Source organism: Nicotiana tabacum, chromosome 9, assembly GCF_000715075.1.
Source record: "Nicotiana tabacum cultivar K326 chromosome 9, ASM71507v2, whole genome shotgun sequence".
In the NCBI taxonomy this organism is placed as follows: domain Eukaryota; kingdom Viridiplantae; phylum Streptophyta; class Magnoliopsida; order Solanales; family Solanaceae; genus Nicotiana; species Nicotiana tabacum.
Window position 1 is genome coordinate 1 of NC_134088.1, and position 61283 is coordinate 61283.

General features: G+C 38.9%; 3 protein-coding genes across 3 annotated transcripts; 2 read left to right on the plus strand and 1 right to left on the minus strand.

Moving 5' to 3' along the window:
• Positions 1–23234: 23234 nt before the first annotated feature.
• Positions 23235–27896, plus strand: LOC107813607 (protein trichome birefringence-like 5). Its single transcript, XM_016638893.2, has 5 exons — positions 23235–24032; positions 25751–25943; positions 26232–26425; positions 26771–26926; positions 27127–27896. Exons 1-5 carry the CDS (start codon positions 23344–23346, stop codon positions 27455–27457), a joined length of 1563 nt encoding a protein of 520 aa, XP_016494379.1. The 5' UTR covers positions 23235–23343; the 3' UTR covers positions 27458–27896.
• Positions 27897–28728: 832 nt separating this feature from the next.
• On the plus strand, positions 28729–34829 carry LOC107813608 (nucleotide-sugar uncharacterized transporter 1). The gene is made up of 7 exons (XM_016638894.2): positions 28729–29299; positions 30407–30558; positions 30647–30855; positions 30948–31041; positions 33462–33628; positions 33738–33908; positions 34359–34829. Exons 1-7 carry the CDS (start codon positions 29227–29229, stop codon positions 34642–34644), a joined length of 1152 nt encoding a protein of 383 aa, XP_016494380.1. The 5' UTR covers positions 28729–29226; the 3' UTR covers positions 34645–34829.
• A 5199-nt stretch (positions 34830–40028) lies between these two features.
• Positions 40029–44433, minus strand: LOC107812065 (auxin efflux carrier component 2). Its single transcript, XM_016637098.2, has 7 exons — positions 43235–44433; positions 42766–43155; positions 41873–42131; positions 41251–41336; positions 41005–41162; positions 40838–40914; positions 40029–40401 (listed from the first exon to the last, which is right to left on the minus strand). The coding sequence occupies exons 1-7, from the start codon at positions 44169–44171 to the stop codon at positions 40335–40337; spliced, it is 1974 nt and encodes a 657-aa protein (XP_016492584.2). The 5' UTR covers positions 44172–44433; the 3' UTR covers positions 40029–40334.
• Between the last annotated feature and the right edge of the window lie 16850 nt (positions 44434–61283).

Sequence of the window (61283 nt, forward strand, 5' to 3'; positions counted from 1 at the left end):
TCCTTCCTCAACTCGAGTTGTCCGCTCGGGTACACTGTCTAGAACACCGACCCAGGTTTTGAACATAGAATAACGTGACTTCATGCCGGATCCCTAGTAGGAACGCTTATTTGCATCACGTTGCATTTGACTTAGGGGACTCAACACAGGGGTTGGGTCCGTCTAGGACTAGCAACCTGATATGAAAAGGCCATGCTGATGCATCCTATTGTTTTTCGTGCATTTATTTGTCTCATACCCGCACGCTGACCGGTGTTTGAATATTTGGAATATTGTGAAAAAAAGGGAAATAACGGTTAGGAAAGTCGCTGTTCTGTCTTAGAAAAAAATAAATAATAATAATAATAAAAATATATCAATAGAAATATAGAGTTTGTCTTGTCATAAAAATCAAAAAAAAATCTTATTTTTAAAATTGTTTTTTTATAATAAAAAAGAAAGTCTTGTGTTGTCTTTACTTTTATTATTTGTTACAAATATATGTATATATATATATATATATATATATATATATGAAAAATTCAAAAGTTTTGCTTTATTTCAAAATGTATATATCTTTATTTATGGCAAAAGTATTTATCTTGTTAAAGGTCTAGAAAAGTCCTTTCAGGCTCCCAGTTTTTCGAAAAAAAAAAAAAAAAATCCAAAATATTTTCCGTTATTGACTTCTTTAGAAAGTTTTATATATATATATATGAAAATTCAAAATTCACAAAAAATCGCATATATTTTTGTTTTTAGCAGGATAAGTGTCGTTTGTTAAAATCTTGTTAATAAATGTGCAGAATGAGCACGATTCCGAATGAACCCTTTTCAATCATGAATAAAATTCCCCTCCAATTGCGGCTCTGGTGGAATGATTTGGGCAAAGAGGGGCATGACGAAATCAAGAAGTATCTGAAAGGCCTCACGAGTTTGTTGGATATCAGGCCACGAGGAGATATCATAAGGGCACTAGTCCCCCACTGGGATCCTGCGCACAATGTCTTCCGCTTCTCAGATTTCGAACTTACCCCAACTTTAGAAGAAATAGCAGGGTATATCGGCAGCACTGAGACTCCTTTGAGGCACAAATATCTGATTGCTCCAAGAGCTGTAGCAGTACACCGGTTCCTGGACTCCTTAAAGATAGTCAGAACAGTTCATAACCCTGACTTGGCAAAAGGTTTTTGCAGCACGAGTTTCATATATCAAAGATATGGTCACATAGGAGGATTCGACAAGCCAGAAAACCAGTTGTGCAGCAAAGGTAATCGCCAGAAGTGGGAAGAACATAGACGAATTGCTTTCATGATAACTTTCTTAGGACTACTAATATTCCCAAGAAAAGATGGGAATATTGACATAAAGATAGCAGGGGTCGTCAGTACGTTGCTCACACAGAGTGATAGTACGTTGGCGCCCATGATAGTATCTGATATATTCCGAGCACTCACTTCTTGCAAAGCCGGAGGAAGCTTTTTCGAGGGTTGCAATTTGTTGTTGCAAATGTGGATGATCGAACACCTATGTCACCGAGCCCAGTTTCTGAGCCATGGATCCGCTGGAAAGACCTGCATAGAGGAGTTCTATACCAGAGTTGATGAAACCTACCTACCAGAAGGAGTTGTAGCATGGACCTCATATTTCCAAACCCTCAACGCCAGTCAAATACAGTGGGCGCTAGGATGGTTACCGATCGACGAAGTCATATACATGCCAGCAGCCAGGCCCCATTTTCTTTTAATGGGACTTAAGAGCATTCAACCATACGCGCCGCATCGGGTTTTAAGGCAACTTGGGAGGTATCAGATAGTGCCGAAAGACGAGGATCTGAGCATCCAGGTAATCGAGATCAGTCCCGACGGCCAGTTTCCTGAAGCAAGGGTTCGTCAAATTTGGAGCCAATGTCAATACTTAGAAGCAAATACTTGTGTAATGAATCGGGCAAAAGGGGAAGTTTCGCCCGGGTATCAAGCCTGGTACAAAAGGGAGACATCACCTGGAAGACCGACCAAAAGACCTCACCTGCAAGAATTTGCCAAATCTTCACAAGAACAGTGGGACTGGTTGGCCAAAGAGCAGGAATATCTTGTCAAAGCAGGCAAACTGAAGCAACAAATCCAGGATATGAAGTTTGAGTGCCAATTACAGTCTGCTGCCCACAAGGGAGAAAAGAACCAGTTAATCAGAGAAGGCGAGATCCTCAAAGCTCAGATCCGGAGAATGAAAAAAGAGGCTAATAGCCAGCTAAGAAGCCAGGCAGATAAAAGATTGATAGCAGGGTTAAAAGATCAGGTTGCGGAATGCCAGGAAGATTTGGAAAAAGCCAGGGCCAGCACAGCAAAATTGCGAACCAAGTGGGCAAAGGGTGCGATGGCTCGGAGGCAGCACCTGCAACAAGTCATAAGGGAGTATGAACTGAGCATCGGGACATTAAGGGAAACGAATGCCTCTCTTCGAGAAAGGATCCTCAAGCAAACACGAAATGCCCAAGACGACAGAAGGCATTATTACGATGCAATGACCAGAATGGAAAGGCAAATGGAGATGTTCCAGGATCAGCTTGCCAACAATGCGCAAACACTGGGATTGAAGAACCAACAGATAAGGCATTTGTTCGCAGAAAGGGACAACATCCGGGGAAGGATTGATGAAATAGGGCATTACATCTACATGAAATGCTTGGCATATGAGCGAACACCTCGGAAGACCCTCCTTGTTTCCATCATGGGTTGCGTCCGCCGGATTATGAACGAATTGAAGAGCTTGCAAAGAGACCTTACACCTAGAGCCGCAAAAAGGCCGGATGATGCCTCACGGCCCCTTAAATTGGAGAATTAGTTTTGGTCAAGTCCTGTTTATTTGGCTTTGGTTGTTTTTCCATATGTTGTTTTCTTTTTCGTTAAACCGAGTTTGAAACCGTCGAGTTTGTACTATTGCTATTCCTTGCTTGATGTAATTTGTAATAGCAAAATTTTGAGAATGAATTCAATGATTTCACAAAAATTGTGTGTTTTTACTTTAAGGCAGAACTACGCCTGGTCTGATTCACGCGGGGACGTGATACGTAGGCAATCCCCATAAGATTCGACCGCTTTTAATAAATAAAGAAAAGAAAATGTAAATAAAATAAGACGCGGGGTTTCGCAGAATACTCTAAAAGAGACAAATGAACAAACCGGGATGACGCATGTGGTTTGAAGCAAAGCATGTAGAAACGGTTAACTGCCTAGGTGCATTGCATCCTCTATGTGTTATGATCAAATCTGTTAAGCTCTAACACTAACAAAGTTTGTTGTTGTCTGATAACCAGACAGTTAGTTGTTAAAGAATTCTGGCAACACATTCATACCAAACCAGATCCAAAGGACCGGTAGCAACAAGCATGACTACTTCAGAGAATAGTAATGAGGAAGAAAGGCCGATGAGCCAGTTGCTAAAAGAGGCAATGGAAAAGATTGAAAGGATGGGACTAGAGATGCATGCAATGCAGCTAGCCCTGGCCAAAACACAAAAGAGCCCTGAGACACTGGGACACGTGCCGGAGTACCCTCACTCTGGCCCTTCCACAAGCCGCCCAAATCCCCTCTATCATCAAGAAAGAAGCCCTCATGATTCCCAAGCTCCACCACCCCATCAACCTCTCCCAACACCCAATATTCCCATTTTTGTGGGACCTGCATCAGCCCCTTTGCAGCGAACGACCAGTGAGCCATTGTTTCAGGCTCACGATACACAATACTATCCCCTGAACCTACATTCCATGCACCCGAACCACAGGCTTACAATCCCCATTTGGAAGTCCCGGCAGAGGTTGAGAAGCCGGTTAAGGCCCCTGAACAGGATGAAGTGTTGAGAAAGTTCAAAAGCCTGGAGCAATCCTTCAGGAACTTACACGGGCTGGGCAATCAAGTCAGCGTGGCATACAAAGATCTGTGCCCTTTCCCAGATGTCCAACTCCCGGCTGGGTTCAAGATGCCCAAGTTTGATTTATATGAAGGGCACGGTGATCCCATGGCACATTTGCGGGGATTCTGTAGCAAAATGAGAGGGGCAGGAGGCAAGGATGAGCTTTTGATAGCTTATTTCGGCCAAAGTCTGAGCGGATCTGCACTGGAATGGTATACCAGGCAGGATTTCAGCAGGTGGTACACGTGGGATGATCTGGCACAGGCTTTTGCAGGTCATTTCCAGTACAATCTAGAGATAGTCCCTGACCGTCTCACGTTATTGAGAACTGGGAAGAAACCCGGGGAAAGTTTTCGCGAGTTCGGGTTCCGCTGGAGAGAACAAGCAGCTAGGGTCGATCCTCCCATGAGAGAGGGAGAGATGGTAGACTACTTTTTGCAGACATTGGATCCAACCTACTTTGGTCACTTGGTGACAACGGTTGGAAAATCTTTCAACGAGGTGGTCAAAATAGGGGTCATGATAGAAGAAGGTTTGAGGTCGGACAAGATCTTAAACTATTCGGCACTTAAGGCCACAACCCAGGCTATTCAAAGCGGCACGGGAGGTGCGCTAAGAAGAAAGAAAGAAGAGGTTGCCACGATCGAGGCAGGCAGTTGGCCCAGGGCTGGCAGGCCACACTACAACCAACCCAGGCCTCACAGGTCAAACTATCCATACAACCCACCACAAAATTTCTATCCACCTCGAGAACCGCATTGTTCCGTACACCAAGCCCAGATATACACTCAGCCCCCGGTTCGCCCACAATGGCGCGCACCGGCTCCCCAGAACATATATGCACCACCACAAAACACTTACCCTCCACCAAGGGCATATAGAAATCCTTCAGGGGCAGGTTTCCGGGGAAATCCAGATGCCAGAAATGACAGGTTGCGGAAGCAAAGAACCTTCACCGAACTGGGAGAAACCTACACCGCTGTGTTCCACAAGCTGCGACAATTGGGTTTGGTTAGTCCCGTCCATACTCGGGAACCAAATCCCCCGCCTCAGAATTTGGACCGTTCAATCAGTTGTGAATACTGTTCAGGGATGCTCGGGCACGATACCGAGAAGTGTTGGAAGTTAAGGCATGCCATACAGGATCTTATTGACACCAATAAGATCGAGGTCCAGACACCGGAGGCTCCTAACATCAACCAAAACCCGCTGCCAGCGCACCACGAAGCTCACATGATTGAGTTGGTGTGTGAGGGAGGTGAATTAAGAAAACCCTCACAAACAGTGATGATGATCCAAGCTGCCCCAAAAGAAGTCTTAACCAGGGGAGGAACAAATGTACAGTCGCAGGGAGAAGGTGTCAAGCCGGTAGTAATATGGGGGAAGAACCCGTCCGTCATAACAAGCAAACCCGAGCCAAGCAAATTGGTAATACCAGGGATCCTGCCCACACCGGCAGTCATGTTGAAAGGGGTATGTAGAGAACGGGTGACCATAAAGCCGGTGGTCCAACTGCCTGTGCTTGACAGCAGGGCTGTGCCCTGGAAATATGAAAAAGCAGTGGTAACGTACCAAGGAAAACAGGTGGAAGAAGTCAGTTGTGAAGCGCAAGGTTTGACTCGATCAGGTCGATGTTTTGCTCCGGCGGAGTTAAGAAAAACCAACCCAGTGGCAACCAAGAAGCCAGTGTCAGAAGAAGAGGCTGAAGACTTCCTGAGGAAGATGAAAGTACAAGACTATTCTGTGGTTGAGCAGCTGAGAAAAACACCTGCCCAGATCTCACTATTGTCATTACTCCTCCATTCCGAGGAACATCGTCGGGCCCTGTTAAAGATATTGAACGAGGCTCATGTACCCAGTGAGATTTCTGTAAACCACCTGGAAACCATTGCTAGCAAGATTTTCGAGGTGAACAGAGTGACATTCTCAGATGATGACCTGCCGGTGGAAGGTACGGAGCATAACAAAGCTCTATACCTAGCTGTCAAATGTGAAGACTCGGTGGTAACCCGAGTATTGGTGGATAACGGCTCAAGCGCCAATATTTGTCCATTGTCCACCCTGGACCAGTTAAAGATTGACCGTGGAAGAATCCGGGAGAATAGCATCTGTGTCCGAGGGTTTGACGGAAACGGAACAGCCACTGTGGGGGATGTTGTACTTGAACTAACCATTGGCCCGGTCCTGTTTACCATGGAATTCCAGGTATTGGACGCCACGGTATCTTACAACTTGCTGTTAGGACGACCCTGGATTCACGCAGCTAAAGCGGTGCCTTCCACCCTACATCAGACAGTGAAGTTCGAGTGGGAAAGACAAGAGGTCGTGTTGCACGGTGAGGATACAACATACACCATGGGCGGAATCATTGTGCCTTTCATAGAGACCAGTGATGACAAGGGTCCTTGGGTCTACCAGATTCTCGATACAGGGTCGGCCAACAAAATCTCTGAAGGAGAAATCATCCCGCACCCTAGGGTAGCTGCCGCAACAGTCATGATGGTATCGGAGATGCTGGGTAACGGATTTGTGCCGGGAAAAGGCCTGGGAGTTGAACTTCAAGGGATAGTCCAACCTGTTTCCCTTCCTAAGAATCTGGAAACCTTCGGGTTGGGGTTCAAACCAACCGCAGCAGACAGGAAGGAGGCGCGAAGAATGAAGAAGAAGGTCTGGTTTCTGCCTAAACCAGTGCCACGCCTCTCAAGGTCTTTTGTTAAAGCAAGTGCCAAGGGGTCAGCGATCCCAAAGATTCGAGGACCTTTGATCGGTGTAAATGAAGACCTGAATCAGAGTTTTGAGAGACTATTCGCAGATGTCAGTATGGTGGAAGCTGGAGAGGGTTCCAGCAGGGCAGAGATACAATTTGTGGGGCCTGAGGCCAAGACCAACAATTGGACGATTACTCCTCTCCCTGTCCGAGGGGAGTCTTGGTAGTAGGCTTTGATTAATGTTTTGTTTGTTTGTTTGTTTGATCGGATTATCCAAGGGTGTAATCCCAATTTTACTTTCGTTTTGTAAAAGTGTGAACCCTTTTTATCCTGCAAATTTAATAAAGTTCTTTTCTTTTGTCCCATTTTAATTTCTGGTTTTGTTTTCTTTCTGAACAGTTCTCTTTTTACTGGTCCTAATGACATGGCATGCACAACGGATCTTCGACCTAGTCTAATAAATCAATCTGAATCTGACTCAATGATGCAAGAGGTCGTTTGTGATAATGAATCCGAATGTGACGAAAGGGAAGCCTTCGAAGAAATAAATCGAGAACTATGCCAATTTGAAGAGAAACCCAAGCCTAACCTAAATGACACTGAGGCTGTGAACCTAGGAAACGCTGATAACATCCAAGAGACCAAAATTAGCATCCACATTGAGCCGAATGTCAAAGCAGAATTGATCGAAACTCTCAGGGAATTCAAAGATGTTTTTGCATGGTCATATGATGATATGCCTGGATTGAGCACCGATTTAGTGGTTCACAAATTGCCCACTGACCCGGCATACCCTCCGGTCAAGCAAAAACTAAGGAAATTTAAAACAGAAATGAGTGTAAAGATCAAAGAAGAGGTGATTAAGCAATTACAATCTAAGGTCATTCGGGTCACTCGGTATCCCGAGTGGCTGGCCAATGTGGTACCAGTCCCAAAGAAGGATGGAAAAATCAGGGTGTGCGTCGACTACCGCAATCTCAACAAAGCAAGTCCCAAGGACAATTTCCCGTTACCCAACATTCATATCCTGATCGATAATTGCGCTGGGCGCGAGATCGGATCCTTTGTGGATTGCTATGCGGGTTATCATCAGATCCTAATGGACGAAGAGGATGCTGAGAAGACAGCGTTTATTACGCCATGGGGAACCTACTGCTATCGGGTAATGCCGTTCGGGTTAAAGAACGCCGGGGCAACGTACATGCGAGCAATGACCGCGGTGTTTCATGACATGATACACAAGGAAATTGAGGTGTACGTCGATGATGTGATCATCAAATCTTGGCGTCAGGAGGACCATGTAGCAGACCTAAGGAGATTTTTCCAAAGACTCCGGAGGTATGATATCAAGCTTAACCCGGCCAAATGCGCATTCGGGGTTCCATCAGGGAAGTTGCTAGGATTCATCGTCAGTCGACGGGGGATTGAGTTGGACCCATCCAAAATTGAATCCATCCGAGATTTGCCACCGCCAAGGAACAAAACAGAGGTAATGAGCTTGCTGGGTAGACTCAATTATATCAGCAGGTTCATCGCTCAACTCACAGCAACTTGTGAGCCCATATTTCGGCTACTGAGAAAGGATGCTGCAGTAGGTTGGACGGCAGAGTGCCAGGAGGCTTTCGACCAAATCAAAGGGTATCTGTCTAATCCACCCGTATTGGTCCCGCCTAAGCCCGGGAAACCCCTAATCCTTTACCTGACGGTCTTGGAAAATTCATTTGGTTGTGTACTGGGGCAACATGATGACACAGGGAGGAAGGAGCAGGCCATCTACTATCTTAGCAAGAAATTCACAGTGCATGAGGTCAAGTACACTCAACTCGAGAAAACATGCTGCGCCCTGACTTGGGTAGCTCAGAAGTTGAAGCACTACCTGTCTTCATATACTACTTATCTCATATCCCGCTTGGACCCATTGAAGTATATCTTTCAGAAACCTATGCCCACGGGAGGTTGGCAAAATGGCAAATTCTGCTCACAGAATTTGATATCATCTACGTGACAAGGACGGCCATGAAAGCCCAGGCACTGGCAGACCATTTGGCAGAAAATCCCGTTGATGAAAAATACGAGCCCTTAAGAACGTATTTTCCTGACGAAGAGGTGATGCATACGAATGAGTTGGAATTACCCGAGGAATCAGGTTGGAAGCTTTTCTTCGATGGAGCTGCAAACGCAAAAGGGGTTGGAATAGGGGCAGTACTCATTTCTGAAACAGGACGGCATTATCCTGTTACGGCCCAACTGCGCTTCTACTGCACTAACAATATGGCCGAATATGAGGCTTGCATTCTGGGTCTGCGCTTGGCTGCTGACATGGATGTCCAAGACGTCTTGGTCTTGGGAGACTCGGACCTCTTGGTACATCAAATTCAGGGGGAATGGGAAACACGAGATCTAAAGCTCATACCATACCGACAATGCTTGCATGATCTGAGCAAGCAATTTCGATCGGTGAAGTTCAAACACATCCCGAGAGTTCACAATGAGGTTGCAGATGCCTTAGCCACCTTAGCATCAATGCTGCACCACCCTGACAAAATGTATGTTGATCCTCTGCATATCCAAGTCCGTGATCAGCACGCCTACTGCAATACCATAGAAGAAGAAGCAGATGGCGAACCCTGGTTTCATGATATCAAGGAATACCTCAGAATGGGGATATATCCAGAACATGCCTCGAGAGACCAAAAAAGAGCCCTTCGGCGTTTATCGAATGGTTTCTTCCTCAGTGGAGGAGTATTGTACAAAAGAACCCCGGATTTGGGATTGTTGAGATGCGTAGATGCCAGTCAAGCAATGACGGTCATGGAAGAGGTACATGCGGGAGTTTGCGGACCACACATGAGCGGATATGTATTGGCGAGAAAGATCCTTCGAACAGGGTGTTATTGGCTCACCATGGAACGCGACTGTATCACTTTTGTGAGGAAATGCCATCAGTGCCAGATACATGGAGATTTGATTCATTCTCCGCCAACAGAGTTACATACGATGTCAGCACCTTGGCCGTTTGTGGCCTGGGGCATGGATGTCATCGGGCCCATCGAGCCAGCAGCATCCAACGGTCACAGGTTCATTCTAGTGACCATTGATTACTTCACCAAATGGGTTGAGGCTAAAACCTTCAAGTCGGTAACCAAGAAGGCAGTGGTGGACTTTATTCACTCCCATATCATCTGCAGATTTGGGATCCCAAAAGTGATCATCACGGATAACGGTGCGAATCTTAATAGCAGCTTGATGAGAGAGGTATGCCAACAATTCAAGATTACACACCGCAATTCCACCCCATATCGTCCTAAGGCAAATGGAGCAGTCGAAGCAGCCAATAAGAATATCAAGAAGATACTGCGAAAAATGGTGGAAGGGTCCAGACAGTGGCACGAGAAATTGCCCTTTGCTTTGTTGGGCTACCGCACTACCGTCCGGACTTCCATAGGCACAACTCCTTATTTGTTGGTGTATGGGACTGAGGCCGTGATACCAGCGGAGGTCGAAATTCCGTCCCTCCGAATTGTCGCTGAAGCCGGGATTGATGATGATGAATGGGTCAAAGCTCGATTGGAACAGTTGAGCCTGATAGATGAGAAAAGATTGGCAGCAGTGTGCCATGGTCAGCTGTACCAGAAGAGAATGGCAAGAACGTATAATAAAAAGGTGCGCCCCAGGAAGTTTGAAGTAGGGCAGCAGGTATTGAAGAAGATCCTCCCACATCAGGTCGAGGCGAAAGGCAAATTCGCCCCAAATTGGCAAGGGCCTTATATTGTGACCAGAGTCTTGGCCAATGGTGCCTTGTGTTTGACAGATGTCGAAGGTGGATGTGTCGACATGGCTATCAATTCAGATGCAGTCAAGAGATATTATGCGTAATTTCTTTAAATTATGGCAATTTTGGTTTATTTGTTTGTATTTGGCATTTGTTGAATAATGAGATGACGGAGGCAATTCTTTCTCCTATCCAAACACTTTTAACCTTCGCTTTCCCCTTTGAGCCTTGAGCAAATTCTTTCAATACCCCTCTTTTGGAATCACTAATGGGAAAGATATATAAAAAAAAAAAAAAAAGAAAAGAAAGGAAAAGAAAAGAAAAAGAAAAAGAAAAGGAAAAGAAAATGAAAAGAAAGAAAAGAAAAATCAAGGAATATAAAACCGTGGGAACTACGTTTGACCTGATTCCTCAAAGAGGATACGTAGGCGCCTCACGGCTCGGTCATAGTATGCATCATAGCAAATATAGGATGCATAATGTACATAGTGTGCACAATATAGCACAATGTGCGTAACGCACGTAACTCAACATAAGCATAAAAAATAAAATTCTCCAAGCAAGAAAACTGGGGCAGAGGTTATGTTTTAAGTTCCAACAAAGGTTAGATTCCAAAAGTTGTAGCACATCACCCTTCAAATTGTTTTCATTTTTGTAGCCTTTCTTCAATCCCACACCAAAACCAACGTCAACATCCAAAAGACCTCCCGATCAATGTTCGAGAGATGCCAAATCCGGAAAATAAGGCCGAGAATAATACACCAAGCCCCAGCAAAGAAGAGGATCGTAAGATTGGGAACGAATTGATTAGTCAAAGGAATCTCCAGAAAAGAGGGTCGTATCTACAACACCCCGATTCCTCGAAAGAAATAAAATGAGAGAGTCTCATCGGTGAAAACCTTCGCAGGCACCGAGAGGCGATGTAAGATGAGGGATATAAAATGAGAGAGTCTTATTGGTGAAAACCTTCACAGGCACCATAAGGCGCCGGGAGATGAGAGAAAAGAGAGAGTCTCATTAGTGAAAACCCCTCGAAGGGCACTATGAGGCGACGAGACAGATCAGCGAAGCTACCACATTTGCAACAAGATGAACATCCATTTATCATCCCCAGCAAGTCAGACCGTCGGACAAATTGATTGATACAAATAGACTGGGTCGGGAATCTATGGTGCACGTCATGATCACGGGGACCAATTGTGTCCTCCAGATAAGTTCTTTGGATTGTCTCCTCCCACAAAAATATTGGTTCAGAAAGTTTTTCTTTTTTCCATATCTTTATTTCTTTTCCTAAAATGTGTCTTGAAAGGATTTTTCAAAGCTTACTACCAGAAACCAAAGGAGAATTCATCCAAATGCCGGATGATACAAACAGTCGTAAAGGCCGGTCCCAGGCAATGCAGGGATTGTGCCCGGAAATTTTGGAAGAAGTAAGCTCCAAAAGGGAGTGGTTTCGGGAGTTAGAAGCAGACCCCCACATCATGTGTTTAAAGAGAAAGAAGAAAAGGGGATAAATTGAAAACCGATCCCCAGCAGGCGAGAGACCCCCAACAGGCAACTTTGCCCGCCAACCAATTATGGGGACAAAGAGCAAGAAAAGGGGAAGAAAGGAAGACCATCCGCCAGAAAGGCACCCTCTACCACCACGATAAAAACTAATTAAATCCTTCTGTCTGCTGCAGGAAAGCAAAGGATTGACGAGAACAGCAACGCCAAGGGAGTCACCAAGACCGGGGCAGAAAATTTTCTGCCGGTTGTCGAAAATTTTCTCGGAAGAACGAGGAAGCAATTTTAATACTTTTAAGTTCTAGGTCGCCCACCAGTATAATGCGGGAATACTTTTAAGTTCTAGGTCGCCCACCAGTATAATGCGGGAATACTTTTAAGTTCTAGGTCGCCCACCAGTATAATGCGGGAATACTTTTAAGTTCTAGGTCGCCCACCAGTATAATGCGGGAATACTTTTAAGTTCTAGGTCGCCCACCAGTATAATGCGGGAATACTTTTAAGTTCTAGGTCGCCCACCAGTATAATGCGGGAATACTTTTAAGTTCTAGGTCGCCCACCAGTATAATGCGGGAATACTTTTAAGTTCTAGGTCGCCCACCAGTATAATGCGGGAATACTTTTAAGTTCTAGGTCGCCCACCAGTATAATGCGGGAATACTTTTAAGTTCTAGGTCGCCCACCAGTATAATGCGGGAATACTTTTAAGTTCTAGGTCGCCCACCAGTATAATGCGGGAATACTTTTAAGTTCTAGGTCGCCCACCAGTATAATGCGGGAATACTTTTAAGTTCTAGGTCGCCCACCAGTATAATGCGGGAATACTTTTAAGTTCTAGGTCGCCCACCAGTATAATGCGGGAATACTTTTAAGTTCTAGGTCGCCCACCAGTATAATGCGGGAATACTTTTAAGTTCTAGGTCGCCCACCAGTATAATGCGGGAATACTTTTAAGTTCTAGGTCGCCCACCAGTATAATGCGGGAATACTTTTAAGTTCTAGGTCGCCCACCAGTATAATGCGGGAATACTTTTAAGTTCTAGGTCGCCCACCAGTATAATGCGGGAATACTTTTAAGTTCTAGGTCGCCCACCAGTATAATGCGGGAATACTTTTAAGTTCTAGGTCGCCCACCAGTATAATGCGGGAATACTTTTAAGTTCTAGGTCGCCCACCAGTATAATGCGGGAATACTTTTAAGTTCTAGGTCGCCCACCAGTATAATGCGGGAATACTTTTAAGTTCTAGGTCGCCCACCAGTATAATGCGGGAATACTTTTAAGTTCTAGGTCGCCCACCAGTATAATGCGGGAATACTTTTAAGTTCTAGGTCGCCCACCAGTATAATGCGGGAATACTTTTAAGTTCTAGGTCGCCCACCAGTATAATGCGGGAATACTTTTAAGTTCTAGGTCGCCCACCAGTATAATGCGGGAATACTTTTAAGTTCTAGGTCGCCCACCAGTATAATGCGGGAATACTTTTAAGTTCTAGGTCGCCCACCAGTATAATGCGGGAATACTTTTAAGTTCTAGGTCGCCCACCAGTATAATGCGGGAATACTTTTAAGTTCTAGGTCGCCCACCAGTATAATGCGGGAATACTTTTAAGTTCTAGGTCGCCCACCAGTATAATGCGGGAATACTTTTAAGTTCTAGGTCGCCCACCAGTATAATGCGGGAATACTTTTAAGTTCTAGGTCGCCCACCAGTATAATGCGGGAATACTTTTAAGTTCTAGGTCGCCCACCAGTATAATGCGGGAATACTTTTAAGTTCTAGGTCGCCCACCAGTATAATGCGGGAATACTTTTAAGTTCTAGGTCGCCCACCAGTATAATGCGGGAATACTTTTAAGTTCTAGGTCGCCCACCAGTATAATGCGGGAATACTTTTAAGTTCTAGGTCGCCCACCAGTATAATGCGGGAATACTTTTAAGTTCTAGGTCGCCCACCAGTATAATGCGGGAATACTTTTAAGTTCTAGGTCGCCCACCAGTATAATGCGGGAATACTTTTAAGTTCTAGGTCGCCCACCAGTATAATGCGGGAATACTTTTAAGTTCTAGGTCACCCACCAGTATAATGCGGGAATACTTTTAAGTTCTAGGTCGCCCACCAGTATAATGCGGGAATACTTTTAAGTTCTAGGTCGCCCACCAGTATAATGCGGGAATACTTTTAAGTTCTAGGTCGCCCACCAGTATAATGCGGGAATACTTTTAAGTTCTAGGTCGCCCACCAGTATAATGCGGGAATACTTTTAAGTTCTAGGTCGCCCACCAGTATAATGCGGGAATACTTTTAAGTTCTAGGTCGCCCACCAGTATAATGCGGGAATACTTTTAAGTTCTAGGTCGCCCACCAGTATAATGCGGGAATACTTTTAAGTTCTAGGTCGCCCACCAGTATAATGCGGGAATACTTTTAAGTTCTAGGTCGCCCACCAGTATAATGCGGGAATACTTTTAAGTTCTAGGTCGCCCACCAGTATAATGCGGGAATACTTTTAAGTTCTAGGTCGCCCACCAGTATAATGCGGGAATACTTTTAAGTTCTAGGTCGCCCACCAGTATAATGCGGGAATACTTTTAAGTTCTAGGTCGCCCACCAGTATAATGCGGGAATACTTTTAAGTTCTAGGTCGCCCACCAGTATAATGCGGGAATACTTTTAAGTTCTAGGTCGCCCACCAGTATAATGCGGGAATACTTTTAAGTTCTAGGTCGCCCACCAGTATAATGCGGGAATACATTTAAGTTCTAGGTCGCCCACCAGTATAATGCGGGAATACTTTTAAGTTCTAGGTCGCCCACCAGTATAATGCGGGAATACATTTAAGTTCTAGGTCGCCCACCAGTATAATGCGGGAATACTTTTAAGTTCTAGGTCGCCCACCAGTATAATGCGGGAATACTTTTAAGTTCTAGGTCGCCCACCAGTATAATGCGGGAATACTTTTAAGTTCTAGGTCGCCCACCAGTATAATGCGGGAATACTTTTAAGTTCTAGGTCGCCCACCAGTATAATGCGGGAATACTCTTAAGTTCTAGGTCGCCCACCAGTATAATGCGGGAATACATTCAGCTCTAGATTTTGGAATCAGTCACCCCACCTGAAGACGGAAGGGTACAACAGAGATCCCCAAACGGGAAACAATGAAATCCCCAGCACCAAGAAGCAGACAACTGCAGAGGCAAGCGCGCAATTCAAAAGGAAAAAGGAACGCGTCTCAAAAGAAGTAGTTTGGGAACGTTGTAGCATGCCCAGTATAACAATTCCGATGAAAAGCCATGCCACTGAAGAAACCATTGGAAGATTTAAAGAAGAAAGTCGTATCCCCAGCAGATCAAGCAAAGTGATGAGAACTGACATTCAGAAAAGGTGAAGGACCGGCATCATCTCCAAGTTCACAAAATAAAGGCGTCAGAGGAAAGCGTTAGCCGACAAGAAAGCAAGGCAGCAAGAACAAGTTGAAGATGGATGAGATTTCAGGATCCTCAGTTTAGCTTAGCTTCTTGTTTTCCTTTTAGAGCAATGTAATAGGGAGATCGGTTGAGCAGTAGCATCTTACAGCAGCATACAGCAGCGCACAACAACAGCAAACACTACAGTCACACGGTAGTCCCAGCTACCAAAAATTTCCCGAACTACATTGACCTGATTCCTGTTTCAGCCCAGGATATGTAGGAAACCTCTGAAGCAAAGGTTCGGTCAAATCTTTTTCAAAAAATGCTTCACATGGAGTATTCGGACGGGCAAAAATCGCTCGCTTTATCTTTGCACGAAAACCCTTCGTGTCTTCGTGCAAAGAGGGGCAGCTGTAAGCACGTGATTTTTGCTTCACGGACAATCGCTCCAAAAGAAAATAAAAATAGTGGCAAAAGGCTTCGCTGTACAATTTTTCGATCTTTCCGTGACATGTGTTGTTAGTCGTTTGTGAGTCTGTCCATTTTGCATCTAGTCATTATCAAACAAAAATACAAAAATATATGTGGCGTTAAAAGAAAATTCAAAAAAAAAAAAATATAAATATATGTGCATCGTCCGTTTTAGGTTGTGATTTAACTTACTTGGTATGATAATTATGTTGAAACGCCATATTGTTATTTGTTTTAATTTCATTTGTTTTATTAGTTATTTTTATTTTTTTATTATTTTTATTATTTTTCTTTAAATTGGAAAACAAAAGAAAGTTGAAATCAATTTGGGCCCAAAAATAAAACAAAAAAAGGCCCAAACCAACGATCTGACCCGGTCCAGACCAGGCCTGCCCAGGAACCTCCTGAAACGACGTCGTTTCAGGCAAATCAATCTGAGCCGTCCGTCCTAGCCGATCCAACGGCTCAGGACCTCTTTCAGCAACCCGTTTTTGAACCCGACCCAATAACCGGTCTGACCCAACCCCTCATTTAAACCAAACGACCCCGTTTAACTACTGAACGACCCCGTCTTGTTTCTCACCCTCAGATCCAAGCCGTTGAGATCGTATGATCCAACGGCTCAGATCCAATCAACCTCACCATATATAAACCTTCCCTTACACCCCACGCCCCCTATCCGAACCCCACCCCTCACTCGTCTCCTTCCCTGAACCCTGAAACCCCCAAACCCTAGCAGCCGCCCTAGTCTCCTTCGCCATTAAAGCCGGCGGCACGAACGCCGGTGACCACCCCCTGAACACCCTAAGACCCCCTCACTCCCCTGAACACGAATCCACTAACCACGAACCTCGAATCACTTTCGTTCGTCTCGAATCTTCATTTGAAGATTTGAGTCGAACCCGGATCTATGCCAAACCATCCCATCTTCATACCAGACACTCCCCTGACCTTTCTCGTGACCAAACCAAACTTGGTTTGGTCCGAATCTACCCACAACTCCCAAAAATCCAGATCTGGAAATCCAGACTTTTGAAACACATGCACCTGGGGAACCCGGCCAGTTTTGACATGGGTTTGAGGTCTAATAGACCTTAATCAAGGTGCTCTCATGTGAGAACACCCTGATTAAAGTTTGTTCGGCCTCAAAAGTTCGAAGATGAATCAGATTTGGGTCTGTGTGATTTAAACATTTTCGGTACGTTTTCCTTTCTTCTGTTTAGTTTTTAATTAAGTGGTCAGCATGTTTCGTTGGTTTTGTTTGTTATTTTTGTTATTTTTCATCCAGATTTCTTTCATCTCTTTAGAGACCTTTTTCTTTGGTCGGTTAATTTTCTATGGGTGTATTCTGAATGTACTCTGTGATGAACATGTTCGATTAGATTGGTCGTCAAATGAATAAACTTATATAGGTTCCCAGTTTTGAACACAGAATTGTCCGATGCCCTTTAGGTCCCTAAACATATTGTTTATGTGAGCGATTGATTATTACCTGTTATAATTAGTATAGTCGACTCGATAAATATCGTCGATTAGCTTTCTATAACTAATAAATCGAATGAGCTAATAAGGTCGCATGATTAATTGAGCTTTGTCACTGACTGTATGCCCCAGCATTGTTTGAAATGGTTTGTTGGCACTATAAAACTGACTGAAAAGGTTCAGCCCAGGCAGTCTTGAGTTCGAACTTTCATCAGTTCAAAAAATGCCCCGATGTTGCAGTAGGCAGGGGCAGTAATAATCAAGGTTGACAGGGGTATTCTGGGGTGTTAAAAAAGAACAAAAGTAATTAGTTTAAGTGAACTGACAAATGGGGTACTAAATTAGGATTAAACTAATGCCAATGGGGGGACAAGACACAAGAGTATGGGTTTAAAAGGAATACTAAAATAAGCCCATAATCCTGGATTAAAGAATAAACCAGACGTGGGGAACAAAGGGGGCTGGCATCAAGAGATGCTCAAGCATGGGTTTAACAGGGTAAGGGCAGGCTGCAAGTTGCAGCATGGGGGCAGCTTAGCTGCACTTGGTCACTTTGGCTTATAAATAGGCCATTCGAGAACTGAAAAAGGGCTGGACTTTTAGTCTTCAGAAAAAAAAAGAGAGAAAAGGCTGGAATTTTTAGTTTGAAAGCTGAAACTTTTAGTCTAAAAAGTTTTACTGAGTTTTAAAAAAAAGCTGAATAACATAAGTTAGTTTTCAAATAGATTGTAACCAAACACTGCCTGAAAGTTGTATAAGAGTTCATATTGGTCAAGCTGCCTTGGCCAAGTTCTGTTGTTCGCATTGATTGATCTGTTTGTGGTTGTTGAACTGTTGGTGTTGCTGCATTGAATACTCTGTTACTGCTGCTTGTTTCATCACTCTTTCCTGGGATTGCTCATTTGGTGCTCGACTATTTGCTGGTTTTCCTTATTCTGGGAAATATTGTTGGTTGTCGTGGGCTGTGGAAAACACTTGGATTGTTGATTTGTTGCTGTGTTGTTGCTGTGTATCTGCTGTTGCTGTGTTTACTACATACTGCCCAGCTGATCATTCCTTTCTTCTTTGTCCTCTATACCAGGTACACAACCAATGCACTGTCAAAAATGTAATTGGGAAATTTGAGCATGAATACAAATGAAAGTCCTGAAGAATGTCTTTTATACATAGATTGTTACATTAAATATTCATGTAATGTGTAGTAGTTTGCATTCTTGTTTAGATACTGAAGGTAGCCTGTGTGCCCAGTAGATGTCAATATGTGGTGATTGAATGCTAGTTTGTATATGAAAGTTGATAGATAAAAGGGTCTCCAATGCAGTAGGTTGTATCTTAGGTTTTATATGGTTAGCATGTCCTTAAATACATAGAACTATCCATGTTAGTTAATTTCATGTCCTTTTGATAAACTGTCTCCTTACAATTGGCAAACCATTGCCTTAAAATAAACGGCGCAAGTCTGCACTCCTCAACCTCACGAAGGTCGAGCCCGAATCAAACGAACCCAGCAGGCTTTCATCAGAAAGGCATTGGCCCAGGTCCAGCCGATACTGTGTGGGCTGGGTTCGGGCCCACGATGCTCGATTAGCTGCCCATGGGCATGGCCATGTTTTCTTATTCTGCAAAGGCACTCAGAATTCCGTTATAATAACCTGCAAGCATGTAATTGAATAGGGTCATTTTTATTCTCAACTAGTAGAGACAAATGCGACAAGAAACGTAGTTGCTATAGGATCTCCTTTTAAAATAAAGACGAGATGAGTTTCGACAAACAAAAACGCACAAGATGCGGGGCCCTCGTTAAACGTATATTATCGAAGCATTTAGTTTCTAGGACGGGTCGTTTAGCAAATCTCACAACCCTCCTAAATTAACAATACGTTAGACTCTTTTAGGACGCGCCTTAGTAAATCTTACCTTCTTAAACTCGGGTGCACATTTATGTGACCCAAATCCAATTCTCAATGGAGTCGAAATGTGTTTCTAATCACGGGTACATTGATTGTGACGTGGTTCGAGATGCGTGTCCATGGCGTTGCAAATTCATTTTAAAATAAGAATGAGATGAGCCTCACCAAATAAAAATACAAATTGCGGGGCCCTCAGTAAATATCTGCTTTAAAAATTGTTTAGACTTCAGGATGAACCGTTTAGTAAAATTCCACGGTCCTACCCAAAATAAATACGCTAGTCGCTTTAGGCACGCCTCTAATAATTTAATTTCCTTAAACTCGGGTGCACATTGATGTGACCCAAATCCAAATCTCAACGGAGTCAAAGTGTGTCGACGACTACGGGTACATTGATTGTAACGTGGTTCGAGATACATTTTATAACGTTGTAATTCTTGATAAAAATAATAGTAAATGATAAAAGCGGTTGAAGGATAAAATTTGCACATAAGTTCATACTTGTATAAAATCAGATAATCAAGCCGAATATAACAATCGAGCGACCGTGCTAGAACCACGGAACTCGGGAATGCCTAACACCTTCTCCCGGGTTAACAGAATTCCTTATCCGGATTTCTGGTACGCAGACCATAATATAGAGTCATTCTTTTCCTCGATTCGGGATTAAAATTGGTGACTTGGGACACCCTAAATCTCCCAAGTGGCGACTCTGAAATAATTAAACCAATCCCGTTTCGATTGTCCTTTAATTGGAAAAAACTCCTGCGCCCTCGCGGGTGCGTAAAAAGGAGGTGTGACACCAGCGGAGTTGAAATGTGTCTCTAAATCGCGGGTACATTGATTGTAACGTGGTTCGAGATGCATGTCCACGACGTTGCAAATTCCTTTAAAAAATAAGAATGAGATGAGCCTTGCCGAATAAAAATACAAATTGCGGGGCCCTCAGTAAATACTTGTTTTAAAATTACTTAGAGTTCAGGAGGGCCGTTTAGCGAATTTCACGGCCTTCCCAAAATAATAACACGATAGTCTCTTTAGGTGCGTGTTTAATAATCTACTTTCTTAAACTTGGGTGTGCATTTCATGCGACCCAAATCCAAATCCCAAAACGTCAAATAAAACATGTTCCGGATTGTGGGTGCATTTCATGTGACGCAGTCCAAAGACATGTTTTAAGCGATGTTCACATTCTTAATAATAATAATTATGAAAGCGGTAAAAAGTTAAAATTTGCACATAAGTTCATAGTTGTGTACAATCTGATAATCAAGCCGAATATAACAGTTGAGCGACCGTGCTAGAACCACGGAACTCAGGAATGCCTAACACCTTCTCCCGGGTTAACATAATTCCTTATCCAGATTTCTGGTACGCATACTGTAATATGGAGTCATTATTTTCCTCGATTCGGGATTAAAATTGGTGACTTGGGACACCCTAAATCTCCCAAGTGGCGACTCTGAAATAAATAAATAAATCCCGTTTCGATTATCCTTTAATTGGAAAAAACTCCCTTGTACCCTATCGGGTGCGGAAAAAGGAGGTGTGACAATCCATTGATTCACATTTGTTGACACCTGTATATTCAAGGTCCCAATTTGTGGGCCCTTTACTTTTCATCTCTTTTCCAACATCATCCTCCTCTTCATCATCAAACTCACTCTCTTCATCTTCTTCTTCGTCTTCATTCTCCTCAAACTCAACTGCTACACCAACATCATAATCAAGAGCTTCATCACCATTATCGCGACCATCTAATTGGTAGTTAGTGATGAGTCACCCAATCGATACCGACTTATCAAACACCTGATCTGAAATAAGCTTTAACAGTTTTTCAATTCTAATTTCTAATTTCTAACAACTTTTCAATTTCTAATGAAGCTTATTGGTCAGAAGAAGGGAATGCCTATGAGGCCTAACTCCGATTTGAACATATACGTGTTTGCCTTGTTTAACGAGAACCTCAAGCCTGGTCCTAGCTCGGACATGAATTATGACCTCTTCAAACCCGACCAATCTCAGGCCTACCCGTTAGGTTTTCCGTCCGTCGACGCCGTCAGTACTAATAGCAGCAGCTCAAGTGGTCATTCTGGATTTGGTAGGGAAGACTGTTGTCATTTCCTAATTAATTTCCAAAAAGGGATCCCGATGCTCTTTGGTTTATGATGGATCTGGACTGAAATAATCTTGAAGATCTAATTACGGACTGGAAGTTAAAATACCTTCAAAATGGCCTCTTCCTCCTCCTAATCATCACCATCCTCATTATTCTTTGTGACTATCTTAATAGAATAGCAAGTGGATGCACCTTGACATTGCTCTTCAAGGAGACATTTGCCAAATATTGTACACATGCTTCGTCAGACAGCATGAGGGGAAAATAGAAAAGAAGGAGAAAGGTCTCTTTTTTCTTTTCTTTTTTTCTTTTTTAATAAAAGTAATTACTGTCCACGCGCCTTTGTAGCGTGATATGCACACAATTAGCCATGTCAGCTGCGCCGCTTCCACATAGGCATAGTCAACGGTCAAATGTGTTTATTAGTTTTTGTTGCATCAAGTTGGAGTGTTCAAATGGAAAAAGTGCAAGTTCATGTATCGGCTTTACAAACTGATGCAAGTTTAAGTGGCCAGGAAGCCATTACGCCGTTTAAGAAAAAAAGTAACTTTTGAAACTTGTGGTCTTAAAAGCTTAAGAGGTAAAAACTTTGTAGGGCCATGATTTTTGTGTGGTTATAAAATTTTTCATTATGAGTAAAATGAGTAAAATGAAGAGTTTAAAGTTGAATTATTTTCAAATTTAGAAATATGTCATTTATTTTGAAAAAGATTAAAAAGAAAAGTATCTCATCTAATTTGAAACGGAGGAAATACAACAATTATGCTTACTGATAAAATTATGAGAATAATACGCATTAAACTCACAAAAACTATTGTTAAAGTTTATATGCTTATATTCTCGAAGTGCTTTAGCACGAAATAACTAACTCTTAAAGGAACCATCTTATTTCTTCATTTCCACGGTAAATGTCACTCTTCCGGTCAAGTTAGAAGTATTTTTTTGATTGACAACCGATATTCACTTCAAATCATATTAATTTTAAAAAGGTTAAGTGATAAAATAAAATAAAATATATACTAAATACTATAAAATAAATATGTCATACATTTATAGGTATACATAACGATCATCATTGAGCTGTATTATTGTCTATTGTTATTGAAGGTTATAAATATTGCATCTTTTCATGTTTACATGTTTATGTCTTGACTTTCTAAATGAAACAGTAACACTTATTTTCTAATTTCTACTAAATATTGCATTTTTTTTTCAATACTTAAATCAATAAATATAAGCGCTCATGGAAAAATACCTCCGGGAAGACAAAGTAAAATATTTTCACGATCAACATAATTTGACTTGTTATATAAGGTTATCTACCTTTTTTCATGTTACCGATCAATGCCACATATAAAAAGAGTAAATTACAATTATTTTAAAGTAATTTAATTATGTAAGTGTGAGTATATACAATGGCGAAACCATGAATTTTATTTAGGATGTTCAAACTTGAAATAAGTAAAAAAAATCCTAATAAAGAGTGTTCAATATATGTTATATACCAATAAATCTAATATTTTACATATATCTACAGTGTATGATTAGTTGACCACTCTTAGGGCCATGTATCTTTGTCCCTGAGTGCATAAGTGGGCGTTTGGGCATAAGAATTATGAAATTCCAGGGAAAAAAGTAAAAAAAAAATCAAGAAAAAAATAATATTAAAAAATTAGAGTTGTGTTTGGACGTGAATACAAATTGGAGATGTTTTTGAATTTTTGCGAGTAATTTGAAGTGAAGATTTTGAAAAATAGCTTTTTGGAGTTCACTAAATTTTCGAAAAATTCTAAAATTTAACTTCACGTGAAATTTGAAATTTTAATGGCCAAATATTAATTTCGAAGAAAGTTAATAAAAAAAAACGAAATTTTTTTATGGCCAAATGGTCATAAAAAATATAGGAAGGTTCTATTTTATGTTCCTTATTTCTTGTCATTGTGGCCCCACATTCTTGTCTTGCGAGAATAGAGGCAAATCAGGCAAATAGGGAAATGGAATGACTAAAAATATACTCAGAGCAAAAGCCCTTATAGATCGGAAGAAAATCAGAATGCCGTATTACTTTCCTCCATATGGCATCTTCTTCTTTACCTCCTAAGAAGAAAAACAACAACCGCTATACTCTTTCAACAATTTTCCTTCTCCTTTTGTTCCTCTCAAGTCTCTTCTATTTCAGCAAAAGAGCTCTTGAACCTAAACTCTCTCTCTACAAAGACGTCTTTTCTCAACCCCCTTCAGTATTTTCTCCAAGATCTGCTGATACTGAACTTCTTGATAATACACTAACAACTCCATATGGTGATACCAAAGTCCTAAAGACAAAATCTGAGACACCCATTTTGTCAAAATCTGATTTTGATGATAGTTTGGATCAGAAAGTAACACCAATTTCATCAGAATTTAAAGATACTGAAGGCTTAAAAGCTTTTAAGAAAACACCCATTTCTGATTTCAATGATAATTTAGTTGAGAAAAGCTCAGCACCTGTTTCATCAGAGTATGAGGATGCATCCAATGCAACAAAAAAACAAGTGGTTGATTCGGAAAGAAATGAGGAGAAGGTGGTCGACTCTGATTTTAAAGTAGGAGGACAAAGTTGTGATCTTTACAAGGGAAGATGGGTGAAAGATGAGAAGCACCCAATATATAAAGCAGGGTCTTGCCCTTATGTTGATGAGGCTTTTGATTGCCAGAGCAATGGTAGGCCTGACTCAGAGTATCTTAATTGGAGATGGAAGCCACATGGATGTGATCTTCCTAGGTAAATTGCTGCTGCTTGTTTGTTGTTGTTCTCTAAATGGATATATATTATGTGTATAAATGATGATCTGGTCTGCTATATCTTTTGTCTTATTGTGTAATTTTGTGTCATATGTTTATTATTGTCAACATCTTGAGGTTGCTGCCAAGGTCGAGGTCACGGGTTTGAGCCGTGGAACCGACCCCGTGGCCCTTTCCATGAAAATAAATGAATTTTGCTTCCAGAGTATCTTCCTTAAATGATAGCAATATTGAGATTGGGATTGCTATAGCATTTATAGCTCTTTCCTTAAACCAATTTGCTGTAACTTTTCACACGTTACACCTTTCTTTGATTCCCCTAAAGGCCTGCCCTTAATGTCCTCCAGCTGTTATGCTTAAATAGAAAGCTAGATTATATTTCTTACAATAGGATCTTTTACGTTGCTAAAGAGGAACAGTGGACATGATCTTAGAAAGAGTAACTTAAAACTCTTTATCTTTGGTGATAGGGCGTTGCCAGCTCTGATGATATTTTCCTGTTTCTGCATTTCCATTTCTGATATAGTCTAGGGTCATTACTAATTATCAATGTTATTTTGCTACTCTTGAACAACTCATCTTACAACTCCTAGATAGAAGAAAAAATCCCCCCAATAAAGGCAAAAAGGATATTAAGTAGTTATACTTTTCATATTTGATTTCATTATGCTTAGTTACCAACTTGATCACGGTATATAGTCTTATCTGTGTGTAGAGGTGCTTTAAACTGAAAATTATCTGTCAACTTTCATTTTACTTTGTGCGAATTACTTATTATAACCAGAAAACATTAACAGATTTTGAGTCTCTGCGTTAGCTTTTAAGTCTCTTAGTGGGATAGATGATTGCTTGTATTTCTTGTTCCTTTTTTTGTTATGTCAAAACAGAAAACTGAATCTTTTGAATTTCAAAGTCTTTCTTGTCTATATACAAAAAAGTTCAGTTGTGACGAACATTTTTTTTTGTGGTGTTGGAGGAAAACACTATAAGGAAGTTTGCAATTTGCTCATGTTGTTAATTAAAGTGGAATGAAATTTCAACAATTCTTACTCTTTTAGCAAAGACTATCTATCAATCCACCTAATTTCTTGTTAATACGTATAAAAAAAAAGTTTCTACTATTATAAGTCTTTCCATTTGACATTCAGACTAGACCATAGCCGTGGAGGCATTCCCGAGGATGTATTCTTGTTTCTGTGTTGTGTTTTCCGGTCTATAATCCTGTTTGTGTAATAGTCTTCTTCTCTTCGTTTTTTTAAGGTTAATTATAGTTAAAAATATTAAGGGTGGAGTTTCAATTTAGTAAAAGTTGTTTTCAATGGTGTGCTCTGCATATTAACCAAAACTAATTAAGAGTTACCTGGCTTTGTTCAATCAAGCGATCTGACTGAAACATATGTACGAGAGGCTAGCTATGAGAAAATTATTTTTTCCTAAGCTTATGTTGTCTTAAACTCTTAATGTTCATCTTCATAAAAAAATGTTGTCATTTGTTCATAACATTTGTTTTCGCTACTGGAGAAGCTATGGCTGTCTCACCAATCTCCTGTATTCTCTATGGGTTTTTAACTCGCTATCAACTATTCTGCTGATTCATATTACTTGCATCTTGTTGCTGAATCGGATTTCATGAAAATCTGGTCGTTTGTTGATTCAGGAGAGTACTTATAGATCCTTAAACCAGTTCTATATTTGTAGGTTTAGTGCAACAGATTTTTTGAAGAGATTGAAAGGAAAGAGGCTGATGCTGGTTGGAGACTCAATGAACCGGAACCAGTTTGAATCTCTCCTTTGCCTTCTTCGTGAAGGCCTCGTTAATAAGAGTAAAATGTACGAGATCCATGGATATAAGATAACAAAAGGAAGAGGCTACTATGTTTTCAAATTTGAGGTGATTTTACATTAAAATTTATTGAAATTTCATTCCACCAAAATTGACAGCATTTGTATCAATTGAAGATCTCTTCTGTATATGTATGTGTGTGTGTATGTAGAGAGAGAAAAAGATAGAGTTTGTGTACTTGAGTCAGTTGTTATCTCTGTGGTCAATTATTTGATGGCAAGAGAATTGAGTTATCCTTCTGTCTGGTAGATTTTCTACAACTTAAAATGATGAAATGTTGCAAAAGCTTCTTCTAGGAAAGAGAGCAGTGAGGACTAAAATATTGTGATTTTGCAGGATTATAACTGCACAGTAGAATTCGTGCGCTCTCATTTCCTTGTTAGAGAAGGAGTACGTATCAATGCTCAAGGGAACTCGAATCCAACTCTATCAATAGATCGCATCGACAAATCATCTAACCGTTGGAAGAAAGCTGACATTGTGGTCTTCAATACGGGGCATTGGTGGACACATGGAAAGACTGCCAGAGGGTGTGTGAGCTTTACATTTTCTCTCTGCTGAGATGCAACATAGATGCTACATTGCAATTAGAACATAATTGTCTCTTTTCTTTAGCTTCCGCCACTTCTTGTTTTTGGATGAGATAGTTTGGAAACGTTATGAGCGAGTGAATAAATCTGGCTTATCCTTCTAATGTGATAAGAGAGCATTATGCTTACTTCAAAGTTCTCGAGCCTATGGTTGATTTCTACTGTATGTAAAACTTATTACTAGCTATCTTGAAAACTAATTAAGTACTAGCGTGCAGCTGCCATAAAATAAATTATCTCAGCTTTATTATTTTTGTTCGACTAAACGGAGATTTGACTCTGCAGGAAAAATTACTACAAAGAAGGTGATCATGTTTACCCTAAATTTGATGCCCTTGAAGCTTACAGGAGAGCGTTGAAGACGTGGGCTAAGTGGATTGATGAAAATATGAGTCATGAAAAGTTGATTATATATCGTGGATACTCTTCAGCTCACTTCAGGTACTTGTGCTTTAAGATATGATCGTGTTTGTGAATGATAATATTGGCCTTCACTAGCATTTCCATTTGGTTGTCTGATCTCAAGTGGATTGATCTGCACTGTTTCTGTAATTCTACATTCATGCAATTCGGGAAGTCATATTTTTCAAAATTTGGCTAGCATGGTTTAAGTTTATTTCAATTTAATTCCTTGTAAGCAGAGGCGGAGATTGGGATTCGGGTGGCTCCTGTAATAAAGAGACTGAACCAGTTTCGACTGGATCCATCCTTGGTAACTACCCTTTGAAAATGAAGATTGTCGAGGAGGTAATCAAGGAAATGCAGCTTCCTGTTGTCCTCTTGAATGTAACACAGTTAACAAATTTTCGCAAGGATGGGCACCCATCAGTATATGGTAAGGTTGCTAGTGGTGGTAGAAAGGTGAAGCAAGATTGTAGCCATTGGTGTCTCCCCGGAGTCCCTGATGCATGGAATGAGCTAATCTATGCCACTTTGGTCTTGCAACAACAATCATCTGTCAACCAACAATGAGCTTAGCATTTTCATCCTTTGGTTCTTGAACAAGCAGGTGATTCAACCCCCCCCCCCCCCCCAAGGGAGGACATCACAGGCTGATCAGACTGTTTTCAGTACAACAACTACTACTACTACGTCAAATCCCAAGTTAGTTTGGGAACAGTGTAGAATAGACGCACAGATAAAAGAGGCTGATTACACAATATGTACACCAATTGTAGCAGTGCCCCGCCGCAATGGTGTAACATTGTAAAAAAGAGATGAACATAGTTATGGCGGAACTTGCATCTTTTCATTTTATCAAGTTTCTGTACCAAAAATAGCAGTAATATTGTATTCTTATTTCCGGGATCCACTGTAAGTCAGGTGATGATGCAATTTGTGCAATTTTTTCATACTCATAGTTAATATCCCAAATTCCCAATTGGTAAATGAGAATAGCTTATTAGGCAAAGTGGTTTCCTGATGTTATATTTCAGATGTTTTTTGTAGTCCCTGAGGATATCTATCTTTATTTTTCATGCTAGTTCTAACAAGTTATAGGTAAGCAAGAGAAGTCAATGTATTTCTTTTTATTTTGAACTACCAGTAAAGTGCATCCATTTTTATTCTTGTTAATAAAGATAGAGTGGCCCATAGCCGATGGTCTCTGAAAACAGTTTCTCTACCTACATAAGTTACGAGTAAGGAATGCGTATACACTACCCTCTCTCCTACATGTAGGAATATACTGGACATGTTATTATTGTTATAACTTGTGGCCCATGTCATGTTCAAGCCTCTAATCAACCAATTCTATTGCTCCAACTAGAAGTACCAACAAGATCCATAGCAACAACAAGAATTCTGCCAACAACCTAATCCAAATCCTATTATGTTTTTTAATTAAGTTGTAAACTGTATACATTTTTCTATGTTATATCATAAATGCAAGGGTTGAGATTTGAAGCAAGGTGAAGAGCATGTTTTTTCAATTGTATCGTGAAAGAAGCACACTAGACGGACGTGCTTCACCACAAGTCCGCCCTCGTCCTTCAAATGATCAACTGCTTTCTTTTCTTAGTTAAAAATATGAGTTATCTAGCTAGTGGCGATAAAATGTATAAAAAAAATAATATCTAAAAAAAATTAAAAATTTTAGACATATTTTGAAGTTAAAACCTCATTTGCACTCAAAATATCTAAAGGTGGTCCTACAACAAATAACGACCTACTTGACCTAATCACTTAAAACAGTGGACACAACACATTAATTAAGGATAAGCTTTAGCCTTCAAATCTCAATCGCTTTCTCTTTTTATGATTGTGTTCAACTGTCCTGTCGGTGCATGCCCGTGATTTTCTCCTAAACAATTCTCAACAGTGTCAATTCTCAACGGTGTGAAAACTGCAGTACCCGACGCTTTATTGGTTGTACATCCCCCAGTACAATGGTACTTCTACGCATTGCCAGTTGCACCTAACTCCCTACTTGGGGAATATTCTTTTAACTGGTTTTACCTCAATCACTCCGCTTAACGTGCCTTCCCCGACAAAACCCTCCTTCCCTGTGTCCCTAAATATAAGTTTTTAAAAAAATATATATTTGACATTCCCACTTTACTTTTGAAAATCTTGAACAAGAATTAAAAGAAAAAACTGTTATTTTGAGCTCACTCTTCAGTGAAGCAGAGATTTTGGGTGCATGCTGATTCAGTGCATGAGTTGAAAATTAGGTGTAGAAGAGTGTGTGTGTGTGTGTGTGTGAGAGAGAGAGAGAGAGAGAGAGAGAGAGAGAGAGAGAGATGCTGGGGTTTTTGATGAGCAAAAATGTGAGGAAAATACTAAAGAGGAAGGACAGTGATGCTGGGGAAAAAGGTACACCTCTTCCCTTATTGCATTCCCATTCTTTCTTCTTCTAATTTGAAGATTTATTTATCCAAGATTGCATTTTTATTTATTTTATTTTTCCTTATGGGGCTTTAGTGTTGGGGATTTAGCATTTAGCTAAAATGTGTATTCTTTTGCTGCTGCCTATTTTTATTGTTTTTGGTTAATATTTTGAATTTAATGATTGCTTAGGATTTATATAGTTAGAATTTGTGAAATTTTTTCTGGCTCTTTCTTTTGTAGTGTTGACAAAAGTTCTGGCATTCTGTTATTGAGGGATTTGGTTCTCTTTGAGTGGTATATTTACACTTGATGAAGCTTTAGTTGTTGAAAGTCTTATCATTTCTGTTGACATGTGTTGATCATTCTTCTGTTGCTTATCTGTAATCATTATGTTATTGGTTGTGATTCAAATTGGAGTTAAAGCTACTTTGTATTTTAAAAAGAAGGAACTTTTGTTTGGTAATTGAGGTAGCAATGAATCTGATGGGCGGCACTTTATGGTGGTTTGTAGAGAGGGAGAGAGAGGAAAAAGAAATACCATAGCAACATTTTATTGTGGTTTAGTAAACCTCGTTTCTTTTTGCTATTTGGTTGTTTAGGATTTTGAAATTTCAATTTAAGTAGGGGCCAATATGGTGCTAGCAATTGGAGGCGAAGCTCAAAACATTTGCTGCCATGAACCATGAGCAATAGGCATGGACACACTTCTAATACTGATGAATGACATGCGAATGATTTATAAAGCGCAGCCCAGTGCACTAAGCTCCTCCTATGCTCGGGGTTCGGGGAAGGGCCGGACCTCAAAGGTCTATTGTACGTAGCCTTACCCCGCATTTCTGCAAGAGGCTGTTTTAAATGAAACAAGCAGTAAAACTGCTAATATATCAAAACACCTCAGCTTTGTTCCTGTACAGTGTCATGTATTCATAAATTTTTCAAGGTGTCAAAGTAGCTGTTCTAATATTTATGAACAGTTTCCCTCTTCAGTTAAAATGTTATAAGATACAAAAGCTTTTTCTTCTACAAGAGATTTGTTGTTGATGGTCTAGTCCATTTCAACAATCTGTTTCTGTTTCTTTTTCTTTGATGCAGGAAGAGCATTGGAGGAGGTACGAGCCTCTTTGTTTAGCAAGTTTCGATTATTTGGAGGTGGAAAGCGTCAACAAGCTACCTTATGGGGGCCTACTGTTGCTCTGACATTCAACTTTTTTGTTTCTGTTAGTATTATATTAATGAACAAATTGGTCAGTCTACTTAACCTTACTCTAATTCGAAGTAGATATTACATCTTTTGGAGATTGTAACATTTGCTTTTCCCTTTTCCCCTCCCAGGTTCTTGTTACAGTTGGATTTAATTATCCGATTTTCCTCTCTTTCCTACATTATGTCTGTAGCTGGTTGATAATGGCTATTCTTAATGCTCTATCCATCCTTTCCTTGTCGACCCCATCAAAATCAACAAAATATTCATCATTGTTGTCTCTTGGTATAGTTATGTCACTTTCTACTGGGCTTGCAAATGTCAGCTTGAAGTATAATAGGTGAGACCTACAGCATCTACTCCATCGCTTTCTCCTCGAAAATCTTAAAAGGTCTTGTTTCCTTATAGTTAACAAGCGCAATATATTTCCAGTGTAGGATTTTACCAGATGGCGAAAATTGCAGTAACACCGGCTATTGTTTTAGCTGAATTTGTTCTCTTTCGGAAGAAAATTTCTTTCCTGAAGGTAATTGCTGCTTGCTGTTAAAAATTCAGTTTATGCTGGTAGTCTAGTGGAGAGCTAGGTTTTAGTTGCTTTATGCATTGTTTTTCTTTCCATATATCATTAATATTCTTGGAAAAACTTCCTACTTTTTGCTTTGATTTGCTGTTACATTACTCCGTCGTGGTCTTGAGTCTGGCCTCCATATTGTGCAAACCTGACTCTGCCAAATCTCTCCATACATGCAATTCTGCCTTTTCTATTTGATTTCCTTATGTGGAACAATTTTATTCCAAGGGGGTTGCCAACCTCTTCAAAGCTAACAATAATGCAAATGAAATTCCCAGTAGATTTCATTTCATCGATACTTCCCATATTAATTTTTCACATCCCAGCTCCTAAAAATTGATGAATTCAGGGTCTAGCCAATACCAATGGTTGTACAAGTTTCTTCTTAAAGTGACTTTATTAATCAATGCCAACTAGTACTGAACTAAACTGTTTCAGTCCACTGAAATGGAGAACTAACTCGATAGATATTACTATCTTATGTAACTATGCATTACTCATTGAAGTGCACGAGTAATTCCAATTATCGAACATCTATTTCCCCTTGTTTTGCACATTAATCGATAACCCGGAGTTGATGACTTTATGTAAACTGGACATCATTAAGAAGAGGGAAGAGGAGAAAAGGTTACCGAAAATGAAGTATTAGATTAAGTGCATTAACTTATAATATGATAGATGGATAATTCAGTAGCAGTTTCATGTTAAATTGCGGAATAAGCAACACAAGTTGAAATAAAGAAAGGATATCTTGATTGATGTCCTGTATGTGAACTAGATGGCAAAATGGTTCGTCACTTCAACATAAGGGCTGCTACTCATGTGCATTAAAATTTGTTCTCTTTGGGTGTGTTTGGTGCGAACGAAAACATTTTCCGGAAAATGTTTTTCAATTTTCCCATGTTTGGTTGGCTTAAATGTTTTGGAAAACATTTTCCTCCAATTAGAGGAAAATGTTTTCCCTATCAAGAGAAGGGAAAACATTTTCCAATATTCTTTTTCAACCTTCCTCACTCTATTTTCCATCTCCCCCCCCCCCCCACACCCCCCACACCACATCCACCCCACACCCACCCACCCCCCACCCCATCCTAAATAACAATATTATTAAGAGTATTTTTTTTCATTTCAATAAACTGAATACTTTCTTTTCATGATGTAAAAAAGTATTTTCTTTCATTTTAACAAAAAAGTACTTTATTTTCGTGATGTAGAAAAAGTAATCTTCTTTTATTTCAACAAAATAATATAGTAGAAAGTATTTTCTTTTATTTCAACAAAATGAGAGCGTATTTTCTTTTCATGTTATAGAAAGAGTGCTTTCTTTTTCAACAAAAAAAAAGAGTGTTTTCTTTTTAGTTATGGAGCACAAATTTCAACATTGCTTTTACATGAAAAAGTAAAGCAGCACATTATTTTTTTTGGGTTTGTGTGAAATTTTAAGAGAATAATTAAACTCTTGAAAAAAATAAAGCCTTAAAAATGTTGGGGTTTTTTTTTTTTGGGGGGTGGGGGGGGGTGGGGGGGCAAGAAACATGGGGATTTGGGGGAAGGGGGGTGAGGAGAGTAACATAAAAAATTATTTTTCCTAAAAAATATTTTCTACTCTCTAACCAAATACTAGAAAGTTTTCACTCACCAACCAAACAAGGGAAAATAAGTGATAAAACCACTCATTTTCAAGGAAAACATTTTCCATGAAAAATATTTTCCTTCATATCAAACACACCCTTTCTCTCTGAAAGGTTTCATGCTTCCATGGACCATGATATTTCAAACAGTCTTAGAGTTTGTTGACAAGGACAAGGGCTTCTGTAGAGATGAGGTGAAGGATGTGGCCATAGTGTTAGCTTGTATACTTCGAAATATGATGTAATATTTGCGAACATCTCAACTCAGAAACCATCTATTAACCATGTAATACAATCTGTGCCAAATTGGTCCATTTTTCTGCCTGTCTGCTGTATGGCCCTTGAGCACTGCAGATTAATATGAGAATATAGAATTTGATACTCTCCCTTAACCTAAGAATATGTCATATTGATCTTTTGGATGTGTAGGAATGTATGAGTAAGATTTCATTTAAACCCTTTGATTGCTACTTTAGAATAGATGAGATATGCTGCTAGGTGAGACTTGTTTTTTATGTTGTGTTTTCATCAAAAGAAAAAGGAAAAATATACACCATAGAAGCTCCTAGTCTATCACAAGCTGAGACAGAGATTTGAATCTCATCTATTTACCTGCTTGGCTTTACAATCTATAGATGTGCTTCAATTGCTAGTTATCCTGCTTTGATACGGCATATCCAATGATTTCTCTTTGATCTGCATCTCCCTTGAAAAGAGAAATGATCTTTAACCTGTATGTTTCAGGTGCTTGCACTCACTGTTGTATCTGTAGGTGTTGCTGTTGCTACGGTGACAGATTTGCAGTTTCACTTCTTTGGTGCTTGCATTGCAGTAGCATGGATAGTGCCAAGTGCAGTTAATAAAATACTATGGTCCAATCTCCAGCAGCAGGAGAATTGGACTGCCCTGGCGTATGTAGCTAACCTATTGTGAATCGTTATTATTTTTAATCAGTTAATTGTATCTTGGTAGATATTACATCCGTAGCACCTAACGTCAAATTTGCAATTCTGGTCACAGGCTAATGTGGAAGACCACACCAATTACATTGTTCTTTCTAGTGATGTTGATGCCATCACTTGATCCTCCAGGCGTCCTTTCATTTAATTGGAATTTTTACAACTCCACAATCATTGGTGCCTCGGCTGTTCTTGGCTTCTTGCTTCAGTGGTCAGGTGCTCTAGCACTTGGGTATGTGCTTAGGGGGCTTCTGCTCTCACTTGGTGTCCTTAGTTCTAACCTTCTGAACTTGTCTTTTGTTTTATTGAAGTTTTGGGTTTTTCATTTCAACTGATCTACTAGTGTTTTAGATTTAGAGAAGCAAACAAAGGAAATAATCCAAATTAATTAGTCAAATATAGATCAAACATTAGCTTAAGTTTCTTATATGTATTCTGCCGTAAAACACTCTGGCTTAAAATTTCCTACAAGTAGTAAATGAAGTCGTGTTGACTGTAGAGCCATCTTACAAGTGGATAGAACTACTAGATAAAAGATTTTGTTGGTCGTACTATGTCGTTGTGCTTGCTTGGTACAATAAAAGATTATTGGAATATGCTCTTCATATGCATTGCTTAGTACTTTCCAGATTTCCTTATTATGCTTCTAATTCTGTGCCTCTTTTTCTTTGTTTTCCACTAGGGCAACATCTGCAACAACCCATGTTGTACTTGGACAGTTCAAAACCTGTGTCATTCTTCTTGGGGGTTTTCTTCTCTTTGGTTCAAATCCCGGTCCTACTAGCATATTGGGGGCCACTACGGCTCTTGTTGGAATGTCTTTCTACACTTACCTTAACTTGCATTCACAGCAGCAGTCATCGAAAACATCCTCCAGACAATCTCCATTCTCTCTATCCAAGTCAAAGCTCGGCAAAGAAAGTGCAGATGGTCGGGATGGAACTCGTGCTGCTGATGAATCTGTGTAGTTAACTCCATATCAACAGAGTAAGTTTTGTGACTGGAGAGCAAAATTCACTAACCACGGTTCAGTTGTAACATTATTTGTGTGAAAAATTTTCCTGGTAACAAATGATAGCTAACATGAGCATTCTATGTAACACCTGTGTTAAGCCTTATGAAAAAGTTGTACATTGAAATCTTTTGTTCTGCAGAAGCAATGTGTATCACATGGTTCTTTCTTATTCTGATAAGTGTGGATGACACTTCGTTTTGTTTGAAAAGTACTCCCTTGATCTATGTTGCTCGGATTCTCCGAAAATGTTGCCGAGTGTGTCGGATCCTCCAAAAGTAGTGCATTTTTGTAGGATCCGACACGGGTGCGGCAATATTTTATAGAGTCCGCGCAACATAGCCCTTTATCTCAGGCAGTGTTATGGAGTTGTAAATCACACAACCGGTCGCATGACCTCCTCATAGCAACACTACTACTTTTGGTTCTACTTGCAGTTGGCCCAAAAAACCAAGAAAGAAAAAAAGAGGATTGTTGTCAAATGTTAAACTTAGTTATATATAAAATGGACTGGATTGTACAGTAATATCAGTATCATATGAAGGTACTACGAATTGATCAACTTTAAGTTTATTGTATTATTCCATGAACCGACGTCTACTATGTCTGCTGGTGAAGAAGCAACTCCAATATGGAGAAAGGAAGAGGCCTGAAGTTCAAATCATAACAATTGAACTTCAGGACACAGTATCTTGAAAGAGTCAAACTTCATAACGCAGTGTCCTGAAATTTGCACGACAGACTTCGAAATTCAGGACATAGTATCCTGAAGTTCGCACTGTGAAGTTTGAACTTCAGGATACTATGTGAAGTTTGTCACTGCGTCCTAAAGTTTGCATTATTATAAGTAAACTTCGGGATATTATGTTCTGAAGTTTGCACTACTACACGTGAACTTTAGGATATTGTGTCCTAAAGTTTGTACTGCTGCACATGAGCTTTAGGACTGAACTTTGCACTGTTACAGTTCGAACTTCAGGACATTCAGTTCTAACTTCAGGATGCTTAAAAAAATTATATTGCCAAGATCACAGAAGTCTCTAACTTATTTCTATTCAGTCACATTTTAATGCGTAGCTATCTATCATAATGAAAAAAGGAAAACAAAGCAAAAAAAAAAAAAAAACGAAATATAACGTACAAGGAAGTAAAAGTACCATAACAGCTTCCCAATCAAACATCTTTACATAATTAAAATAGTATTCTTTTCAACAATTTCAAGTTCTTACTCCAGTTTTTTCAAGAGTTCACCTTGAAGGAACCCTGAGATTTTTCAAAAGTTTCAAGCTCAAGAGTTCATGATCCCCACTTATTGACTTTTGGAAAACTTAGGTGGATTTTGAGATTCTAGGCAAATATTATATTACTCGTATAATTTTTCGGCAAAAGGTGTCAGTTGTTCTGAGCCCATTGAGTACGGTTTTAAAAGGAACTTAAAATTTAAGTCCAGTATACAACAATCATGAATATACATTAGTAGAATTTCATAGACAGCCTATGTGTACTTATTACACAAACTGTAATTTCCTTGAATAACTAATTAAGAAACTTCTCCATTCAAGGTGTGTATTTAACCACATGGCCAAGAGGTCCTGCTGTCTGCTCTCCTGTTTACACAAACTCTCTTCTCCTTTGAGTTTATTCAAGACATGTCTCAGAGTTTGCAGGAACTGGTTAATTAAATTTCAATCTGAATACACTGCGTTTTCCTTTTAGAATATTCAAAGACAATATTTTTTTAATAAACAAATCTTTATTCAAGCTATAATCTTAAGCCTTTCTTTCGCTGTCCACGTGAGGCTGTAAAATACTACTGTGATAATATAAATATATTGCAATTTCAAATGGAATATAAAAGATTCTTTCCATTTGATATATTTTTCCGATGAAGTGGTGTTGCTTCCAATAAGGTGGATATTTTTTTTTGGCAATCCGCTAGGCAAGCGCCTAGGGCTAATTTTTTATTAATGAAAGAAAAGAAAAATACAACAATTAGGAACAGTACAAATAAGGGGGACAATAGCACCAGTATTGTTACCCATATGCCTTGGCTATATAATCACTCATCTGCGCCTCACATTGCCTTATGATGACAGCCTCATGTAGAGGATTCATGGTGTAGCTGCCGGCAAAGTCTCACGAGGACATATAATCTCATAGCCGTGTGGATATTTTTCCAAAGGCATAGTACCAAGGCAACTCAAACCGAGCTAAACCTTACACTGGATATGGCTCTGCCCCAGTGTGCACAAATATTGTATAAATATTTTATACAATCAATTTATATTAACCAACTACATGTAACTCTTCATATATAACAAACTAGTAGTACTATACTCTACATAATAATATAATAACCTGCTATTGCCTGTTAAATAATTAAATTAATGGTAAAATAAGTATATTTTTACAGTGTTAATATATATAACTTAATTTCCTTGTTTAAGTTAAAAGGGAACAATGCATCCTTTTCTTCTAACGGCTACAAGATCTTAAAGAGTTTTTATAAAAGTGCGCTGTTGTCGTGCTGGTAAGATCCATTTTGTTCAGACTTGGAGGAACATTATCACATGCATTGTTTGTACGCAATTGATAATAGATTAAATTGCTACATAATTTGATTCAGAAAACGCCTTGCATGTTCTTTGTACTAATTCAGAAGAATTGATTAAGCCAATGGCAAAGCATTATTCAGTGTTTTTTCTGTCAGTATCAATAATTCAAACATTTCTTGATCGATACGGTAATTAACCAGAAGTAACAATGACACCAAAATTTTTACGTGGAAAACCCTTGTAATAAGGGGAAAACCACGCCCCGAGAGGAGCAACTGATATCACTATAGTAAGGAATTTTACACTTTTTAGGTCGGAGATAAATACTCCAAAGACCACTACAACACTCAAAAGAAATAACCCTCTTTTGATATTCCCATCCCACTACAATATCGCTCACTCTCTATTTTCCTCACAGACTATTTTCTTATACCTTGTTTGTGAAACCTCACTCTTTCTTTCTCTCTTTGTTGGTGTGAAGAAATGAGAGTTGAAGCTCTCCTTTTATAGCCAAAGTTTCACCCTCTAAAGCCTACAATATTTGACAATTTACACACACTTTTCACAATTCAACAAAATTGGCTACCAAACCAAAGAAATTCAACAAGGTTGGCTACCAAACCAAACTAATTCAACAAGGTTGGCTATCTAACCAAACCAAGTCAACAAGGTTGATTACCAAACCAAAGAAACTTTTATTAGGCACATGCCTAATACTTCTTCAATGAGATGGACCTCATCAATTTCATAACTCCGTTTTCGTTTATGATTGAAACTTAAATTTTTTAATATAGATTTTTATATAATTCGGTTTATCGTTAAATTACTCCGTTAGTTTCGAAATAAATGTTTCCTTTTGCGACAGCATACGTTTAACTCTTCGCTTAATAAGCATATTATCTTATCATTTTTGCAGTTACTTAAATGTATTCGGTCCAAAAAAAAAAAAAAATGAAAATGCATGCATGTCAAAGTGCACCAAGTATAATTAGTTAATTATCACTGCAATGAATTTTGTGCCATGAACGTACAATATTCGGTGATTGACGTGTATATACGCAAGGTAAATATTTATTTGCATATCCAATTGACTTTAACGGAGTAAAATGAAATTTCGATCTTGGAAAACACCTCTAAGAAAATTGATATTTTGGTTATAAAATTAAAAAATAATAGACAGTCCGATGCACACGGTATCTTACATTCACGTAGGGTCCAGGAAAATACCGCATCCCAAGGGGTATATAGACAACATACCTTATTGCCAGCATTAGTGGTTGCTAGCTTCCACGACTTAAACCCGTAACTTCAGATCACACAAAAATAACTTTACCGTTTTCCTTTCATTTCGGTTATAATGAATTAAAAAAGAGTGTTCAGTTGAGTGTACAGGTTTAGATTCAAAAGTGTTCAACTGTCTCTTTCCTATTAAAGGTGTCACATGATACAACAAATTAAAAAATTATCAAGATGCTTGAAACTCAGAACAACAAGTTTTTTAAGAGGCAAATCTTGGAACAATGCTCTAAGCTAAATTTCTCTTCTCCCTAGTATGATTATCCTTTATTATTGAATTTAAGCTTTCACGTGCATGTAGAAATTTTACGAACTCAGATGGTCAAATAAAGCCAACATAGCCGGAATAAAATAAATTGAATAAATTTCCGTAGAAATAAAATAGAATCCACCTCGTTTGACTTTTATTTTATAATAAATTTTTGTCATGATTGAACTGTACAAAAAGTAGAACAATCGTATTTTTTCTTTAGTTCAAATTTTCACAATTTGTTACTTTTAGTAGAAACTGTCTTCACCATACAAACCGTCTATTCATTTTTTTTTTTTTTTTTTTGTGAATTTGAGGGAATCTCTTTATTAAAGAAGTAGAAACTTCCACTTCATTTTATTCGTTTAGCTTGTGTGAAAAGAGAACATCTTTTACTTTCTTGAATTTACAAAATTAGTTGACTTTGTTGCACCCACACACATCAATGTATCTTTGCTTTTGTTCACAATTCGACTTAAATAGGAGCAAGTAATTTTACCCTTGAAAGCAAATGAAGAAAAATATACAAGGTAGAAACTTTTTTCATTTTAATATATTTATAGAAAATGAAAAAGGAAAAAGAACACAATCCCTTTTCTTTCTCCATTGTGTATAAGAAAACGTAGGTTGTGATTTAATTAAAAGTTTGATCTAGCCTATATACCATAGAAATTTGGCAAGCTAGAGTTCTTCCCGGTCCTCTCGTACTAGGGAAAGGTCCTTTTAATGCTCTAACACCCACATCGGATATGGACCGAACTGTCTCACGAAGTTCTCTAAATCCAACTCACGTACCGATTTAATGGAAGAACATCCTAACCCTTGGAATATACTATAGCTCCAGGTGGCGAAGAGCCGACATCGAGGTGCCAAACATTCCGATCAATGTGAGCTCTTGGGGATCGAGTAACTTTATTCCTATAGTAACTTTTATTCGTTGAGTGACAACCCTTCCTCTCAGCACCGTCGGATCAGTAAGGCCGACTTTCGTACCTGCTTGACGGGTGGGTCTTGCAGTCAAGCTCCCTTCTGCTTTTGCACTCAAGGGCTAATTTCCGTCCGGCTCGAGGAAACCTTTGCACTCCTACATTAACTTTTTGGGGGCGTAGACACTTGCCGAATAATCGATCTGCCCCTTCTATCTTTCTACATTTAAATATTAGGCTTTTGGAAAACTTTTTTTTATTTCTTCTTAATGAACAGGTTAACAACATTTGAGCAAGACAATAGTGTCAAATGTTTAGATCTAAACTAAAACTTTGATATTAGTAAATGAAGTAATAATACATCAATAATTCTACTATTGACCAGTTCCTCTTCCTAAGCTAACTATGGTAACAACAATTAAATTACAACTATAAAATGAAAAAAAAAAGAATTAAAATAAATTAATGCAGTTTTTGTATAAGAATAAGTCCCAATAGTCACATGCAGGGGGGCACATAGTTGTTTCCTGTTGTCTTTCTTCCCTGAATCCATTGCCTTAATTATTTCTTGGATTCATTAAACTTGTCTGTCTCTGTTCCCCATGTCTTCACCAAAAACTTAAAGCCCAAGAAGCACGTAATAGAGTATTGTAATGGGCAAGGCAACTAGCATTCCAAATATAACCCTGCCAAAGACCAAAGAAAAATGAGAATTTGAATAATTTCGTATAGATTTTCAAAGCTATAACTATTATTTTATGTAGCTTTGTAGTTCTATTATGCTCTCTTGACTTTTGAAAGTTGAATACAAACATCTTTGCTTTACATTTGGAAGCCAAAAAGGAAAAAAAAAAATTGTCCTATATAAAATGATTCTCTAGTTCATATTCAGATAATGTGCAGTCCGGTGCACTAAGCTTCTGCTATGCACGGGTTCAGGGAAGGGCGGACCACAAGAGTTTATTGCATGCAGCCTTACCCTGCATTTCTGCAAGAGGCTATTTTCACGGCTCGAAACCGTGATCTTCTAAGTCACATGACAACAACTTTACCAGTTACGCCAATACGCCCCTTCATGTCTAACATAACAATATTTTGATATAATTAATTGTAGAAACTTACGCAGTGCTAAGGATGTCAGGGTGGACGTTGTATTCTTTTGCAAACACAAAGGGAACAATGCCTTGGGGAAGAGCAGCCTGCAAGTTATAACAATGGCAATATTAATTTGAAACGTTCTTATCATCAGTTTAGACTATCAGTGCATAAAAGTTAAACTCGTAATGTACCTGAACAATGGCAACATGTAGTAATACACCGCGAAGACCAATAGCGATTGAAGTAGCTGCAATGACTGCAGGTCCTGTTAAGAACCTTACTGCCATTGAAAATGTGGCAACAGATTTCCCACAGGCTATGATCTTTGGTTGTAAAGCCATGAACAAACCTATATATTAAACCAATTAGTATATATAATGTAAAGTTTATTAAGAGTGTGTATGTTATATTTGTTTGAAAGGAAAAAAAAATTATACCTAGACTGAACATAGCCATTCCAAGACCAGCATCTGATAGAATTGAGATTGATCCTTTCACTATGGAAGGCATTTGAATATTCCATCTGCACATTTTGGACACCAACATTTAAATTTTAATCACTAATAGTCCTTAAGGTTGTACTCCCTCCGTCCCAATTGATGTGGCAGAGTTCTAATTTCAAGAGTCAAAGGAGTTTTTCTTTGACCGCAATTTCTTTATTAAAAATACTTTGGATAGTTAGTTATTGTGACTTACATACTCTTTACGTAGTTTCCAAATATACAATTTTTGTTTCGAAAATTTAAAAATTTTATGTCCGAATTCACGGTCAAAAATAAGAAGTTTGACTCTCGAAATCTAAGTTCCGTCAGATAAATTGGGACAAAGGGAGTAATATTTTCTTTTGTTTTAAATGGATTATTATAAGTCTAGACAACTTGGAACTATTAAGTCATGAAGTGGATTAGAGACACCCTTAGGTGGCCAAAGTCATTCCAGCAATACAAAATAAATGCAATTCACTATATGAAGACAATTCAGATGGTTTGAATTATTTCATTCATTAAAATATGTAGAAACATTTGAATTAATTGGTAGAAGAAGGAGAAAGAAGTAGACCTGAATGAGACCAGAGACCAAATGAGACCTAACAAACTTGAATATGTGTTTGGATTTCTTATCAATTTCCTCCACACCATAATAAGTATAAGCCTTGTCATAACACTAGCAGGAGGCATCTGTTGTTTCTTCTCTCCTTCTAATTCCATGTCCATTTTCTTCTGCCCAGGGAAAGGAGAGCCATTTCCTGAATACTTGGAACCTTCCTCAATCTCTATTTCTTTATCTCCAATTGATTTCCCTACTGGACTTGCATTCTCTATCAAATAAGAAAAAAGACAATGAAAAAATTAAAGAGGATAAAATTAAAGAAATCTTTAGTCCAACATATATGTATAAAATGTTTTGTTGCCCAAGCTAAGCGATTATAAGGGGAGCCACGGAGCAACGTTAAAGTTGTTTCCATGTGACCACGGTTTGAGCCGTGGAATCAGCCACTGACGCTTGTATTAGGGTAGGTTGCCCACATTACACCCTTTGGGGTGCGGCTCTTCCCTAGACCCTGAATGCGGGATGCTTCGCGTATCGACTATCCTTTTAAGCTAAGTGGTTAGATTCAGTAAGCAAGAGGGATAGCCTCCTTCAATCTCAAATTTTACATTATTAGATCACCTAAAAACTACTACAAGTAGATATGTGTTCTTAGAAAGTGGAATTAGTAACATACAAAATATAACATATTACCTGCTGCAACTTATTAAAATATGTAATAGTATAAAATATTTTTACTGTATTATAAGGTAAATCCTTGATGATTGAAGGTGGTCAACTAAGAAAAAGTGAAGAAGAAAGGACTAAATAGGAGCCAAATATGTCAAAAAGGACAGAAAATAATTAATTGTATGTATGCACTAGAGACAAATTTTGAAGATTAAAAAAAGACTTTAATTTACCTCTTGCTGCAGCTATCTCTTGTTGAAGAACAGCCTTAGATGCATCAAGAATCCCAAGTTCAGTTGATCCAGATTTGTTAACTGCATTTCTATGATTACCTTCAGATGTAGGAGATGCACTTGAACTCCAAACAAACATATGAAGTTCTTTATTATTATTATTATTATTATTATTATTATTATTATTATTATTATTATTATTATTATTATTATTGTTATTGTTATTATTCGGCATCGGCATTGGCACAGGCACCCCACTCCCACTTCCCACTTCCTTTTTCCTTTGCCCAGCAAACATTGGATTTGGTGGTGGATATAAAGGTGGTGCTCCTAATCCATTAGCAGAAGCAGTACTAGCACTATTGAATAACTCCCCGCTCATACTCCTACCTGTCGACATAATATGAATAAATTAACTAAAAGTATAATATTTTTAAACGAGATGGTCACACAATTTAATACTACGTACCTCCCCTAATCTTCTTGTTCTTCAACATGTCCTCTTCAAAATTTGAAGTTCTTGGAGTTGGACCTTTAGATGATTGCAAAGAAAACACATCTCCACCAAAACTATTTGTATAACCATGTTTTGGACTTGCTGTTTTACTAGCAAACATAGCATAAAAATCAGTCTGATTAAAACTAGATGCCCTCGGGGTCGGACCTCGAGACGATTGAACAGAATAAATCTCAACACCAGTTAAATTCGAAGCTCTTGGAGTCATATTATTTGACGGTAAATGTGACTTGTTATATGATGAAATAATAGAAGAAGCAGAAGATCTTCTAACAATAACATGCAATTTCCCATCATCTCCTATTTCAGCATCAGCTTGTAATGGTTCACGACCATTAAGTGAAACAACATCTGATTCAACACGAAATGAAGTTATAGAAGCAGCTGTTTCAGGAAATTGTTCACCAATTAATAACTTAGCACCTCTATACTCAAACATAAAAAGCATAAGTGTATACCAAATTACACTTTGCATAACCACAATTTGAACCATAAGATTTCCTGAGAAATCACCGTACATAGCTTTAAGCAAAGGAATTCCCATAACTAAAGTATTTGGTAAAGTTGACAAGGAAAAAAGTGTGATCATCCATTCTAAACTTCCATTTTTGGTCACGGCTTGCCATACAAAAAGTGCGCTAAGAATCACAACTTTTTGAAGTGAATCAGCAGCAATGAAATGGTAGTTCATAGCATAAGGATCATTGGTAGAAATGAAGTGAAAACCAAGCAATGGAACGGCGAAAACCGCCACGAATCGATTAATTCCAGAGCATTGATCTGGTGTAAAGATTTTCCACCAACGGACTGAGCCATAAGCTAAGATCATAGCAACATATAATGGTATAATTGCAGCAAGAACATCATATATGTCTTTCCCATTAATCATGGCTACTAGCAAAAATTAATCTCAAACTAAGATAGAGAAAGAAAGAAGAAAAGGGATATATGAAAGTGACATAAAAGATATAAGAGAGATGAAATGAATAGATGGTCAAGAAGGTTGGGATATAGACTAATTAATGAATTAATTAACTGCTCGAAATAGAGAGAGAATCTTATTAAATGAGTCTTCACTTAATCTTCCTCTTCATGGGATTGTTGCAATCGAAAATCAATGCAAACGTTGACTAAGTATTTCCTTCTGTAAGTGGCGGTGTAAATTTGTTTTATACTCTTTTTGAGAGGAATTTAACTTATATATACTGACTTGTTTTGTTCTCACTAGTGTAAAAGTGAGAACCTTAAAGACTATCATATCCGTGTTCACATCTAGTATGTCATAGTATAATGCAACGTAAAAATAATTTGAGTTTAATTAATATACTCCGACGATGATATGTGCAGGTTATCCTTCTTAAAAAGTAGGAATATATATATATATTGTGATGATCCAAAAGGTCATCACTTGTTTTACAAGTTAATTCTGTGTTCCGAAACCTTAAAATCTCCTTTTGTCTCACCTCGATTTGCGTGCGCATTCCGGGCGTATATCCGAAAAGCTTTTATGTGAAAAATTTGAGGAAAATGTTAATTTTGCCTTTAAAATTGAATTTAAGTTGACTTCAGTCAACATTTTGGGTAAACGGACCCGGATCCGTAATTTGACGGTCCTGGAGCTCCACAAGAAAATATGGGACTTGGGTGTATGCCCGGAATTTAATTCCGAGGTCCCTAGCCCGGGAAATGAATTTTTGAAAGAAATTGTTTAACTGAAAAAATAAAAGTTTTTGGAAATTTAAAGATGTTTGAATTTGATGGTATCGGGTCCGTATTTTGGTTTCGGAGCCCGGTAAAGGTTTAATATGGTATTTAAGTTGTGCCTGTAAATTTTGGTAAGAAATGGAATTCATATGACGTGAATCGGACCCTCGGTTGTGAAAATGGAACTTTAAGAGTTCTTGAGATTTTTCTTTGATTTTGATGCTAAACTTGTAGTTCTAGGTGTTATTTTGGCGATTTGATCGCACGAGTAAGTCCATATGATATTTTTAGGTTAGTATGCATGTTTGGTTCGGATAGGTATCAGGATGTTTTGGACTTAAGATCTTCAACTGTCTTTGCTATTTCTGGTGTGCAGGAAATTTATGCTTCGCGGTCGCAAAACCACTCTCGCGATCGCGAAGTGTACTCAGGACTGGGGCTAACTTTTGTTCATCGTGAACGCATAGCCACAGTCGCAAACGCGGAACGCTGGGGGACTGCTCATCGCGAACGCGGCTGGTGTCACGCGAACGCGAGTGTAAAATGGAGGTGGGCTGGGAATTGGTCATTTCTTCTACGCGTACGCGTACATTGGTCTGCGAACGCGAAGGACATGGGGCATACCCTTCACGAACGCGTGGAAGAACTCGCGATCGCATAAGCCTGAGGAAGGAAGCTCTTCGGGAACGCGGCAGGCCCTTTGCGAACGCGAAGAAGGCCTGCCCAGTCTTTTTAAAACAGAACCAAAACGGGATTTGACCCAAATTTTCATATCTCCTTTCCTAAAATCAGACCATAGGCGATTTTTGAAGAGAAGTTTCAACACCAAATCATAGCTATGTGTTCTTAAACCCATTTTCTTTATTTTCCATCAATACCCATAAGATTTCTAGACCTAAATCTTGTTCTTTAAGGGTAGAAATTAGAGGTTTTAGGAGAATTAGGGATTTTAGGAGAATTGGGGATTTTACAAATTTGGGGATTTAGACCTCGATTTGGAGTCGGATTCCGAAACTATTGCATATTTGGGCTCGTGGGTGAGTGGGTGAACAGGTTTTGGTTCGAACCTCGAGTTTTGACCAAGTGGGCCCAGGGTCGGGTTTTGACTTTTTTGGAAGAATGTTGGAAAATCTATAATTTTTCATTTAAATTGGTTTCTTGAGCTTCAATTAATGTTAATGAGTTAATATTGACTAGATACAATTGAATTGGAAGTAGAATCAAAAGGGAAAGCGGTATTAGAGGCTTGAGTTTGGCCGTAGAATCCGAGGTAAGTATTTGGCCTAACCTTAGCTTGAGGGAATAGGTGTTGTGTCTTATTTGCTACGTGTTAGTGTAGAGTACGACGTATAGGTGAGGTGACGAGTATTTATACGTTGGTGTCAAGCATGCCCGTGAGTCTTATATTAAGATTGTTGTGATTTTATTTTGTATTGTTCATGCTTAAGTTGATGATTAGCACTGTGGAACAAGGCTTATAATAAATTCTTGGTAATTGATCATTGTCGAGCATTGGCTCAAGTTGAGGTTTATTTTGTGAAGTAACTATTGAAACTAGATTGGTTATAGCTGATTCCCTTGCCGGGATGATATGGTTTATATTGTTGACTCCCTTGCCGGGACGGTATTGTTTCTGTTGTTGATTCTATTGTTGATTCCTTGCCGGAATATTATTATTTCATTTGTCTGGGTGAGGAAGAGTGTAAAGCACGAAGGGTGATGCCGTGCATGATATTGTGAGAGAGTGTTAATGCACAAAGGGTGATGCCGTGTCGATATTGTGAGTGTTAATGCACGAAGGGTGATGTTGTGCCATATTATTAAGAGTAAAAGCACGAAGGGTGATGTCGTGCCATGATTATGAAAGAGTAAAAGCACAAAGAATGATGTCGTGCCATTTTTATTAATTTCTATGGTGAGGACCAGAGTAAAAGCACGAAGAGTGATGTCGTGCACTTGTTGTTGTGTTATTATTTCCGTTGCTTCAAGTTTGATAGATGTTTTGTTGCTTTACTTCATTATTGTCATAACCTGATATCCCCCCAGTATGTTTCCCCTTTTCCCGCTTTATTCTGTTCCATCCTTGTTATTATTGCTTCTCGTATATGATAAAATTGCACAGGTTTATATAATTGTCGTGTACTAGCCTCGTCACTACTTCGCCGAGGTTAGGCTCGACACTTACCAGTACATGGGTCGGTTGTATTGATACTACACTCTGCACTCTTTTATGCAGATCCCAGTCTGGACCCTACAGACCGTAGTTCGAGGTTGCTGCCTTCAGTCCAGTGGAGACCCGAGGTAGTCCTGCAGGCATCCGCAGGCCTTGGCATCTCCTTCTATCCTAGTTTCATTCTGTTTTACTTATTTCTGAGACAAACGTGTATTTTCTTCTTCAGACCACTATTTGTAGTATTCTTAGACAGTCCGTGAGATTGTAGCTCTAGTTATGGGTAGAACTCTATTATGGATTCGTATTTGTATTAAGTTAAATTGTTAATTCCATTCTTCCGCATTATTATTCCGCTGTTTATATTATGTTAACTTGTAAATTGTTAAAAGACAAAAATGAAAAGGGTAAAATAATTGGAGTAGTTGGCTTGCCTAGATTTCACTAGTAGACGCCATCACGATCCCGCAAGTAAAAAATCCGGGTCGTGACATATATATATATATATATATATATATATATATATATATATAATTATTGGTAAAACAAAATGGCTAGCTACTATAAGCCACTTAGTAATTTAAGATAATATTTGTAATAGCATTTAATTTAAATTAAAATATAAGATTATTTTTTAATTTAAATAAAAAGATAGTAAATAAAATTCTTTTCAATCTGAATGGAAAGAAAATGAATATTTTTCTAAAGATATAACCTACTGCCATATCTTAACTAATATATTTTTTTTTAAAAATGAATTGAAAAATAAATATAACACCCCTATCTTAACTAATTATAAAAATACAGATGGAGGTACGATCAACTACTACTACTACTATTACTACTACTACTACTACTACTACTATTGTCACGACCCATTTCCATACTAGGTCATGATGGCACCCAACACCATTGTCGGCAAGCCAACACGGAAAATACCAAATGAGTCCTTATTTTACTTTTACCAAACAATTTCAATAATTCCTTAAGTTAAGATTAGAACGAGTAATAACCAGTAAAGTAATTATATAATTCCCAAAAGAATAGTCTACTAATGTGTGTGCCAAGACCCGGTGTCACAAGTTGTGGGCAACTAGTAGAATATACAAAAGAATTAATCTATCCTACTGTCTGAATATAATAGACAGCAAAAATAAATAAGAGAGATTTCATCAAGCTGCTGACGGCACAAGAAATGGAGCAGCTCACCGTAGAAGTCTCGAAATGTGCTCAGGGATGCGCACCAGACTGATAGTCAGAGGTACCTGCCTCAGATCTTGTACAATTAAGTACAGAAGTGTAGTGTGAGTACATAAACAATATGTATCCAGTAAGTATCTCGTCTAATCTCGAAGAAGTAGAGACGAGAGGTCGACTTGATACTTACTAGGGTCAAATAATATGAGAAAGAATTTATACTAAGCATGGATAGTACAATTTATTTAAAATTTTATGGCAAGAAATAACAGTTCCTCTTTCCAGATAATATCATGGTTAACAATTTACATTTCAAGGCATGTACGAAGTTCAGTCCACAGAAAAATACTAAGTGAAGCATGCGCAAGTAGTGCCGAGGGTCGTACGGCCCGATCCAACATAAAAGTAAATTGTGCACTTCCGAGGGTCGAACGACGAACCATAGATGCATCTATTACCCCGCTCGCGAATCAAACATGCGACACGGTCAAATATAAATAAACACAACAACAAGCAGACAATAGTGTATGTCTAGGGAGCAGTTACTCACAGAAATAATCAGTTCCTCTTTAAAAGGCCAAGAAAGATAATGTTCCTCTAACTAGTCTCATTTACCCTAATCAACACGATTTATACAAATCCGAATTAAACATAAAGTTACAAGAATGTCACATAGAGCATGCTTTTGGGTCCTAAACTACTCGGACTTAGCATAATAGTAGCTACGCACGGACTCTCGTCACCTAGTGCGTACGTAGCCTCCGCATATAGTAGCAATTTATTCAATTATTACACCTATGGGGACAATTCCCTCTTACAAGGTTAGAAAGGAGACTTACCTCGCTCCAAAATGTACTTCCAATACCAAGAACGAGCCCCAACCCTCAATTCAGAGCCGAACGATCCAAAACTAGTTAAATGGGGTAGGAACTAGTCAATATAAGCTCACAAGATCGTATTCTAGCTATTTAAGCAATTTTTCAACCCTTAACACAAGTTTCCTAAAATTCGACCTCGGGCCCACGTGCCCGGATTCCAAAATATTTTGAAGAAAGTTGTTCTTTATAACCCAAGGATCAATAATATATGATTTCTAATTCATTTCATAACAAAATTCGCGGTTAAATCTAACTTTTATCAAAACCCCAAGTTTTCGCTCAAATTCCATGATTTTCACTAATTTTAGTGTGTTAATCTACCCAAAACCCAAGTATTAAACTCACATTAAGTAGGAATAACTTACCTCACAATGTTAGGTCGAAATCCTCTCTTTGAAAGCTCCCAAATCGCCCAAGCGTAGAAGTGAAATGAAATAAATGGCCTATGTCCCGTTTTAAAAGTTGTGCCGAGGCCTCTGATGTCGCATTTGCGACACCAGGTTCACAAATGCGAAGTCGCAATTGCGACAATTTGTTCGCAAATGCGAATTGGGCCTCCCTCTGCCTTGATCGCAATTGCGATAGAGGGGTTGCAAATGCGGACCCTGCTGGGTTCGCAAATGCGAAGCAAAAGTCGCAAATGCGACCACTGCCCCCCAGCCGGCCTCATCCCAAATGAGATGTTATCCTCGCAATTGCGATCCATATCTCGCAATTGCGAGATCTACAGCAGCAGCAAAAACACCAAAAAATTGGTGTGCTTTTCTACTCTCAACCCATGCCCGAAACTCACCCGAGCCTCACTCCGAATACTCACACAAGTCTAACAATATTGTACAAACTTGCTCGCGCGATCACATCGCCGAAATAACACCTAAAACCACGGATTCAACACCAAAATGCATGAAATCCTTAAGAACATTCAAATTCCTAACCTTACAACCGGACATCCGAATCGCGTCAACTCAGTCCTGTTTCTCACCAAATTTCTCAGACAAGATTAAAATATTATATTGGATCAGTACCGGGCTCCGGAACCAACATACGGGCCCGATACCAACATGATCAAGCATTATTCCTTTTCATTAAATCCTTAGAATTTCAGTTTAACAATTTTTAATAAAAATTCATTACTCGGGATAGGGACCTCGGAATTCGATTCCGGGCATACGCACAGGTCCCATATTTCCCACGGACCCTTCGGGATAGTCAAAATACGAATCCGGGTCCGTTTGCTAAAAATGTTGACCAAAGTCAAATTTAGCCTTTTAAGAAATTCTTAAGGAATCAAATGAGCATATTTCAACCCAAACTTTTCCAAATTCCGAATCAACCATCCTCGCAGGTCGTAAATTAGTTAAAGCAAGCGCAGGAAAGTTTTATTTAGGGGACGGGGTTCTAAAAAGCAAAACGACCAGTCGGGTCGTTATAACTACGCTACTACTACTACTACTACTATATATATATATATATATTAAAGAAATAAAGTTTTCATTGTGATTAAGTCAAGTGGCTAACTACTATAAAATCACTTGGTAATTTAAGATAATATTTAATTTAAATTAAAAGATAAGATTTTTATTAATTTAAATAGAAAGATAATAGATAATATTTCTTTTAAATCTGAATGGAAAGAAAATAAATATTCTTCTAAAGATACAATCTATTGCCATATCTTAACCGATATATTTAATAAAAAATTGAATTGTAAGATAACTATAATACCCCTATCTTAACTAATTATAAAGATACAGATGGAAGTACTATCAACACATACTACTACTATTATTATTAATAACAATAATAATAATAAGAAGAAGAAACATAATTTATATATCATCTTATTTAATTGTTTAAATCAAATCAACTCAAATATTATCCAAGCTTTTGAATTGATAAACAAAAACAAATCAAGTTTCGGCTAAGCCTTTGAATAGGAAAAGAAAACTACAAGGATAAAAAAGATACCTTGAGTTTTTGGTGACGTATAAGGTATGAGCATATGTATTTTTATTTTTTTATCTATTATTGAATTAATACTAAATAGTTAATTATATAAATAATTATAGTAGGAAAATAATATATAAAAAGGGGTAGAGATAGTGTGAAAATATTTATATTTTGAATTAAGTTTTAAAATAAAATAAAAATAGTGAATAATACTCAAAAATATGATTAATTTAAACATTAATCAGAGCAATAGAATAAAAGAATAAAAAATATAAAAAATTTATTATAAAAAACCACATTTATCTATAATATATTATAATGGGAATAGCTGACAAGGATATGAATAATTCTATGTTATGCGTAACACAATAACATGGATAAGAAATTAAAAAAAAGGAACAAATATGTAAATAAATAAGTTTAATGTAGAGATGTATAGAAGGATAAGGCTTATCTGATTTTTGAGAAGAGGAATTTTGTAAATAATAACGAGAGAAGTCATACTATATGGATAAGATATGTATTTGAAAATAATATAAAAGATAAAAGTAAAATAATAAACATAGACAATTGACACAATTCTAAGAAACAAACTAAAAGACAATTATCATTATTCCAAGACACAAATTAAAAATATAAGTATATAGATTTGAATTTTTATGCAATTAATTTTAATAAAAATTAATTAAACTTCCATATAGATAAAATAATTATATAAAATTTTATAGTAGGGAAATTAATATTGGGGGGGAGGGGGGTAGTGATAGTGTGAGAAAAGTTATACTTTGAATTAATTTGAAAATAAATTATATCTCTTGCTCAATTAGCATTTCAAAATTTGATAACTAAGATGAGTGATGTATATAGTTTGAATTCGAACAATTTAAAGTGATTCTCAAAAGAAAATGATCATGCTCATACAGTTTGATAAGATTCGTTGTAAAGCAAATCCAATGATGTTGAAAGAGAGTTAAATCAATTATAGATGCATAGAAAAATAAGAAGAATTGATGGAAAGACATACATCAATGTATTTTATCGGGTTAATATTTTAAAGTATGAAGCCACTCAGATATCAAATGAAATCAATGTCAATTACGTTACCTTACAGTGAAACTAATTATATAAAATTTTATAGTTTGTCTTATAGCTCAATTATTTGGAAGCAATACATATTCTTTTTAGTTTTCCCTATTTATTTTGTAGTTACTATATGCTAAAATAGATAGTAATAGGAGTATGGATTCTTCTCTAATGGGTCAGGTATGGACCGTGACTTTGTAATCCTTGTTGGTATTTATGTTCTCCTATGAGCTAATTGATTGAGCAACCAAGGGGTCAATATATATGTGTGTGTCAATTAAAATGAAATAGATTTGGATAGGGTAAACACATAGATGAATATAATTGCACTATTTGAAATTGCTTATTTACACAAAATAAAGCTAATTACAAAAATCAAAGATAAGATTTATTTAATTAAGAATTACCATTCAAGCATTAGGAACACATCTTTGTTTAAGATATGTGCATGATAGAAGAAAAAAATTAGAAGTACGTGTTTATCTAATTGGAAAAATGATTGATTCTTCTAACATAAATTGTTAGGTAAAATTGACACCCATAAAATTGAAGAGTTTTATCGATTATTCTTACTTACAAATAGTGATTGAACAGTCCACCATGTGTAATGATCCGACCGGTCGTTTTGAGCTTTAGCGCGTCGTTCGGCAGTTTGAGGCCATAAGTAGCTTCACTTTAGGTATTATGACTTGTACGCATGGTTGGAATTGAATTCCGGAAAATTCGGAGTTGATTTGGAAAGAGAAATCCCATTTTGAAAGCTTTAAGTTGGAAGAATTGACTAAGATTGGATTTTTGAGTAAACAACCTCGGAATCGGGATTCGAAGGTTCCAACAGATTCATATGATGATTTCGGACTTGGACGTATGTCCGGATTGGGTTTTGAAAAACCCGGGAACGTTTCGGCACCTATTGTGGAAGTTGGCATTTTTTAAAGAATTTCATAAGTTTGATTTGAAGTACATTCAATGTTATCGATGTCTGTTTGGGATTTCGGTCTGGGAATAGCTCCGTAGGGAGATTCTGGTGTTGGGAGCGCGATCGGAAGTGAATTCGAAGGTCCGTGGGTCATTTGGCTAAAGATAGAAATTTGAAGGTTTTTGAGGAGTTTGACCGGAAGTGGACTTTTTGATATCGGGGTCGGATTTCGATTTCGAAAGTTAAAGAAGGTCTGTAATGTCGAATAGGACTTGTGTGCAAAATTTGAGGTCAATCGGACGTGATTTGATAGGTTTCAGCATCGAATATAGAAGTTTGAAATTCTAAAGTTCATTATTCTTGGATTGGAGTGCGATTCATAGTTTTAGTGTTGTTTGATGTGATTTGAGGCCTTGAGCAGGTCTGTGTTATGTTATGGGACTTGTTGGTATGTTTGGACGGGGCCCTGGGGGCCTCGGGTGTGTTTCGGGGGAGGGGGGGAGAGGGGGTTTCAGATCATTTCGAGCTGTTTTGCAATGGCTGATGCTGGTGTCTGGTGTTGTTCTTCGCGTCCGCGAGGGTCCTCTCGCGTTCGCGAAAAAGGATTTGGCTTCTGGGATTTTGTTCTTTGTGTTCACGAAGGGAGTCTCGCGTTCGCGAAGAAGAAGAATTTTCGTTGCACAGGTCTTACTTTGGAGGCTCATATCTCACAATATACAAGGAATTTTAAGATGCTCCAAAAATATAAGTTGTATCTCTTTGTGTCTAGTTTTCAAAAAGGTAAAATATGTAGCATTTGGATTTTTTTACAGAAAGTTATGGCTGTTAGACTACAGTCTGTCCGGGAAGATGAAGAAAATATTTGTATTGCACAGGGCTGACTTTGGAAGCTTATATCTCAAAATCTATAAGGAATTAGGAGATGACCAAAACATAAAAGTTGTAGATCTTGGTGTCTAATTGTCAAAACATTAAACTATTTGTCATTTGGAGTTTTGTACAAAATGCTACAGACATTATACTAGAGGCTGTCTGAGAAGAGTTTGAAAAATAGTTTTTGGAATTTTCTTCTTCGCGAACGTGATGAGGGTCTTGAGAACGCGAAGAAGAGTCGTATGGGCGGAGTATAAGTGTAAAGAAATTGGTTTGGCTCATTTCATCTTATTTCCTCCATGGGAGCCGACCTAGGAGCGATTTTGGAGCTCCATTTTCATCATCCATGTCGAGGTAAGTGATTCTCATCTATTGCAAGTTAATTACTTGGATTAATCTAGATTTTAACGTGGAAAATCATGTGAAATTAGTAAAAATTGGGGGTTTTGAAGAAAAACCTAGAAATTTGATATTATTGGATTTTGACCACGATTTTGGGCACGAGATTGGGAGTAAATTATATATTTGAGTTCGTGAGGTTATGGGTAGACTTTATCTTCGGAAAATTTTCAGAATCCGGGCTCGTGGGCCCCAAGGAGATTTTGTCAACTTTTCGAGTGGAGTTGGGAATTATATAAAATGAATTGTTATAAGTATTAGGGTATATTTTCATTGATTTGTCCATTATTTGGCTAGTTTTGGAGCGTTGGGCATCGGTTTGAGTCATCGGAAGTGCTTGGAAGCCGGTTATAGAACTTCGAAGCGAGTTAAGTCTCTTTTCTAACCTTGTAAGAAGGAATTATCCCCATAGGTGAACTAATTATTATGTGCTTCTAATTGTGGGGGCTACGTATGAATGAGGTGACGAGAGTCCGTACGAGCTACTAGCTATGCCTATCTCCGAAAAGTTTTAGGCTTACATCATGCTTTGTTGATATTGTTTTTAATTTATGTTATTGTGTTCTTGAGAGAAACAAGATTAGGGTTGCGTAATAATTGTGTTGAAAGGAATTTGAATTGACGAAATTAAGGTTTTAAGGGTTTCCATGAAATTTCGTATTTTCGAAAGAATTGAGAAATATTATAATGACTTAAGAAATCTATGTGTAACCGCATCGCATGTGTATTTCGCGAGCGGGGAAAATCTCTTTAAAGCTTCACGTTGAATTTTCCTTATTTTGAAAGGAATCAAGAAAAAGGATTTTGATTTATCAATAAATTATATTTGACCGCGTAGCATATATGATTCGCGAGCGGGAAAATTCCTTAAATTATATTTGGCAGTGTCGCATGTATGATTCGAAAGCGGGGAAATTCCTTAAATTATATTTGACCGCGTCGCACGTATGACTGACGGGCGGTATATTTCCTTCTACTACTCTTATGGGATCGGGCCGTTCGCCTAGGTAGGATTTATGTACCACACTCTCATGGAAGCGGGCCATTCGCCTCAGCAGGTTAATAGATGCATCTATGGTTCGTGTCATTCACCCCTCGACAGTGCACATTTTACTTTTATGTTGGATCGAGCCGTACGCCTTGGCATTTCCTATATAAATACATTATTCTTATGGAATTCGTGCATACTATTTGGCTAAAAGCCAGTGTATCTTAGGATTTTCCCCTGATTTGAATCATGACAACCTCTTGATGATATCCACTATATCTTTATATATATGCTCCGGTTATAGAGGGAAGTTGCTGGTTGACAGCTTGAGAAAAATTGTAAAGAAAATTGTACCACGTATTTTATACATGTTTATTTTATGTATTTACTCTGCTACATATTTATTCACTTCTTTACTGTATTTTGTATAATTGAACCACTAGTAAGTGTCAAAGTCGACCTCTCGTCACTATTTCTTCAAGGTTAGACCGGATACTTACTAGGTACGCGTTATTTTCGTACTCATACTACACTTGCTGTGCATTTTGTTGCACAAGTACATGTATGTCTAGTGGCCTAGTTGGGCACAACAGCATGGTTGATACGGAGACTTAGGTGAGCTGCATCCCTCGAGACGATCCGCAGCCAGCAGAGTCTCCTTCAGAGTATTGTATTTTCTTTTCTGTCCGATTTGTATTCTGGACAGTTATTGTATTACATTTTAAATTCCTAGAATTTTATTCATGCACTTATGACACCGGGTTCTGAGATGATTATGGGGTATTCAGTATTAAATTGTAAGCATTCTTTTACTTATTTTGTAAAGATTATCTTTTACTAGTTAAATTGAAGGAAAATCATAGTTTTCAAGATACTAAAACAAGGACTAAATTAAGTATTTATGGTTGGTGTCACGACCCTGAACCTGGACCCAGTCGTGATGGCGCCTCTCGTGAAGACAAGGCTAGCCGACACTTCCCATATCCAATTATTAACAGTTAAACCATAAGAAATAAATCTAAAGCATGATAAGATAATCCAAAGTTAATAGGTAATAGCATAATTCGCGGAAAATAACCCAACACAACCCGATACCGGGGTGTCACTAGTCATGAGCATCTAAACAATCCGGAATACTCCAAATCAAACTACAGAGTTTAATACAGAAACTAAGAACATGAAGAAGTAAGATAGGGAAGAGCTCCGGGCTGTGAACGCCAACACCTACCTAGAGACTCCTCGGATTCCCCTGAGTCGGAATGATCAGCACTCGGGAGTGGGACCAGATATGCCTGAATCTGTACACAGGATGCAGGGAGTAAAGTGAGTACTCCAACTCAGTGAGTAATAATCACAAATAAAGACTGAAGGCAGGAAATCACGTAAAGCACAAAACATGCTATAATGAAGCAGTAAAACCATTACAAATAGTAAAACCAGTGAAAGATAAGTAAAATCCTTTAACTCTAATTTAACTTCATGAAAAGACTTTTTCAACAATTAAGCAGGTAATTGACAGTCAATTATGAAAAATAAACACATAAAGGTTCGCCCCTTGGGCATAGTATCAACAAATCCGCCCCTCGGGCAACATCTCAGAACAGTACCAGCCCCTTGTGCAATATCTCAGAACAATAACAGCCCCTCGGGCTCAATCTCACATCACAATGGGTACCCACTCTCACTGGGGTGTACAGACTCCTGGAGGGGACCCTTACGGCCCAAGCGGAATATCAAGCCACCCCGTGGCATCATCATTAGGCCCTCGACCTCAAATCAATCAAGTCATCTCATGGCGTACATATCTCCGGCCCTCGGCCTCATAATCAGTATCAAATGTTTCCTCACAACATAGGCCATCGGCCTTACTCAGTCAAAATCCTCACAAGCCACTCAGGCAATAGTAAAACATAATTTATCAGCCCAAAATATTATTTGAAAGATCATTTAAGTGTTAAAATAGAGTAAACGTGGTTGAGTACGAAAAAGTAAAATATAACATGACTGAGTTCAAGTATAAAGTCAAAATAGTGAGGAAATATCAATAAAAATTCCGGAAGGGTTCAAATAGTTGGCACAAGGCCCAAATATGGCATTCAGCCCAAATCATGATGATAGCAAATAGATTTCATTCAAATACGTGGTAAAATAGTCATTCGGGACGAACTGAGTCACAATCCCCAACAGTGCACGACCCTACGCTCCTCATGAAGCGTGTGTGTCACCTCAATATAGCACAACGATGTGCAAGTCTGGAGTTTCATACCCTCAGAACATCTTTTACAGTTATTACTCACCTCGAACCAGTCAAATCTCTAGCTCGCGATGCCTTTGCCCCTCGAAACGGCCTCCACTCACGTCGAATTTATCCAATATCAGAACGAGAACGTCAAAATATGCTAAGGGAATGAAGCCCAAGCGAAAATAATCAAAATACGACACAAATCCTGAAATTACCAAAACCCGACCCCGGTCCCACGTCTCGAAATTCAATAATTTTTACATCAATAGATTCTTTATCTCCCCACGAGTTCATACATATCAAAAGTTCGGAAATCCGACCCCAAATGGTCCTTCAAATCCTCAAGCAAAGGTCTACGTTTCCAAGCCCTAGTCTCCCCAATTTTAACCCTTAAATTCCATAGTTTCTAGCTCAAATCCGTGAAATAATAGCATAGGAATGAGTTTTAGGTCCAAATTCCTTACCTCAATGAAGTTCCCTTGAAATCCCTCTTTCAAATCGTCCAAAAGGCTCCCAAGCCGAGATAGAAATGGTGAAAATAGCTCAAAATCGCGAAGGACACAATTTATACTTTCTGCCGAGACATTTTTGCATCTGCGGCCCAAATTCCGCTTCTGCGGTACCGCATTTGCGATCAAGGCCACTGCATCTGCGGTCCTCACTTAAATTACCATTTTCGCGTCTGCGATACTTTTCCTGCATCTGCACCTTCGCAGGTGCGATCCCACAACAACATCTGCGGTTCCTGACAATTCCTCAATAATACACTTCTGCGACTCCTATTCCGCATATGTGGCGTCGCACCTGCGGTCCCCAATCCGCAGGTGCGGAAATACCAGAGGCAGCAAAAATCTGCAGCTGCAAAAATTTCCCAAACTCCTCGTCAACCATCCGAAATCACCCCGAGGCCCCCAGGACCTCAACCAAAAGTATCAACATATCCTAAAACCCTATTCAAACTTATTCCAATCTTCAAAACACCTCAAACAACATCAAATCATCCAAAACACATCAGATTCAAGCCTAACTTTCCAAAATCTTCCGAATTACGTTGTTGATCAAAAACCCAACCAAACCACGTCCGAATTACCTGATATTTTTCACCCACATCCTAAATGACACAACGGAACTACTACAACTCTCGGAATTCCATTCCTACACCTATACCAAAATCTCACCTACCAACCGGAAATTGCCAAAATCTCAACTTCGCCAATTCAAGCCTAAATCTACTCCGAACCTCCAAAACTCATTCCGATCACGCTCCTAAGTCCCAAATCACCTCCTAAAGCTAACCGAATCATCGGAACTCATACCGATCCCTATAACACATAAGTCAACATCTGGTTGACTTTTCCAACTTAAGCTTCCTCAAAAGAGACTAAATGTCTCTATCCTTACCAAAATCATTCCGGATTAGATCCTACCAACCCGATACCACATAACATGGATAAACAAAGCATAAAGAAGCAAAAAATAGGGGAAACGGAGCGGTAACTCATGAGACGAATGGTCGGGTCATCACATCCTCCCCAACTTAAACAAATGTTCGTCCTCGAACGAGTCAAAAAACATACCTGAAGCCTCAAAGAGGTGAGGATATCTTCTCTACATCTCCCGCTCGGTCTCCCAGGTAGCCTCTTCCACGGGCCGACCTCTCTATTGCACTTTTATTGAAGCTATATCCTTTGACCTCAACTTTCGAACCTGACGACCCAAAATAGCTACTGGCTCCACATCATAAGTCAAATCATCATTCAACTGAACCGTACTGAAATCCAAAACATGAAACGAATCCCCAATATACTTCCGGAGCATAGAAACATGAAATACCGGATACACACTCGACAAGCTGGGTGGCAAACCAAGCTCACAAACCACCTCCCTAATCCTCTGAAGCACCTCAAAAGGCCCAATGAACCGAGGACTCAATTTACCTTCTTCCCAAATCTCATAACACCCTTCATGGGTGATACCTTCAACATAACCTTCTCGCCAACCATGTAGGACACATCTCGAACCTTCCTATCAGCATAACTCTTTTGCCTCGACTGCGTCGTACGAAGCCTCTCCTGAATCACCTTCACCTTCTCCAAAGCATCCTGCACCAAATCTATCCCCAATAACCTAGCCTCACCGGGCTCGAACCAACCAACTAGAGATCTACACCGCCTCTCATACAAAGCCTCATATTGAGCCATCTGAATACTCGACTGGTAGCTATTGTTATAAGAAAACTCTGCAAGCGGTAGAAACTGATCCCATGACCCTCCGAAATCAATGACACAAGCATGCAACATATCCTCTAATATCTGAATAGTGCGCTCGGACTGCCCGTTCGTCTGAGGGTGAAAAGTTGAGCTCAACTCAACCTGAGTACCCAACTCTCGCTGCACAGACCTCTAAAACTGCGATGTAAACTGAGTGCCCTTATCTGGAATGATAGAAACTGGGACACCATGCAACCGAACAATCTCCCGGATATAGATCTCTGCCAACCGCTCTGAAGAATAAGTAGTACACACAGGAATGAAGTACGCGGACTTGGTCAGCCGATCCACAATCACCCAAATAGCATCGAACTTCCTTAGAGTTCGTGGAAGTCCAACAACAAAGTCAATAGTGATCCTCTCCCACTTCCACTCTGGAATATCTATCCACTGAAGCAAGCCACTCGGTCTCTGATGCTCATATTTCACCTGCTGACAATTGAGACACCAAGCTACAAATTCCACAATGTCTTTTTTCATTCTCCTCCACCAATAGTGTTGCCTCAAATCCTGATACATCTTCGCGGCACCCGGATGAATGGAATACTCGAGCTATGGGACTCTTCCAGAATCCACTCCCGAAGCCCATCCACATTGAGCACACAAATCCGGCCCTGCATCCTCAACACCCCATCATCACCAATGGTCACATCTCTGGCATCATCGTGCTGAACTCTGTCTTTAAGGACAAGCAAATGTGGATCATCATACTGGTGCTCTCTGATGCGATCATATAAGGAAGACCGAGAAACCACACAGGCCAATACCCGATTAGGCTCCGAAATATCTAACCTCACGAACTGATTGGCCAAGGCCTGAACATCAACGGCAAGAGGTCTCTCCCCAACTGGGATATATGCCAAACTCCCCATCCTCAACGCCTTTCGGCTCAAAGCATCGGCCACCACATTGGCCTTTCCCGGATGGTACAATATAGTGATATCGTAATCCTTAAGCAACTCCAACCACCTCCGCTTCCTCAAATTGAGATCCTTCTGTTTGAACAAGTGTTAGAGGCTATGTTGATCAGTAAACACCTCACAAGACACACCATACAAGTAATGCCTCCAAATCTTCAATGTGTGAACTGTGGCAGCCAACTCTAAATCATGAACGTGGTAATTCTTCTCATGGGTTTTCAACCGACGAGAAGCATAAGCAATAACTCTACCCTCCTACATCAATACACAACTAATAACAACTCTCGAAGCATCACAATACATGGTATATGAACCTGAAGCTAATGGCAAAACTAATACTGGAGCTGTGGTCAAAGCTATCTTGGGCTTCTGAAAGCTCTCCTCACACTCGTCCGACCATACAAATGA

What these genes read in the sequence shown, in the direction of transcription:
- LOC107812065 (XM_016637098.2), bottom strand. Translation starts at nt 44,171, where the DNA reads ATGATTAATGGGAAAGACATATATGATGTTCTTGCTGCAATTATACCA. An exon ending in GAACAAGAAGATTAGGGGAG is followed by an intron (nt 43,156 to 43,234) that starts GTACGTAGTATT and finishes TTATGTCGACAG; the next exon opens with GTAGGAGTATGAGCGGGGAG. An exon ending in TACATGTTGCCATTGTTCAG is followed by an intron (nt 40,915 to 41,004) that starts GTACATTACGAG and finishes TATAACTTGCAG; the next exon opens with GCTGCTCTTCCCCAAGGCAT.
- LOC107813607 (XM_016638893.2), top strand. Translation starts at nt 23,344, where the DNA reads ATGGCATCTTCTTCTTTACCTCCTAAGAAGAAAAACAACAACCGCTAT. An exon ending in CATGGATGTGATCTTCCTAG is followed by an intron (nt 24,033 to 25,750) that starts GTAAATTGCTGC and finishes CTATATTTGTAG; the next exon opens with GTTTAGTGCAACAGATTTTT. An exon ending in CATGGAAAGACTGCCAGAGG is followed by an intron (nt 26,426 to 26,770) that starts GTGTGTGAGCTT and finishes TTGACTCTGCAG; the next exon opens with GAAAAATTACTACAAAGAAG.
- LOC107813608 (XM_016638894.2), top strand. Translation starts at nt 29,227, where the DNA reads ATGCTGGGGTTTTTGATGAGCAAAAATGTGAGGAAAATACTAAAGAGG. An exon ending in GAGAATTGGACTGCCCTGGC is followed by an intron (nt 33,629 to 33,737) that starts GTATGTAGCTAA and finishes TTCTGGTCACAG; the next exon opens with GCTAATGTGGAAGACCACAC. An exon ending in TCAGGTGCTCTAGCACTTGG is followed by an intron (nt 33,909 to 34,358) that starts GTATGTGCTTAG and finishes GTTTTCCACTAG; the next exon opens with GGCAACATCTGCAACAACCC.